Source organism: Lagopus leucura, unplaced genomic scaffold (genome assembly GCF_019238085.1).
Source record: "Lagopus leucura isolate 7727_CA_CO unplaced genomic scaffold, USGS_WTPT01 Super-Scaffold_100076, whole genome shotgun sequence".
NCBI classification, from domain to species: Eukaryota; Metazoa; Chordata; class Aves; order Galliformes; family Phasianidae; genus Lagopus; species Lagopus leucura.
Genome location: NW_024962316.1, coordinates 414,919 through 486,323, shown reverse-complemented (window position 1 = coordinate 486,323; position 71,405 = coordinate 414,919). Strand labels below are relative to the sequence as shown.

Here is a 71,405-nt window from a genome sequence, read left to right as displayed (position 1 = left end):
TCCTGCTGCGTGGCTCTGAGCGTGTGTGCACACCTTGCTCAGCGTGTGTGCTGGGAAGCAAGCTGTGAAAGCAAGGATTTGGTTACTCGTAATGCTGTCCTTTCTTTTTCTGGTGTGTTCCCACTTATGCTGGATTACAGTCACCAGTGCTGGGCTCTGCCTCCCAGTGTGGGATGCTGTGCTGTGTTAGATTCCATACATATTGCATTGTTTGCCTTCTTTTTGCTCTTCCTCTCTCTGCTCATGGTTGTTTGTTTTCTCTTCATGTGTGGCATCAAAAGGACGTTTGAACAGGAGCTACCCAATCTGAATGAAAGGGGATGTTGCTTTTGGAAGATCCAACAGAAGCCTGAGCAGAACAGATACTAAATTATGAATCAGCTGGAGATTTTTCTTACCTCTTTTTTCTCTTTATTTTTCCTTGTTTTTATTTCCTCCTTCTGTTTTCTTAACCCTAATTAAAATGTGCTGGGCACAAAAGTGTAAGGATAGACTCCTCACTTTCGTTAATGGCAAAACGTCCCATCTCCCCTCATAAAGATAGTAATAAATATCTGTCACACTGATTTTCCTTTTCCATGAACCCTTTGCTCTACGTTCTGTGTACTGTGTTCTTCTCTCAGGTTTCTTTTGCTCTAACTGTTCTATTATCCGTTAATTTGTGTAGAGTTTGTAATTGAGATCCTAAGAAGGAGTTTAAGAGGATCCCCCTTGGGAAGACATCTGACCTACATGAAGAAAGAGAAAAAATAAAATAAATAACCCAAGCCATCAAGGCCAACTGCTCCGTTTACCTGGTGGAGCCATTTCTTTTATCAAGGGCTCTCATCTACCCCAGGCTCAGTTCTCTTTCTGTAATTAGTTCTGCCTATGTGTTTTTAACCTGCACTTTATTTTGCATCGATTTCCTTGCCTTGGGGAACACCTTTGTCTGTTGATTCCCCAGGCCTGATTTCCCATTACCTGCAGTTGACTGCAGAACCACTGTCACCATCAGAGATGCTGCAGGCCGTGGCAGGATGTGACCCCTTTTCTTTTCCTATTTACGTGCTGCTGCAAACACCCGTGGTTTATCCTGGCCCAAGCGATGCAGTGCACGCTGGTGGTGATGTAGAAGATCACAGCACACATGGCAGCTGCCTAATTCCCCGAGTTTGCAATGGAGTGCAGCATGGATGTGGCCAAATGCCTCCTGGGGACAGCCTGGCAAGGGGTTCAGCTGGCTTCAGGCACTGCTCACCTGCTTTCTACCCATTGGCCATCCGGGCTCTCCATGTCCTGAGCATTCGAACTTCCCGTTCCCCTCGTTCAGTCGCTGCTGCAGGGACGTACTGCAGATACACAGAATCCATTACTGCTGGCTCACTGTTCCTGTTCCCCAGTCTCAATAGATAAAGAGTTCTTATTGTTTTCTTAATGTCTCTTTGTAGTTTATTAGAGGCCTAGGAGGCACGAGGGGGAAATGAGAATGTGACTCAGAAATCCCAGTTCAGAATCACGTGCTTCCTTTGCAATCTCATTTGTAACCAGACTATTAAAAGTAAATTATCTGAGCCAAGTGGCACTGCTGAAGCGTGAGGGCTGGGGAGAGGGAAGCAACACCCCACTGGGTGTCTCCAGACGCAAGCAGCTTATCTCAGGCAGTTTAATCTGCCCCTTTCTGCCCACATTGGGGTTACTTTGGGATGACTGTTGGCACCGACAGTTGTGGACACAATTCCCACTCCAGTCCTGATGAAAAGTGCCCCCTAGGCTCGGCGCAGGGCTGTCTTTGGGCTCTCGACATGAAGATGGAGAGGGGAGAGGGAGGTGCCCACGTGATGTCAGCTCTGCTCTCCCTGATGAAACTGCTGCCGGAGAGGCTGTGAACTGATGGCTCCACTTGTCTCACGTTTCCATGGTATTTCCATCACACCTGTTTCCAGGGACACCTAATAAATTCAAGCAAATTGGGATGAGGGATTATCAGGCATTAAATGACGATACGGAGCCAAGCCTCTGCTCTGCTCATTGTGATGGATTTCTATTTTCTCCCAGGACTGACTGCAGCACAAAGCAGGGCAGGGTGAGGAGGTGGTGCTGGCATGTCTGTGCCTGTGTCACGCGCTGGGGCTGCTCCAGGTCCTGGCTCGTCTCTCGGTTAAGGTCAGGTCCTGTTTCTGTTGAAGCAATTTCATATCTCACAGTGGGAGCCGGATCAAGCCTTCAAGGAAAGAAACACCGCTTTAGTTCATACAAGTGAGTTCGACCTTTCAAAAGTCCCCTTTTAACCCTGCTATTCTGTTCAGGAATTGCTCTGAGTCCATCTATTGACTTTCCATGGAAAGTGAACATATCTGTGTAAAAACCCTGCTGCTGAGCGCTCCATAAAAGTAATTCTGACACTCCCATAGATGCTGAAGAAAAAAAGAAAGTTCTGCTTCTCAGTAAAAGTAAACCAAAATTGCATTTGATGAGTACTATGAAATGTTTATAGATTTTTATTTTTTCCTACTTTGGCCAAAACATCTTCTTTTTTTTCCCACAAAGGCCAGAGGCAGAATATTTACAGGGGAGAGGGGAAACATTTCTTTGAAAAATATTTGTGCTGAAAATCGTTGCAAATTTGTAAGCTTACAAATGCGTCTCAATAAGTAATAGCAGAATTTTGGCAGCATGTAAAAAGAAAGAGAGAGAAAAAAATCCCCTCCAAACTCCAAAGGATTTATGGCTTGTTTCAGAACAACAAACAGAATCTAAGTTAGCTTTTCTGAGCATTTACTAGCTTCAAGGTTAGAATGAAGCAGAACCTGTGCAGTCCTGTGGAAAGTAAATCCAGGTACCACCCACCCCAAAACCCTCTTCTTCCTGGGAAGCCTTCAGCTGCTGCAGCCACGCTCTGCTGTGCTCACAGGATCGCAGATCCTCCCAGAGATGTTACAGATCTCCAGGTGGTGACATCAGTTCCTTCCTTGGGTGAAAAGGTGAACCTGCACCCTGGGAGGAAACAAATGGTGCTCTGTGGGGATTCCTGCTCTGCAGGGGGGATCAGCTTGCCAAGCCTCACGAGGACGATGCAGAGCCGAGCAAAGAAAGCTGTCCTGCTTCGGAGCTGGTGCCTGGAGGGATCCTGGGCACCTTGTGCTGCTCTGAAAGGGCCGCAGGAAAAGCCCAGTACTTTCTAGGAGCAGTTCCCATCTTCTGTTCTTGCTGCTCGTTGCCTCCTGTGCTCATATCACAGCAAGAGCTCACCGCTGATCAGCAGCGCCTGCCTTCAGCGCTGCAAACCATCGGATCTGCCCTCTGATCCCCGGGCTGAGAACATCTCCACAATCACAGAATGTCTCAAAAGGGGATGTGGGGCTTTATTTGCTTTGTGGCTCTCAGTTTCAAGTTTTCTAGGTTTTCTGGGACAGAGAGAGTATAGAAATGTTCCCCTCATTTTTAATGAAAGCTGAGAAAATCTGTGTCACAAGAGGCTGAGCGCTGCAAAAGGTTTCCAAAGCAGGTGAGGAGGTAGCACTGCACACACTGCGGCCACGAGCAACAGTTCTCTGCGATAACTCACAACAACTGATAATTGCAACATACTTAAATATTCACTAACCAAAAATGTATGAACTATTTCTATGTATAAGCTCCACAAATTACATGATCCCCGCTTCCCTCTGAAATCTCTTTCTTCCCACTGAAGCTGCTATTTCCCTACCATTCCACTCTCATTCTTCTTCCTCTGTCTGTCCTCAGCCCCTGATGGCTTTGCTCTCTCCATCCTATGCCATTTGTGGCTGGGTCTGGAAGGCTTTCTCAGGACATTTGACTCATCCATCATTTAAGTTATCAGAAGGAAAGAAACCCAACAGTTTCCATCTACGAATATCCATAAAAAGCACCAAGCAAAAAAAAGCCCTCACTTTGAACTTCCCTTCCTGCTTTTCTTTTTTGTTTCATTTGAGAATCTGACTTGACAGTCTTTGCTCTGGCAAGAGTCCCACTGAAGTTATTAAGGGCAAGAGCTTGTCAGGATTAAGAGGAGAGATTTTGAAATATCTGTGAGTGGTAGCAATATCCCCAGATCTATTAGGCTGGATAAGTATTTGCAAAGGACATTAACCCTGGTGCCTTGAGCTAGATTTGCTGCCCTGGGGAAAAAGGAGATGACGTTCCCAAAGGGGACACTGCTCTATACCTGCCCATAATACGGTTTTCTATCTCTTCCTTTGCAGAGCTGAACTCAGACCACTTCCTCTTACAGTTTCCATCTGACCATTAGAAACAGCACTGTTAGAAATGAATGGGCAATAAGGAGCCTAAATGGGAGAGCGGATCAGGAAGGGGCCCTGGGCAGCCTGAGCCGTAGGGCCTGCAGCCCATGGCAGGGATGCGGCTGGAAGTCTGTAAGGTCCCCCCCAATCCAACCAATCTACGACTGTGAAATTCTGCTTCTGTGGGCCTGCAGTGCTGGACAGACTCAAGGACTGTGTGTGCTCACAGCTGGCACAGTGGAGGATGGTTCCCCATATGTGCAGGAACCCGGCGCTGCTTGCACCATCGCTGCATCCAGGCCTGGCACCCGGCCCCTCTTGTCAGGGAATCGCGGTAATGCGGATGTTAAAACCAAATAAACACTGAAGCAAATTTAAAACAAAAGCAGCGTTTCAGGGGCTGCATTCCGTTCCCACCACCCACCACCATTTATAACTAATTTATATACCATTTATAACTAATTGGGGCTTTGTTATATCCTCTCACCCAGTGACAGATAAATACTGAACTCCACTGGTTAACAATAATCACCCTAATTATGCCAAGATGACATTTACAATACAGGCAATTGCTAATCCATTACCTCACTCTGCTGAATACTAGAACGCTCAAATTAAAAGTTATTCACCCACAAAGAACAATGTTTTAGTAGCTGACACAGCTTAGTAAAGGAATTTATTAAGGTAATTTGCAGTATTCCCATAAATAAAACATTCTAGAGTTCCCCCGCCCTCCTCCTCCTTCCCCCAAAATAATCTTTTGTGATAAATCTCCTTTTTTTTTTTTCCTTCCTCTCTTGTTGCGCAGTTAAAAGAATAATAATTGGAACTGCCAGACATGTTTAAATTTGCTTACCTGAAAGACAGCAGAGAGCTGAATGAACGTCTCACCTGCCCTCGGGTTCTTCTCGGAGGACTGAGATTTGGTGCTGTGAGCTGTGCAGGAGGTCGCTGCAGTCAGACCTTCACCGGTGACGGGGCTTTGGTGAAATCTGGGAAGGAATGAGGAAGCGGCGAGCAGCGCTGAGACGTGCTGGGCGGAGGATGGTGGTCCAACCCAAATAACCAGGAGGGTCTGACCATCATCAGGGCGATGCTGAGGAGGCAGCCAGGGGGCTGTGGCTCTCCTGAAGCTTGGGTGTCAGTTCAAGGACAGGGCAAACGCAGAGGCCTCTGCTTAGGTGACGTCCTAAACCAGGAGCTCAGTGGGGTTGCCATGTAGCCCATCCCATTGCTAGCAGCCATGCTGTGGGAGCAGGGAGGCAGTTGGGAGTTTTTTCCAGCACCTGGAGGTCTTTTACTTTTAGTGTTGCTTTCCTGACTCATGTTCCAACATTAAAACACTCACAATAGGGGAAAAAGCACTCAGTTTGACAACCTGGAAAGGGAGGGAGTTCCACTGGAGCAAATGGAGGAGGAAGGGGTTAAACACACACAAAAATCAGAGCTGGGTTTCATTGCATCCCCTGAGCAGCCCCTCGCACCTGGCGCTGGCAAGGCCTGTGCCAGCAGCAGATCCAGCCAAAGGATAGAGCAGGAAGGGATTTGGGGGGTTTGGTTTTTATTGTTATCACATCAGCAACGGCCAAAGCTATTTGCAATAAAGCAGCAAGTCACACCACGCCAAAGGCCCTGCTGGCACATCCCCACTGCGTGTCAGCCACCTGCAGCGCTCAGCCCCGCAGCCCATGCGAGTGGGACAGGGCAGCACCTCCTGCTGCTGGCCAACACGCCGGCAAGGCCTGCCTTGCTCTGTGCTGCTTCACAGCCATTCCACCCCTGGCTGGAGCAGGGGAAGTTGCAGCAGCTGGGATGGCAGCGGAGCGATGCACACACAGCCGTGCCCCCGCGTGCTCTGCAGACAGAGCTCTGCTTCGGCTTGGATGCTCCTGTCCAACGGAGACAGATCGCAGGAAGGCAGCTCTTGTAAACAAAGATCTGCAGGCCTTGTAATCACCGCTACTCCTCCTTCTCCACCAGCTCAATTAAGAGACAATGTTTTCCTGTTCACCCGTTCTGCTTTTATGCGCTCTGTCTCATGCTGCTGTGGAGCTTTCCCCCCTTTTCTTCTGCAGCTGAATGCTCATGGATCGGGCTCTGCTCCAGCACTGAGCTCCCAGTGCCAGGCACGCACCCAGGGCACGAATGAGACGACTTCCAGACCTGCTCCTGGGACAATGGGAGCTTTCTTTCCTGAGAAAAGGACTCAGCAAAGCAAAAATGAGTGAGGAAAAGGTGCGCCATAGAAGATAAATCTTTAAAATGCACTGAACCTCAGGTGGGGGGTGCTTCTATTTGGAGAGAAAGTGGTATTAATTTGAATGAACTTTATTCTTTCCCAAGGAGGGTAAACGAAGCCTGATTAGAGCCACTTGAGTTCTGACTAAGAGAGTTTGCTGGGGTGCTAATGGGCAGTAACAGGTGGCAAACAAAGCCAGGTACCGCTCATCACAGCGGGGTTCAAACTTCAGCACTTAACTTCTCGTGATCTGAAAACTATATTTCCACGTATAAACCGGCAACTCAAGCTTGCACAGCACACGAGGACAGAATCATAGCATCATTAAGGTTGGAAAAGGCCTCTACGATCATTCAGTCCAGCCCACTGCCACCTTTTGTCCCAATCTCATTTTCCCCACAGCCCCCAACCAACCCCCTGCCCACAGCTCTGCTCTTAGGCTGCAGCACTTTGGGGTGCCCGGCTCTGCCCCCCGTCCTTCCCTGGGCACACTGATGGATCCCAGTGAGGTCTGAGCCCAGTGCTGGGGCTGTGGGCACGGCTGCTCTCCATCTGCAGCCCTGCCCCCACTGATAAGGCAGAAAGAAGGCTCTGCCAGCCTGAATCCTTTGTTATTTGCTCTGACTGTGAATCCGACTTTCGGTGGTGAGAAAGCACTACTGCTCGCCATGTTTGACCCCACTTAGCCTGTGACATTAGCAATGCAGAAAATTCACAGTCCCACCAAAAAACAGGGAAATCATAATTGCATCTCCACTGACAGATGCTGGTTGTTGAACTCTGAGGAGCAACAGGGGATTTTGTGTGCTCTGTTCTTAAAGGCACAGAAAGACGGAGCTCCTTTGTTCCTCTCTGCCCTGAGTTACTTCTGGTTTTCCCATCTTGAGCTGCACGCTCTTTTTCTGCCAAGCTTCTGCTTCCGTGGGACAGGGCCTGGATTTGACAGAGCGCACAGAAGTGATGGAAAAGAAAGAATGAAAGAAAGGAGGCAGAGAAGGAAGGAGTAGCATTAAAACCAACAGTTCCTCTTCCTTTCTTTTTAGGTCAGAAAAAGTCTTCCCAACTTTACAAAAGGCATATAGAAAAAAAAAATAATCAGTAAATTCATGAACATGCAGTTATTACTTAGCAGACAAATTACATTTCTTCCGAAATGTTCCAAAATGCATTCATTTTCAAAGTACATTACTTTCATAATACTGTGTGGAACATTAAATGAGAATTTCCCTGACTTGGCTACAGAGCACATTTTTATATTTCATAGTCTGACACAGAGCCCAGGGTAACTAATGAAAATCTTTTCGAAAAGTGACAATCTTGTCTAGCAGCCTTGCCTGTTGAAGAGATTGCAACATAAAACAGATGAGTGCCCTGCTTGACAGCTAATTGTGTCGGGCTTAATTACAACAAGCAGGATTTAATCGGCTGTGCAGCACAGTTTTTTAGGAAGGGGGAACCATCTGGAAGGTACCTTGCTCCCAGGCTGCTGGAGGGGCAAGCATCGCTGGATTTCAAAGACAGGGGAGCGACTGTGCAGATTTAAATGCAGCAGAAGTTCCTTCCTTGGTGTATTTCGTTTGGGCTGTTTTATGAATTTCATAGATATTTATGCAAACCTGTGCACTGCTGCCTCGTGAAGACAAGGTTTTGGAAGCCTTCCCAGGCTCAATCTGATGAGCCTCATTCCTCTCTGTGGCCAAACCTCGACTCCGAGCTGTCAGCTTTCAGGTCGCTCCCTGTGCCCTGCACTGCTGCCTCGGGCAATGGGGCACAGAGCTGTGCTGCAGGCAGGGGAAGTGCTGCAGAAGTGCAACTCTGCTCGGTGTCCTCAGCCCATTCCTCACAGCCTGCCATGAGGTGCCCGCTTGCCAGGAGCTGGACAGCTGCACCTAAGTTGGCCTCAGAATAAAAGGTGGAAGTGTCCTAAGCTGTGGGTCTCCAGGAGCGCCTGATGGAGGCAGGAGGGCATTGCTCACACCCCTCTGGGGCTGAACAGGGCATGCAGGGAACGCTGCTGGGGAGGGGAATGTTGCACGCTGACCCTGATGAGGCTGAGGCTCCTGCTGCATGCTGGTAGAACGGGCTGCTGATAACACACAGCTCCTGAGTGCTGCAGGCTAATGCAGTCCTTCATTTTCTGCCCTGAATAGATTTAATACCCAGCTATTAAAGTAGTCCTTTGTCATGTCAGAACATGGAAGAATGAAACATAAGTTCAAAGCCTTTGAACCACGACCAGCAAAAGGCTCTTTCTAGTGCAGGAACCCTTCAGTGCCATATCCTGGATCTGTGTGCCGTGGGTGCAGCAGTGGGGCTGCTCTGCCTGGGGCCAGCAGCAGGAATAGGGCCCAGCCCCACACTGCCCTGCAGCCCTCAGCGTGCGGCTGCTCACGCAGAGCTGCTGCTATTCCTGCCCACGTGGCTCCCACCTGCTTCCCAACTTCAGCTGCTTGTTTTGCTTTGGCTCAGCTGTGAAGTTCCTTCACCTCACACAGAGTTTTTCTCGGTGTAATTGACTCAAGGCACCTTCCTCCTTTTTTCTTTTCCCCTGACTGTTTTATCCAGCCTTCTGCAGTCTGATCTTGCTGCTGGGCTGACTCAGCTCTGACACTTCTCACCTCAACAGCAGAGCAGCCTGGACCCTGCATTCCAGATGTGCCCTCCCCAGGGCAGAGGGGAGGAGCACCTCCCTCACCCTGCTGGGCCACTCTCTGCAACGCACCTCAGAGTGCCGCAGGGCACGCTGCTGGCTCCTTGCCACCCTGTTGGCCACCAGAACACCCAGGTCCTTCTCTGCAGAGCTCCTTTCCAGCAGCTCAGCCCCCAGCATGTGCTGATGCACGTGGTTATTCCTCTTCACATGTAGAGCTCTACACTTGCACTTGTTGAACCTCACCAGGTTCACTCCGCCCAGCTCTCAGCCCATCCAGCATGATGGATGCAATGGCAGCATGACCTTCTGATGGTCGGCCAATCCTCCCAGCTTCAGATCGTCCAGGTCCAGAGGGAGAAGTCCCTGCCTATAGCAGGGGGGCTGGAACTAGATGATCTTAAAGGTCCCTTCCAACCCAAACCACTGTATGATTCCATTCTATGATTCCATGACTGCCTTCAGTTGCAGACACCTGTAGAACAAACTGCCATATAACCGGGAGCAGAGGGGCCTGCAGCACCTGTTGGGTTGTTGCCTGGCATCACCTCCTTCAAACACTTTGGTGAGAGGTGATCTGCCCCGTAGGGTTTGGCAGCCTCTCAGGATGGCTGTGAGCAGGCAGCACCGCACAGCACCGCATGCAGCACTGCAGCGTTCTCACACCTGTCCTATAACCTTGGGCAAAGCACTTGCCCTTGCCTTTTCTGCCCCTTTGTTAAACGAAAGGAATGAGACCATCTGCAGGAAAAGGCTTTGAGTTCTCTTGAGAAGCACCTCCTGCTTCTCACACACATTGCAAAACCTTCCTTCTGTTTCTTCCCCTCTCTCCTCTGTAATTTTCAAGCTAATAATCATTAGCCATCCCCCAACGAGCTCCCCTCAAGGCAATTAGTATCTATTATGCCCATTTTACAACTGCAAAAACCAAGAGGCAAGGTCAGCCACCAGCAGACAGGAAGGCAGCAGCAGGGATTGCAGGAGAGCAGCCTGTTTTCCATTCCAGCATTCCTGCTTTGACCACCAGACCTCGCTCCTCTCAGAAAACATATCGGGGAGCGCCAGGCAGCACGCATTGTCCACAGCACTAATCTGCAGAGGACCACATTAATGCAACTTGATGTCAAGACGCCTTATCTATCATGAAGCAAAGAGGAAGATTAAAGGACCGGAGTTACAAGTGCCTTTTTGTTTGCGCTAACTCGGTGAGTGTCTGTCTGCAAAACAGAGGCTTTCAATCTGAATTGCTGTCACGTTTGCCATACAGGAGTAGATTGGTCTCAGCACCCTTATTAAAAATACTACCAGCATTCTACAGCTGTGGCTTGAAGCTCTGCAGCCCTCAGTAACGAGGTTGCAAAGTGGCTGTTGAACACCCGATACCAATCACTGCTTGAACCTTGGAGTAAACCTGAAGCTGCTCCCAGGTTCAAGCAAGACCAACACCAAGGACCTGGCTGGGGCTGCCTGATGCTGCTGCCTGTTGCTGTGCTGATGCACGCGGGTGTAAAGGAGGGTCAGAATACAGTCAGAACAGTCCTCACAACCACGCTGTACATTTGTGCATTATTATTCCAGAGCATCTTTGAAGCCATCAGGGAGAGAATGGGCATAGAAGTCTGGATTAAATAAATAATAATAATTAAAAAAAAAAAAGAAGAGAGAGAGAGAAAAGGGAAAAGAAAGGATGGGATTGGAGAAATGCAATAAACAAAGGCAAGGAGGCACATGGGGCAGAGGGTTATCAAAGACTTTGGTTGCGCGCTTAATGATGCTTTGATCCCATAATGACGTGGAGGCACACAAACATGAATATGGAAGGCAGATACAGCTAGGATCAAACGTGTTTGGTGTTTTTTTTTGGTGTGTGTTTTCACCTGAAATGCATTCAAAACACTGTCAGATAGCGTTTGCTACGCTCGCCTCTCGTTAACTGGCAGCTCTGCTGACACTGCTGCAGCAGCAGAGTGAGGGAGGGGAAAGGGACCGCAAGTTTCCTCAGGTTAGACGAGAAAACGCCGCACAGCTCAGTGTCCTGAGAGCGCCCGGCTTCGCTGCGAGCAGCAGCAGCCCGCAGATGGCAGTGGCAAGTTAAAATGCAGCCAGCTCCGCTCCCCTCGGATGGCAGCCCACACGTCTCGGCAGATCGAGCTCCTTCAAGACTGACAAAACCAACAACTTTTACCAGGCCTCGGCTGCTTGTCTCGCTGAAAGGGAAATCTTATCTTCCTGCTTTCCCTCCCTCCCTCCCCACGCTGGCTCTGGAGCCGAGCCCCGAACAGCGCTGCAACACCGAGAGGTGCAGGGAGGCGCCGGGAAGGGGCGCGGGGCGGCACGCATCCAGCCTGCAGCCGCAGCCTCATCCCTGGGGCTCCCGTTGGACTCCCTGCGCCCTTGGGGCGCTGCAGGTGAGAGGCTGCTGCTTCTCTCCGTGTATTTATTTGCATGGGGCCAGGAGTGCACAAGGGACTTAATAAGGGCAGGAAAATGGAGCCCTGGCCTTTAAGAACTCTGCAACTCAGCAAGCAGAGAGAGGATTAATATGAGCTGCTGCCTGGGAGGGCAGCAGGGAGACGAAGTGCAGGAGAAGGACTTAAATCATCAAGGCATGGGAACAGGAGGTGACTGCAGGGAAGTACGGATCCCCCTGATTTGAAGCAGCTGTGTGATACATTGCGTCATCTTCTCTCACCTGCTCCTCACTCACGTTTCCAGCAGAAAAAATAAAAATTCCTAAGTCTAACTACAGCACATTCAGTGAATAGGCAGACATCTGTGTTCATTTCCCCTTAACTGAAGCTCAGCAGGACACTACAGTGTGGTTGGTCCTCTCCAGAGCTCAGTTCACAGGGGAAAAATGGGAATCTGTGACAATCTGTATTCCTGTGCTTCCCAGGATGCAAAGTGACATCAGGCACCTGGCTTTAGAGCCAAAGGTAAGAGGACTCCAGTAGGTCTGATGCTATGTGGGAGCCAAAGAAGTGCTTCCCATGCCCGCCCCTGCTGCAGCAGGTGGAGACTTCTGGATGGGCCCTTTTCACAGAACCGAGAACACAGGGGTCAGAAGGGACCTCTAGACTTCAACCAACCCCAATCAAAAGCAGCTCCCTACAGCAGCTGCACAGAAGAGCACCCAGGGGGAACAGAACATCTCCAGGGAAGGAGACCCCAGCTCTCCGTGCCACGCTCACAGCACAGAAGTTCTTCCTCATGTCCCTATGGAACTCCCCGGGCTCCAGTCTGTGCGCGGCGCTCCTCGTCCTGGCGCTGAGCACCACAGAGCAGAGCCCGGCCCCATCCTCCTGACCTCCGCCCTCCACATATTGATCAGCGCTGATCAGATCCCTCCCAGCCTTCCCTTCCCCAGGTGAACAGCCCCAGGGCTCTCAGGCTGTCCCCATCAGGAGGTGCTCCAGGCCCCCACCATCTCTGCAGCCGTTCCCCGTCTGCCTGGAACTGGGCAGCCCAGCTCTGGGTGCCGTGCTCCAGCTGTGCCTCCCCAGGGCACAGCAGAGTGGAGGAGCACCTCCCTCATCTGCTGCAAGGCACCCCAGGGTACCAGTTGTACTCTCTTGTTTCCACATGCTCCTCTGTCATCTGCTTCTCTCTCATCCTCTCCCACTTGCCAATGAGCAACGGATCTGCCATCTCCATGTTTCCAGGGTAACGAAAAGAAGTTTCCTCCAGCCCAGAGGTAGAGCAAACCCATTCTGCTGGAAAATTTAAAGCGAGGATTAAAATTTATAAAACAGCACACGACCCAGTGCAGCATCTCCTGCTCCTGCCAATCCATCCGAATCACCACGCACAGAGTGCAGCTGGGGCCACCTGCATGGCATTATGGCGCAGGTCCCCGGTGGCACTGGGGACTTTGTTTGTGGAGCTGTTGGCCACCAGCACTCCCATGGCTCCGTCCATCCTAAATTGCTCTGCCTGACAGCGAGAGTGGATCTGGCCATGGCCTGGGGAACAGGGGCAGAGTGGCTTTGCTGTAATGATGGTTTGCGATGTCCCAGCTGGCCTGGTTGATCCTGTCTGATCTGATCTGGCAGCTGTGAAGAGGGGAGGAAGCAAGGAAGAGTAAGTAGAGCAACTTATGCCCGCATAAGGATTTAAGTATTCTTTAATACTTAAAAGTCTGGGTTGACTGGCTTCTTGAGAGCCCCGTACAACAAAGCTAGTGATCTCCTGAGGCAACAACTGGAGATAGCAAGGTCTGGAGCAAATGGCTTTGCAAAACTTAAAGGATAACCTTTAATACTTCAGGCCATCAAACATATTTCTTCCTGAATTCAACCTCTGGGAATGAAGTCCTAGAGTTCCTCTCTGAAGCGGACTGTGAGGCATCGCAGCCTGCAAGCACCCACACAGCTCAGGCTCTGCTGCTCTGCCTCTCACCAAACCACGCTCCCTGCTGCCAAGGGTTCACGTCCCAGCGATGAGACCAGAGCCAGTAGTGTGATGCCAACAGATGGAAGCAATAAGCAAGCACAGTGACTGTAACAGAAATAATAAACAACTGCACGTACAACGTTTTCTTCGACACTAGCCATGGAAAGTCCATTAATTGTCATCTGGAAATCCCTGTAACATTTGCAGCAAGGATCTGCCACAGCTGTGCCTGCTGCTGCCCCACCACACACGGTTCTGCTGGGCAGGGTGAACCCGAGCTGTTCCTTCTCGCCCTGAGCACTGGGCTGCTGCAACACCAGCGTGAGATGTTGTGTTTATAACATCAAGAGTTACACATGAGGTGATCCCAAAGCATAATTACTAATAAATGTTTAATTAATAGCTTATGTATGCATTGATAAGTTCATTAAAATGATGCATGAGCACATGAATATTCCTGAGCAGGCAGGAGGAAGGGAAGTTACTGCTGGAAAGTGTGTTAATACATAAAACAAGGGGATTACAGGGTTTACACATGGAGTCTGCATGCGCTCCACTCGTTCCTCTCAGATGAACAGTTTACGGCCCGTTGTGACCAACCAATCTCATCACAGCCTCCACTTCACAAATCTTTCGCTTTTCCTCTTAAATATAAACAAGCAGACAATGTTTTCCCATTAACAATAATAATATCCAGCAGCGTGGACCAAAGCAAATGAGTTAATTGCTTTAAGGAGCTTTAACTGCATTACCATCCATTGGAATTATTGCTTCCAGAAAAGCGCACATTCAAAACCTCCTACAACAGTAAGTAGCATACCTGAAGGGTCAACCCCAATGGGTGCTGGTGTGGAACAGAGTAATAAATCAGACCACACTCTCAGGGACTTTGTCCATATAGGCTCTTCCCCTCTTTCTCAGCTCCAGAGAACTGCAGCTGAGGGCTCTGGGAGCAGTTGCCAATTGCAGCACGTTGTGCCCACTGCAGCACAGCACCAGGAAAGGCGTTGGGCCACAGTCCTTGCTCACTGCCAGCACTCACCCTTTGTTCCTCTCCTTTCTTTGTGCATCTCATATAGGCAAGGGGATCGAGGCAGAGTTCTGAACAAATTTAAATGCTGACTGATACTGAAGCCCTGAGGAGGTGTGTTTTGGCTCTTGGCGTTGCTAGGTTTTGGCTGGGAGCGTGAACAGGACAGCCCGGGTGGCAGATGAAGAGCTGGCTCCTGGTCAGTTGAGTGTCACAAACACTCCCAGATCCTTTTCTGCTGTGCAGCTTTCTGCCGCTCTGCCCCAAGCCAATAGCATCGCACAGGACTGTTGTGACCACAGTGCAGGACCTGGCACCTGGCCGTGTTCCCTTCTGGGCTCTCTCAGCAGCTCTGTGGTTGCTCCATGTGGGTGGCCGTGCTGGTTTCATACTCGTAACCTTGTGTGCACACCTCAGCAGCTCCTTGTCTCCAGCTCGGTCACACTGCAGATGGGGAGGTTAAGCCATCAGCCAAACAGCAACATCTCCTTAACATTCAAGCGATTGAAAAGCTCCTTGTAGTGTCGAGCACGGTGACTTTTAAACAGCACGCTGCGTTTGTTACTGTGTTGGCATTTAAGTGCTGGCTAAGAGCGGACAAGCAAGCAGGGCCCAGGGCTCAGCGCTTTATGATGGGTCTGTGGAGCTCAAATGCTGCCTCTCCGTGCGGCCCTCAGCACCTCCTGCACTCAGCGCCTGTCCAGACACAGTGATGAGAAGCAGAGGCTGATTTCTGAGGCCTGCTGGGCTGCCCTGCCCTGCAGACCTGCTGCAGCCCTGTCCTTCACAAAGTGACCATGCAGACGTCGGAGGATCTGCCTGACCACGAATTGTGGCACAGACTGCTGCGTGTTGTTTCTCTTTTTTTTTTTTTGAAAAGCAATTAATTAGCTTTAGTTTACTGCAACTTCCCTTCCAGCAAAAACCAGGCCTTGCTGCGATAGCAGCCCTAATTGCCATGTCAGATACTTCACAGCCCCATTCATCCCCCAGCACCATCAGCTTTTGTTATAAATTAATAGAGCCTGGACACATCCCATATTTAAGAACGAAAGCAGAAGGGGAGCGTGACGGAGCCTTAAAGAGACAAGAGAGCTCCTGGAGGAGCCCTGGGCTCTGACCTTGCCTCCTTCCCCAACCCAATAACAAAATGGGGATCTGGAGGTATTTCTGAAAGCAGCTGCCTGAAAACACATCCATTCAGAATTACGGGGTATTTTTAGATTGTAAAAGAGAGCAGATATAAATATGTCTTCATTCCTGCTGTAATCCAATTGGTTTAATCAGTTACATCACTGATAGGCTTGATGCACGCAGTACAAACATAGCTTTTAGTACAGAGAGAGCACGCAAAGCAGATCTGTATGTGAGAGGGGGTTTACGTATTTTTTTATAGATTTGTATATAGAATCTATATATTTATATGCAGGCATAGACACAGAGCCCTCCCTTTTCTGTTATAAAAAATGCTGCCTGAATCACTTTCACAAATAAGACAAACCCCATATTTTGCTGGCAGAACGATTACAGCTGTCAGATCTGACGGACGCAGCACTGCTGATGAATAATTCATGGCAGCTAATTATAAGCTGGCAGATTTCTGGCACTGGGGCACAAAAAGGCTGGAGATCCCAGTTATCTGCAGCTGATCTGATCCTCCTGAGGTCCTGAGACGCTGCATAGAGACAAAGGTGCTGCATTACTGCTGCACAGACCGACTGAGTGCACGTGCAATGAGTCAGGTGAGGACGCAGTGCTGCTACCAGAAGCACCGTGAGATGCAGCCCTGACAGAGGTCTCAAAGTCACAAAGGCTGTGTGATCCCAGCTGCCATCCCAGGATTTGCTGAGGGTAACTGCCATGTGTAACAGGCCACTAATCTACCCAGTGATGTCAGACGTAGTGCTGCTAGCACTGGGCACACAAAGGGAAGGCTGGAGGCTCACCGGTTCCAGGAGCCCAAGCAGTCTTGAGCTTCAGTATTTCATTAATGCCCATCACAAAGGCAGTTATTAATGGTTAAAGGACACGCCTACAACAAAAAGCTCCTTTTCCACCCCCTGAACAATCCTGGCTCCCACAGTCCCAACTCCTATGAAATGAGACCTCCTGGTGGCACCATGGGACCCCACCACCCCAGCAGCACACACACCTGTCCTGGTGTGGGAGCACCACTGCTGCTCCCAGAGCAGAGCTGCAGCACCTGCGGGGCGCTGACAACACCTGCAGCACAGCACATCTCTCACACATACAAGTCTCGGCTCCCCTCAAAATAAAAGGGCAGGTTATGAGCAAGAGAATGGATGTCCCTAATAAGGCCGAGCCTGGTAAATAACGTAATGCCTGCGTTTGCTCTGAAACCATCCATATTCTGCCAAGCAGAAAGGTAATAGGAATTGTGCGGCAATAACAGATCACCAGGTGATGGGAGCTTTCAAGGTTTGTCTCCTCTCTCAACGCACGTTATAAAAATTGCCCCCCAGAGCCTTTCCCTTCTCTTTCGTTTTCCTCTTGACATACTGTCGACATAAACTTTCCCCTGCAAGGAGATTTCTTCGTCTGTGAGTTCCAAGCTCAGTGACATTCTTTGCGGTGCCCTGGAGCACACGGCCTCTGTGTGTATCTGTCTCTTTGGTGTGAACCTAGAGATCAAGAGCCATTCATTTACAAAAACTGTGAGGACACGTTTCCTCCTTCTTGCCGGAGCCTCTTTTGATGTGTAAAGAAATGGGGATTTTCTCAGAACAGGAGCACACGGCAGCACGCCGCCTGGTGATGGTGCAGTCATTGCAGTGCAGAGGAGGCAGACGCTGACGATGAGCACAAATCCCCCCTGTCTATAAGCTGTCTTCTCCACCCTACGTTTCCCCTGCAGTTTCAATGTTTTGTTTCAACCTCTGGATTGTATTAAAATATTAATGCTAATGTTTTATTATAATTTTATACTCCGTGTTTAATATTTTAATACAATCAAAAGCCCAAATGAAATCCTTCAACGTTACCGGGTGAAATGATGATGTGCAATCGGAACAACGCAATCCCCCAGAGCCAGCAGGATGTTTTCCTGAAGTTTTCTTTCCCTGGGTATTTCCCAAATGTCACTCCCTTGCTCTGCCAGGATGGTCCCTCCCGACCTCAAACGCATTAGGAATTCAGTTGAGCATTCGGGTGCCTCCAGTTGAACCCATGGTTGGTGCGGATGGGACTGCAGGATTGCTTTCCTGCTGCGTTTGAATGGCCGTGCGTGGCAGAGCCCCTCCGCAGTGAGGAGCTGCTCCCTGCTCTGCTGGGCAGCGCGGGGCTGGGCTGCCCTGCTCACAGCCAGAGCACAGCCCTGCTCCGTGCTGACGTCCCCAGGTTCTGACCCTCTGAGGTCCCTTTGAGTCCCACGTGCTTCTCACACCCCGTTTTGCAGCGTGAGAAAACTATGAAGACTTCCAAACAATTTTTCAATTTGAGGCAGATTAAGAGCAAAATTCTAGTGGGACTAATAGTGTGTAATCTTCTTTACATTTCTCCTCTAGCTTTATGAAGAACAGTTCACTGCAATGGCGTATTTCACACTCTGTTGCTGATATTTCAATTTCCTGCTTAAGTTACAATAAAAACTGCCCACACTGCTGATGCTCCCATGAAGAATAATTTATGTTGATTGACGTTATTTAATTCCCTCTGGATGCAGCTAATGATTAAGTGATGCCAGGAAATTTAAAAGCACATCCTACCTGCGGACTCCACTAAGCTCCTTTGGAAGGCTTTGAAAAGCTTCCAATTTCCAGCATAAAACACTGCTACTGATCTCTAAGCACCTTCCTTGTCTTCCCCCCCTACTTCTTTCCCACCCCAAACGAAGACAATTAAATTACTGAGCTCAATCAAGGCCTGGGGGCTGGGTTTCCAGCAGCAGGATGTGCTGGGAGGATGCTGCCCACCAGCAGCTCATGGCAGGGCAGCAGGCAGCGAGACACCGCAGGCAGGGCTGTGGGACAGAGGAGAGTCCAGTGGAGTCGAAAAACCCATGACTGGGATTTGAATCGATTTCAAGACCCAAACAGCATCCTGGCGCAAATCAGGATCCACCGGACTGCAGAGTGGCACAAGTTTGGCGTGAGCAGAAAGGGGCACCAAGACCTGGGCATCAGTTCTGTGCCAGGAACCAACCTCTATGCCCCCAGGTCTGCCAGGCAACTTCAGCCACTGGGGAACACTGCACTGCTGCAGAGGGAATGTTAAGGGAGAAGGCATCTGGGTGTGAAATTAGGCTGCAAACCTGCTCCAAACCCAGTCCCTGCACTGACACTCTCAAGCTGATGTTGCTGGCATCTTTCCATTAATCAGAGCACGCGCTGCTCCTCCAGCACACACAGCCCAGAGGCCCGGCTGCCCCTCACGCACCTCTGCCCCTGCCATGAAGAAGCAATTTATATTGGATCCTTTTGCCAAGAGAGTAAACATTTTGCTTTTATTTGTCAAAGGAGTTGTCTTCCTATCTTCTGCAGACAGGCGCTGTGTCTCTGGGAGGATTTGCCTGTATGGCAGAGATTTACTCTTATTCCAAACTAAATTCAACTCCACAGGCTGCTAATCCAGCATATCTGCAGCAGAATAACCCATCCAATGTAACCACGTGGGCAAAACCTCACCGGCAGTTTGCGGGGCTATAAGTGAAGAGGAAAAGGGGATTTTCCCCTGGGAGCTCCCCAGATTTTGGCAGATTCCCCAGGCAGCTGCAAACTGCCGAGGGTTAAAAAGTAACCCCAAGCAAGGGAAGAGTGAGCATCGTTTCAAAATGCTGAGAAATCTTCTCATCAAAATAGTGTCAGAGCCTGTCACGGCGGAGGGAAAACAAACGCGCGAGACATGATGGTTCTGCATGAAATGTAAAATGCTCTTTAGCTGAAACAAAACTCCTTGAAAGCGCCCAGATGGGGAAAGGGAGTGGGGGGAATAGGTAAAGCAGGAAGCACTGTATTCTCAAAGCATAAAAGACACTTAAAGGGAGAAATCCAGGGAGGCATGCACAGCCCTGCCTCGGTTTCCCTGTGCGGCGAGCAGAGTTACCAGCATTCAGGGGATGGGGCCCTTTGCCCAGCTGCTCCGCTGCTCCAAAGTGCCCCTTCTTCTGCCACAGCTGCTGCAGAATGGAGGCAAAGCCACCGTTAAGCAGACAGAGGAAGAAAGAAGAGATGGTGCCAAACAGGACCGTGATGAACTGCTGCCAACGAGGCCTGGATCCTGTGAGTGCAGTGCATGTGCCAGTGGTATTTCGCCCTTTCCCATGGGATTGATTCCTGTGCCATGGAATCTTTCCCCAGGGAATGCACAAAAGCTGCTGTGAAACATAGGCGTCAGCACTGCTGTACCCTGACTCTGGCTGTGCTTCCAGCTCTCTGGGAAATTCTCTGGTAGATCCAGCTCTGAGCCCAAGAGAGGACAATGGCAAGGATGCAGATAACAGAGCTGCACTCCATAGTGGGGATGCTACAAACCTTGAGTTCTGTTGTCAGCTCCTCCAGCTTGCTGCCACAGAGGCCTCACCATCTACACATAGCCGAAACAATCTCCTCCTCCCTGCCCAGCTGTGAAGCAGATCCTTCTAATAAGCAGTAGTTAATAATTGCCACAAAGGACACCAATTTGGAAGACAATGACAGAAACCACAGCTAAGGAAGGAAAAAAAAGATCCATTTAAAATTCCAGAAGATCAGCATACCTGCAGAGAGAGACTTTCGTGGACATGTCTTTAATCTTTCCCACTTCCAGCCCTTAATAGCAGAACCTGATTCGAAGACTTGGTGATGGATTTCCAACCCAGACACAAAGTGACAGGCTCATTTTCAAGTATTGCACAGCTATAATTCCGTGTTTTATTTGTTATTATTCTAACCTGCTGATGGAGTGGGGCTGTATTCAAGGCAGCGGTAACAGCTCTGGCTCGAGGCGTTATTTAGAGTTTGGTGTTTAGAGCCAGAGCCTCGTGCCTCTTGATATTTATGAAGAAGATGTGCCTGTATCTGCAGTGCTCGTATCTTATTTGTTTGTTGTTCAAACAAAGGATCAGGAAATTGGATGCTGTTCCCGGCGAGCGATACCATCTCAGCAGTTGATACCATCTCAGCAGTTGAGGGAAGGGCCACTGGTTCTCCAGTGGAGCAGCGAGGAAAGCTGTCTCCAGGTCAAGGTGATAAAGTCACCTTGCAAAGTCTTCCAGGAAAAAGTCCCACTCCATAAAGCCTGGGAGGGAACAGACTCCCAGGAACCAGGGCTGAGCTGCGCCCAACCCCTCTGCTGAACCTGGCCAGTACACTCATCTTCTCATTTGCAGGATGCTCTCCCCATCGCATGCTTTAATTTCTCCTCTTCTTAGTTAAGCTTAAATTAAGAAATCTTGTCTTTGCGACCACAGAGAACAGTGCACAGCATTTTTTTCACCCAGAGTAAGATTCTCGAAAGCAAAATCTTGCAGTCAGATTTAGTGAGAGCCCCATTTCACCGCAGAGCAGTGTGACAAATCCTGCTGTGGCTGATGGGACTTTTGTGGAATTAGAGCACATTTATGCACCTGAGCAAAGTCACGCTGGGTCTCCCTTTCTTTGTGTTCTTCCCCTCCCTTTGTGGGCCAGTGATGAGCCTTTGCCCCAGTTCAGCAGCTCTGGAGGCTGCCTGGGTAACTTTGAGCCTCAGCGAACTTACCTTGTCTTACAGCACAAAGGAGATAATACACAACCTTGCGCACTCTTTTGCACCCTGTGAGCTCCTAAGTCACTTTGGCAGCTTTGAAAAGTTGATTCTGCCTGAGAAATGACACCTGCAGTAGCAAGAGAAGCTGAGGAACAGGCTGTTTGCTCAACCAAGGAAGTTTAGCCTCTGCCATGCTTCTGTACAGCAGAGAGCAGTGAGCGCTCACAGCAGAAAATGAGTTACAAGCAGCAATGTCTGGATGTTGCTCAGATACCCTCGAGACAGTGATGCACCAGGTGCAAAATAAGGGTTCTTAACACAGCCTGACAATTTGCACTGAGATTCTGGCTCTCCTCAGAGCATTAGCCATTATTATTCCAGTTTCTCGTTAGCTGTGTAGATGACCAAATTCTGTCTGTCCACAAAAAGCGACGAGCTCCGTAGGACTCTGCAGGAAGAACCAACACATTACAGCCCAGGGGACCAAGGAGAGGCAACCTGCAGCTCACCCAGCGCTGTTTCCTGACAATTTGCTGTGTGTCACACTGCACCCTGGTCAGCAGTGCCTGGTGTGCCAGGAGCCCACGACACACGTGGTGTGAAAGGCCTGAGCCTGTCCCCATGTCACCTGTGATGGTGCACAGGGCTGCGGCCCTGGACATGTGCTGGGTGCCCCGAGTGCTGGTGGCACTCAGTCACACTGTGAGAGCACAGGCAGTCCGCAGCCTGCCGGCGTGCCAATCTGAGAATGAAAGGGGACGAATTAAATATAAATCCCACCCAAGCTGCTACCAGTTCTATTCTGCCAGGGTGTTATTCATAAAAACAATCTCTGGTGCCAGCGCTGGTTCCCAGCCAGGGCTGCAAACTAATGAAATTGCCTTTTATACTGAGTGTGCAAATGAGCCTCCTCCGACTGCAGGCGTGGGCCGTCCTCCTCACCATCATCCTTCTGGGGGCGGTGGCAGCCGGGTCCTTATGGACTTGACAGCAAATGGGACACTGAAACCAGGGCTGAGCTGAAACTGCTGGAGGAACTCTGAATCCTTTTCAAAGTGAAGACTGCAACAAAGAGGTTCACGGCGAGGCAGCAGGTCCTTCAACACAGGTGGAAAGGCAGGGGAGAAGCAGGGAGTTGGCTAAGTGCTTAGAAAAGGAAAGCCTAGAAGAAAGACAGCAATCCTTGAAGGACAACAACCCTCACTGCTGCTCAAAGGCATTTGGATCTGCTTTATTCTCTGCGGGCTTTCTTCCATGCCCAGCCCCACTGACTTCCCAGCACCGTGACACGTCTTATGCTAACACAAGTGTTAACAGGCGAGTGGGTGTATGGTGAAGCTCTGCTCCCCTGTGACATTCCCTTCATGTTAGCACATACAGGGAAGTAAGGAGTGCTCCAGAAAGCACAGGAGAGCAGATGAACAAACGCAGCAGCTCACCAGTGAGCTTCCTCCTGGCAGCAGCAGGCAGGCAGTAACAGAGCAGAGCAGAGGGGGGGCTGATCTCCCAGCACAGTGTGCTCCCCACGCACTGCAGGTGCCTCGTTACAAGGTGAGGAGGTGCATGGCGATCTGCAGAAGGTGAATGCCCCCAGTATGAGTCAGCCACAACCGCAGTGTCTTCGGTGTTCCAATTTCAGGGACCAGGCAGGTACTACAAGAAGCAGGGATGTTCCTGGAACAGACACTAAAATCCTGCCATGCCTTGAACCTGAGAGCTGAGGCACTTCATTCCTATTGTGAAGTGCTGAGGCTAACTTTGAAGCACTATATCCTGTAAAGGATCAAATCCACAAGCTGCCTGTGCTTCAGTTTCCCACTGCAGAGAAAGGAAATGACAGCCCTCAGTGCTGGGAGGATAAGTATGTTAAACCCACAGCGATGGAACAGCGGGGCTAATAGGTAGAATAGCAGAAGGGAAGCAGGAACTAATGCTGATGTGATGGAGAAGAGAAGGCTGGGAGGGATCTGATCAGCGCTGATCAATATGTGGAGGGCGGGGGTCAGGAGGATGGGGCCGGGCTCTGCTCTGTGGTGCTCAGCGCCAGGACGAGGAGCGCCGCGCACAGACTGGAGCCCGGGGAGTTCCATAGGGACATGAGGAAGAACTTCTGTGCTGTGAGCGTGGCACGGAGAGCTGGGGTCTCCTTCCCTGGAAATATTCAAGCCCACCTTGATGTGTTTCTGTGAACCTGCCATAGAGAATTGCTCTGGGGGCAGCTGGACTGGAGGATGTCCGGAGGTCCCTTCCAATCCCTATGGTGATTCTGTGGCTGAGGAGCAGCTAATGGCCAGCAGGGCGCTGCATCCACACAGCCTGCCAGGCTTGGGGCTGCACACAACTCTACCCGATGGCAGCCACCCGCCTGCCTCCCATACCCTTGTCCCCACTTCCCTCTGCAGAGCCGCTTTCTGCCCATTTTCCCACCACACGTGGCCCTCTTGTGTTCATAAACAAAACCTGGAGAAGCCAGTAACATATGCTCTTGAATTTGAGAGGGTTATTCGATAAGTGGCTTTTCTATACCCTAAGCTCCATTGGCAAGGCTTGGAGAGCCAAGCAGGACCCTGCAGGCACTCGCCCCAACCCCTGTGGGCATGGACTGCACATCCATACGAGCACTGCAGAGGGCTCTGGCTCCCTTCCAGCCCAACCCCTCTCCAGCTCAGACAAAGACTCCTTGGAGGCTTGCAGAGCTCAACACACAGAGCTTGGAAGAAATAAAACCCAAGTGCTATGATCTGAAAGGCAGAGAAAAAGATCAGCAGCAGAGAATACAGATCAGGCTGGTGGCGCTCTGTGTGTGTACACATGTGTATGAATGGGCACAGCACAGAGGGAGCCTGCAGCACAGCTCGGATGTACAGAAATGAAAGGAGCAGTCGTTTATATCAGAGTTTCCATAGAGACCAAGTTTTGAAAGAATTAAGGTGGAACGATTATGTATGTTCTGAAAGAGATAAAAATAACCTTCTAAGCATTGCATGGGCTAATTAGATGATGATCCCTGACTTGGAGCTCTCCTTGCAGTGCAGCACGCTGGGCTCCTGGGCTTGGCCGCACATCACCCGTCCCTGCTGCTGTGCAATGAGGAGCGAAGCGCCTGTGAGTGGCAGCGATGCGGACCCCCAGCACCCATTTCCCTGGCAGGCTGCCGTGCTCCTCAAGGCCGTGTCACCCGCTCCCACTCTGCTAGTTCAAGCAGAAGCAGCGTGTGCTCCTCCAGCCCTTCTGCCGTCAAACCTGCCATCACCGACATCAGGCAGAACACGGCGGGCCACAGCTCCGGGCTTCTGCTGTGGTTTTTTTTTGCGAAAGCAAAAAAGCAGAAAAGTAGGGAGTGCAGTGACAAGCAGCGGTGGATTGCACTAGCCACAGAAAGGAGACGTTGCTCCAGAGCTCAACCAATTGGCTGAAACCACCCAGGAGCATCTCCCCAGTTGCAGCACATGCCCTGCAGCTTTGGAAAAAGCTGTCTGAGTTTGCAGGGTTTTTAGGAGCCCCAGGGGCTTCCAGGGAAAATCATACACAGAGCAGGGAGAGGCAGAAGGGACGTGGTTAGTCTGTGCCCTCTGCAAGAAACGCCCTGATACTGCTTCAGCACTGCTTTCATACCAGGTGGAACAGAGAAAACAGGATACAGGGCAAGGAAAGACAATCCAAACAAAGAATGGGAAGACCTCTGACAGCATCTCTCACTCAGCGCTGCAATAGAACAACTGCTCTGTCCTGGCCAAGTTTTTAATCCCTTACAGACTGGGTATTCTTTTTTTCCTACATTTTGCTGCAAAATGCAGTTTGGGTCAAACTGGCGCTATGGGAAAAATCCTCTTCTGGGGAAGCCAGAACAAAATCTTCTCAATGCTTCATTTGGAAAAAAAAATAAATTAAAAAAAAAAAGGCATTTTGTTTAGAACTGCAATAACAGAACGGATGGGAACTTCTGAACCTCGGCCTGAGCCTCTGATCGACCACCTGAGCCCTGAGTCGGCCTGGGAGCACAGGTGAAGGCGATTCACTGCGCTGCCGGTAGGGTGGAGCCTGGCTGCAGCTCCCCAGACCCATTTAAGAGCTGACTGCCGGGGGGAAGGGTCTCTTCTGGAGGTCGTTCCTTGGGGAGAATATTGCAAGCCTCAGTGCTGAAGTATTTTCCATTTATTGGTCTCCTGTTGTAATAATTTTACTTAGCCGAACTTTCCTGGATATTCCTTAATTATAACATTAATTCTATAATTCTTACTTATAATGAATAAATGCATCCAAGAAAGCAACAGGAAGTTTTGCTTTGGTGTGGAGCAAATACAACTCTTTGAGAGCAGTTACTTAAACTTCTGCTTCAGCAAAGGATAATGGAAGAACTTTGTTTCAGGTGGCCTTCCCTCACTCTGCTCCCCAGTTTCCTCCAGTTAAAGCCATGAAACAAATCAGGCATCTCTCACTCAGCTTCAGTCCTTAGCCAGAAGAGCAATTTCAGTGCTGCCCTCAGCCCAGCTGTCTCACAGTCTGGCTATCTAACAAGGCACAGTAATTCTCAATATATTTTTCCTAAAGCAAATTCCTAACGATGGTTATGAAAACCTCCTTATGGCTTCCCAGCTGATGCGAGTGTAGCCATTTGCACACAGAACATTTCCCAAAGCAGGCTCTGATTTCTGGGCCTGTGTGAGGCCTCCTTTGAAGAACCCCCCATGGGCTTTGGGGACACAACGCCTCTGTGAGCACGCTGCCTGCTCCCCCCCCAAGCAGGCCGTGCCACCAGCGCTGCCTCATTCACCTTCTGAAGGCTCTCACCCAGGGCTGAGGGGAAAAAATCCCATTCTCTCTTTAGCTTCTGAAGAGGTTAAAATTTAAAAAAGGGGGAATGAAAATGGGCAACTTTGATTGCCAGGGTGGCTCCTGGAAGGAGCTCTTCACACAGGATGGAGGTTCCTGCCTCTGCATCCCACTGCAAGAGCTCAGGAAGTGAATTATTAAGGGAACCGTTTTCCCCTTGTGCTGAATAATTCTGTGCAACTTCACCTCTCTGGAGGACTGCAGAGAATCCTTAAGTGTCTTTAATATAGAAGCCAGCTACAGTTCCTGGCTATGGTAATATAAGCCTGGGTAGCATCATCAGTTTCTGAGTGTGACTTGTGCTTTCCTCAGGTGCAAATGATAAGAGACTGAAGCATCTATTTCTGCTTCCCATGGTACCCCCTACAAAAGATCAATCCTGCCTGAGTAAAATGGAGAGCTGCAATAGCTTGAATTTAATTCAAGCAGACAGCATGCTCCTCTCTGCAAACAGTGCCAGGGCTCTGGCATCTGCAAAGGTTCAATGTGACGCAGTAAACTTGAGTCAAGCCCACAAAGACACAATCAGTGGGGGCAGGAATTGGGAGGCAGGACACGACTGGCGCACAGCACAGGCCCAGTGTTGCTCTCTGTGTCAACGTGAGGAGGGACGGATGTGATGTGATTTGACATGAGCAGCAGGAATAAAACTTTCCTCCTTCCAAAAGCAACTTTCCAACTCGTTGCCTATTTCAGTTCAGCCATCAGATTGCCCGATATTTTTATTTTTAGCTCAGGCTCCTACCCAACCAGGTTTACATGATTGGTGTGTGTGCATACTCACATGTGCCCCTGTGTCCCTTCCCTTTTTCCTTTCCCCCGTAATTTTGAGCTTGCTGGCAATCCATTAAGTCCTTACCGGCCTCATAAATGGTATTCCTGACCTGGGTACATGGCATGGTAGAATTGGTGGCGCATGAGACAAATGTGCCAATTAATGACGGACCTGAATTTGGCAGGACTTGCACCGATACCTGAGAGCTCTACAGTGCAGGTGGGGCTGAGTTTCCAGCTGCTCCTCCCATGCCAGGCCTCAGCCTCACCCTCTCATCACCTCTTCATCCCTCTGCAGTGCCTCTGAGTCGCAGCAGAGGCAGCTCCCCCACCGCTGGGCGCTGTGCAGGCACAGCCTTAGCAGGCTGCCTCAACTTCTCACCACCAGCTCGGACCGCAGCCTCAGCAGGAATTGACCCCCCTGACCGAGCCAGGACGTGGCCTTTCCTCAGCAATTGTCTCCTGCAATGGGCAAAGCAGCGTGTGCTCAGCTGTCAATACACGTGTAAGAGCCCTGACCCCCCCGCTTCCTTCCCGCTCCAAGAAGACTCACACCAGCTGCTGCAGGTGTTGCCAGGGCTCCTGGGGAAAAAGTACAACAAAAATCCTCTGCCTGAAGGTCACCAGCCACAAAGTACCATGTGAAAGAACTGGCAGAGCACACCAAAGATTAATGGCACTTCAGGGTTTAGATCTGTCTGTGCTGGGAGGGTCTGTAGAGAGAGCCAATAAAAGTTAATATGATTTTACATACAAATGAATCATTTCAAGGAATGAAAAGCCCTGAACAAGCCCGTACGTGGCCATACTCCTGTCCTAAGGAGCAGCAGCAGGTATTCCCTGCTGATGGGCGGCGTGTAATTAAAGGAGAGGAATCACTCTTCTGGCAGGCTGAGCCTGTGGCTTTGTGCAGCCGTGGTTCAGGCAGTGAGGACGCAGCCAGGGCAGCACAGCCCTAGAGAATTCCTGCCTCCTCTCAGAGCCCCTTTTAAAACAAGAATACTGATGGCTGCCTTCCTCTGTAAAATGCCTTCAGAGGCAGCAAAGAGCAGCACTGCACCACGGCGTTATTGCTCCACCTGGCTCCTTCCCCTGCCCTCCTCAAGGTAATCTCTCAGCATCTTCTAGACCTGCACAAAGCGCTCTGACTTGTGTCTGTCATGTGCGACTCCTCTATGATCCCCAAAGGGAAAATCAGATACGTGGCAGCGTGCTGTGTTTTGGCAGAGTTGTTTCATGTCTGGGCTCTGCTTCTGGACCCAGGTCTCCCTGCACTGCTTTTTTTAGCCAGTTACAGCACTCTGCACCTATGCAAGAGAAGCGAGGGTGGTAAGCTGCTTGGAAACCAGGCAACAGCAGCCATTTCGGGGGGGGGGCATTCAGAGCTGGCGTTCAAAGGCAAAACAGGCCTTCACTGACCCCAGAGGTGCTCAGCTAGGGAAATCTGGGTTAGGGCTGGGCTTCCTTCACCTGAAATCCCCCTGGACTCTTATTTCCATCTTACGTTTTAACACCTTCCTTGGCAATGGGAGATGGCCCTGCAGCCAGCCCAGGCCCTGCCTGTCCAAAGGTGGGGTGGCAGCGCTGCCCTCAGTCCAGTGCGAGATGTGGGCAGGTGGGGCGAGATGGGAAACCGCCTTGCACTGAAGGCTTCACCTGAGCGCAGGCGGGTCCTGCTGGTCACAAAGCGGGCGCATGGCAGGCAGCAGGAGCTGCGAGGGAACGAGGCAGGAGGGCTGGGTGCATCTGACCACCGCTCAGCGCAGCCTGTAGGGCCAGCGCCGCTGAGGAGCCGGGATGGGGAGCCGTGCTGTGAGCGCAGCGCGGGATGAGGGGACGCAGGACTTCTTCCTCAGAACCCGGCTGGGACTTTTACATTGATTTTTCAAAAAAGTCAATTTTTTTCTTTTATTTTCCAAAAGCGCTTCTGCAAAAAGCATTGCAGAAGTTTTTCATTTCAGGAACGTTTGATTATAGGATCTTTTTGAAAGCCCCCGAAAAGTTGAATGCTCTGGACCCAACTTTTCAGTACTTGAACTGCGAATTTCCCCCGGCCCTCATTCTCCCTGTCATAAAAGATCTATTTCATGGCCCATTTGGAAAGCAGTATTTCTTTTTCTGCCGTCAGATTCAAACCAAAGCCCACGTTTCCAAACCGTCCCTGTCTCCTCTGCTCAGTGTGGGCTGTGCTGAGGAAGCAAGGGGCGTGGGGAGGAGGGGGCTGCGATGCAACAGTTAACGTGGTAATACTGCAAGGATTTTGTTTGGAGTTTTATAGCATTACATACCAGCCTTATTGGATTTAAATGGCTTAAATTAACTGGGTTATTTAATGGGTTGTCCAGATTAGGCAGGAATCTGCAAAGGCTGTTACTTCAGGAAGAGCAGCTGCGTTGGAAGAAAAGATCTCAAGTAACATTAATATCCTGGAGGCTCACGAGTCCTGACAGGCCACTCCTGTCCTTTATTGACATTCTCTCATATGCATTTAGCCAGGTTTGTGTTTAGCTTAATAATCTCCTGAAAGTTTAATTGTTGCTTTATTCATCCACGACCTTTCCTTCTCATCTGGAGACATATTATTGCTAATCTACAAATTTCAAGAACCAGATTTATTTGCAAAACCAATTATTCTGCTATGCAAATCTCCCCTCTTCCTACAGCCCACTTGAACAGAGCTTTTTTCAGCCACCATAAGATATAGGCACTATTCAAACATTTAAATGTAAAATTTATCTATATTTCTTTTCAAGCGTGCCCAGGTTCTACATGGTGCAAAGTTAATTAAAATCTTTAGAATCAAACGCAGGTTTGCTGACCTTGATCCAGGCCTGACAGCCTTCAACCTCCCAGTGCTCCCTCAGCCACGGGGGAGCTGGAGCCAACAGCAGAGCAGAAATCACTATCAGTAAACTTCTAATGGAGAAACACGTCCTCTCCATTAGTGTCAGACATGACAACGCCAGTTCAAACTCACAGACACAGACACAGGTTTCCTGAGTGTCTGCAGATGCCTGACCTGGAAGAGGTGCAGACAAATGCTCTGAATTATGAGTTTTTGCTACAGATCTCTACCCCAGGCTTTCCTTAGTGGCACTTTCCCCACAGAGCGATGCCTCCCCTCAGCATCAGGGAGACAAAACACCAGAATGTGGGGCCCTGGGGATTGAGCCCTCATTCCAAACAGTCCGTGTCCTCAGTACCTGCCATTGGCTTTAGCTGTCCCCTGCCTCAGGCTCTCCATCTCCAAAGCAGCACCGCACCCTGCTGGGTTTGCTCAGATTTCAGACACCAACTGCTCCCTGCTGCAACCCTCCTGCCCAGCAGCACCGCCAACGTCCTTCCACTGCAGAGCAGCAGCACCGCAATTACCAGCAACCAAGACATCAACATTTTGTACTAAGCCTCATGTCAGTGAACAGCATTATCAGGAAAGCTCGTGCAATTAAACCATAATTCGGTGGATGGATGTTAAGTACTTTACAGATGAGCAAATTAAGAAAGCATTAGCCAAAGGATCCGAGGGGGAGTTGACAAAGGGCCGGTGAGCAGCGAAGCACCGCGTGTGCCTCCTCTGCTGCAGCCATCTCAGGGCTGTCCCTACCAACAGCTGATGTGGGGAAGGAATGGGGACTGAGGGGGGCACCTGGAGCCAGAGGGGATGCAGGTAATGCAGGATGACCTTTGGTGCGGATCTGTTATTCCTGCTCCAGCATTCAAATGTCTGCAACCGGAGCAGCACTGCCTGCAGACGGGTCCCACAGGTGCAGAGAGGAGCCAGGCTGTCAGGAGATGCCCCTCCTGACTGTTTTGCTTCATGCTGCTAAGATAGGAGTTGTTCCATCTCTCACCAACAAATCCACACCATCAGACTGACAGACAGAGGACAACTTCAGCAGTCTTCCACTGAAACAGAACTGCCTGTGCACGCGAAGAACGGAGTGGAAACGTGTGCTGTTGGAACATTCACATCTCGTTCATGTACTGAAGCAGGGAGGATGAGCACAGCTTGTTTCCTTGAGATGTAAGGGAGAGCTCCGCTCCGACACGCAGCCAGATCAGCTCCTCTTCCCGGATCCCAGCACAGGATGGAGCTGGTGGCCTCCTGGCAGCCGCAGCAGGCAGGCTCGCCACCAGCCTCAGTACGCCCTGCCCCAGCTTCATATATTTCAGATATGGGTGGCTTTAAGCTGTTTTCCGCAGTCTGTGGATTGTTTCTCTTGCTCAAATAATTTAGCTTTAACCTGAGGCCGTGGCTCAATCCTTGCTGTCAAAACCCAGTGTGTAGCTTTGCAAGCAGCTCCTGAGGGTATGGGGAATACAGCATGAATCTTCTCTGACTCCTTCAAAGTCTGGCAGAACAGCTTTATGTTTGTAGAAATAGACATGAATAAAAATAAATCTGACAGGCTTTAGTCTATGTTTCTCCAGTATATCCTCCTCTGCACTGGATTTACCTGACTTGGTTTATATCTAACAGCTTCTGTGTGGATATGTTTACAGTTAGACAGACCCCAATAAATATCAGCAGGGATCAGGGCTCCCTTACAGAACATCCAAGCAAAGCACAGGAACATCCAAACACAGCAGTCCCATGGTGGGAGCCAGCCGGCCTGCGCCCCACACCATCAGTGCTTCAATTCGTGCTACAAGTTTAACTTACGACCCAAATTGCTTTGTTTTCAATACTCTTAAGAACTACTTTTTGTTCTCAGCGCAGGCAAATAAGGTTCATAAAACACTGTAATAGTGTCCAATTACACTTGGAGTTGGAAACCTTAAAGGTTCCAGTGAAAAGAGGGCACGTTCCCCTGCTGCTGCACGTACCGTGTCATAGGCATAAATGAAATGTGAATTACACCACTTTCAGCAGCGTAAATGATTACAGAGGAGCTGCAATCCAAGGTGAAGCTGCGCTGTTAGTAGGTTTATTTTAAGCTCAGACACCACGAGATATGGCAGAAACATGAAAGAGGTTTCCCCTCCGTGACACCTGGATGAAAACGTGACTGATTTTCGGGCGCCCTGCCCTGGGCTCCGGCACCCGGCTGGGCAGCGCCTGGCACTCGCGCCTGCAGTCAGTGTCTCCTTGAAGGGCTCAGCGTCGTTTGTGACAGAGCGCTGCCGCTGCCCTGCCGGAGCTGTTGGATATTTTTACGCTTTTGTCGCAGACGGACTCTCATCTGGCCTTGCAAAGCTGCTGGTGAGGCAGAACGCCATCAAAACCCAACTTCCAATCTAAGTGTATGTCTAATCCATTAACAGCAAACCTACTGGAAACCAGCGGGCAGCAGAGCTCTGATCTGAGGCGCATTCCATCGGGCTGAAGGCAGTGCAAGAACTGAGCTGAGGTTTCCCTACATGAAATTGTCTGGGGCAATTGCAGCTGCCTGCACTGCAGCCATCCCCTTGTGTTCTCGTGCCACCCCTCGCTGTGCTGACCCACAGGTGTGTGTCCCCATCTCTTCCCAAAGCTGCAATGAGGGGCAGAAGCCATTAATTGGCATCAGCAGCTTGGCTCCTGTGCCACAATGTGAGGTCACAGGATTCTGTAGCTCCAGCATACACTCATCTTTTCCACTTCTCCTTCAAACAAGATGGATCTTACAGCTGGTAACAAGTTTCCAAACGTCGCTTACGCAGCAGAGCTCAGTGGGGATGCCACTCCTCAGGTCCACTTGGAGGCATTTGCCTTGCCAGTCAACCAAGTTTCCCTTTCTTGGGGACAATATTTCTGAGCCATAAACCTCAGCCTGGAAACATAACTCACCAAATTTAGTGAGTAGCCTGTCATCACTGAGAGCAACGATCCTTAACCCTTATCTAGCTCTAGGGAATCATTATCTGCAGTTGTTAATTTAAGCTTGTTTTAAGTAATGAAAAAAATATTTCTTTCTGCTAAAAATGGGTCACTACTTCTACCACTGCTTCATTATTCAATTTCAAACTAATAGTTATTTCTATTGATTTCTCATCCAATAACTATCACAGCAGCCAATTAATATATTTACCAGCCAACTTCCAAAACGCTTTCACTAGCCAGGAAAGGGCAATGAAGCAGAGGTCAGCCTACAATGCAGGGAAAGCCAGGCTGCCCGGGACTTGGGATACAGACTGCATTGTCCTCATCTACAGACATTGTCTTCCTCCTTTCAGCAGCATCTCTCAAACACCATCCTTCAATGGCTCTGTTTCGCACCAATCTGTGTGCATTTATGTACAAAATAAAACTGCCACACAGTGCAACAAGGTCCAGCTGGCTTCACCTCCTGTTTGGGAGGACTGCAGTGCGGAGAGGTCGGTGATGGCACTGAGCAGTGTCAGCTGGAAGGAGCCCAAATGTGCCACTCACTACTCTAAGATAAGGCAGCCATATTCCCTTACAGTGGTGGGAGAACAGTCAGACCAGGCATCAGTCACTGATATTTACAGCAGAAAAAGAGAAGTCCTGGAAAACAAGAAAATCTAGCCGACTATGTTGGGCTTACAGTCATCCACAAACTTCTGAGGGCAGCACAATGACCACAACACCCTTGAGCAATCCATCTGTCAGCTGGGAAGATGTAATTCAGACACTGAATGGAGTCACACTGGTGGACAGCTCTATGGGAACCAATTTACTTGAAGAAGGAAGAGAGTTTAATCACTCAGGGCTCAAAAGGCATGTAACTCATGTCAGAGGAGAGCAAAACTGATTGTACGTTCATCACAGGTGAACAAAAGATCAGGGAAGACAAAACAATTACAAGCAGATAATGAAATGGAAACTCAGTAGCACAGACAGTGCCTCACGGGATGTAAATCCCCGCTCCAAGAAGAGCCCACCCCAGCCGTGGGGTCTGGCACCCAGCACCTCTCCAAAACCTCCCTTGTGCTGTGACACCAAAAAGCAGAGGAAATTTGAACCCATTTGCGATTCCAGAGATACCAATCAGTGTTACGATGGGTGCTCCTGCTGTACTGGAGATTGGACATCATAGAATCATAGAATTGCCTGGGCTGGCAGGGTTGGACCACCCAGTCCCAACCCCTGTTGTGCGTTGGTTGCCACCCACCAGATCAGGCTGCCCAGGGCCTCAGCGATGGGGCGTCCACAGCTTCCACTGTACACCATAACATCAACTCTAAAGACATATTTGCCACAGGGAGCCCTGAGACACAGCTGGGAGGAAAGGCGGATTAGAGGGAACAGCTGGGAATGTGCACGGCCATGAGGGTGGCTGCAACTCAGTGAGAAGGGCTGCCAGCAGCCCAGGGGAGGGAGCCTCAAAGAAGCCCGTGGCCTGAGGCGACCCTGCAGGGGCCAGCAGAACGTCTCCCAGCACCTTGTAGAGCAGAGGAAAATAGAGGTGGCTTTTCCATCTCCCTTTTTACCAGGGGGCTGACGATGCCAAATATCCTTCGTACTTGTTGCACCACATCAGCATAATCAGAGGATCCCAGCAACACCTCCAGTCTCTAATACCTACAGTGCACAAACAGCACATTCCATTAGCACAGATCAGTTTTGTATTCAAAAGAAGATATGCCAAAGAAGGAAGAACAAAAATAACATCTCTTACCCAGAACAACGTAATTTATGTTTTCTGGCTTACATTCCACAACAGCAAAGGTTTTGAAGACAAAAATACCCCAGAAATGGTCTATAGGGCAGAGACCTGAATTCAGTGCAGGGACCACGAAGCAGACCATGCCTTTGCTGGAGAATCAGAGGGCATTAGAGAGAAAGTCTTTCTGAGATGCGTCCTGCTTCACTGACCGCAAAAATTGCAAAGAAAACCTTTCTCCTAGAACACATTTCATTCTGCATTAAACGTTATGGTTTCTGAGAGCTGCTCCCGTGCAAAACCAGCGCTGTTACTTATGAAACAATGCAACAGACCCACAGATGGGAACTGGCTCTCCTCACAGCACGGCTAAAAGAAGTCCCTTCCTCTCTTTTCCCCCTCCTCTAAGAAATGGCCTCTTTCCTCAGTCTTCTGTGTAACACTTAAAGATTAGGAGGCACGAAGAGACCAGACTTATCTGTTCACAGAGCAAACACATTTTGGATGTGCAGCCAATTTCTTCAAAGAACAGGTTAGCTAAATGAAGGGTTACTGAGAGTGATCTTAATGGTGGGTGGTTTGCTCCTGATTGGCTTTCATCTGTTTTATTGTGTCTTCTTTAAATTTGCAAATGACTTGGACTGTGAGCAGAGCCTTGGACTGAAAGTCAATCTGCAGGCGGCAAGGAGGGCTGTGCAAGGAGCCGCGGTGCTCCCCAGCCTGCCGGCTGCACCTCTCCAGCTGTGACGTGAGGACAGCCTCCCTCCCAGCTCCCAGGGACCCGTTCGGAGCTGCTCTAAGAGACATCAGCGTTTACCCTACCCAGCTGCAGGTGACCTCTTGCTCTCTCGTCCCCATACCAGCATTCGCCCCCACGACGCATCTCTGCTCTGGGACTTTGTTTCTCTCACCTTTGCTGACAAGGAAAGCCTGGACAGAAGCTCACTTCTGATCAGCTTCAGCTCCTGCCCTTCCTCCACCCCCCGCCCTGGTGGGATGGTGCACAGCTGCCTTACGCTCACGAAGCACTGCAGGAGTCCCAAGCAGAAGCTGCTGCTGGGAAACGTGAAGAATTATTCCGATTATTCTGTGAGAGTGACAGGATGGGCAGGATAACAAAGTCAAGCCGTACACTGCATGTCACAGAGTCACTCTGCAGAGACCTGCAGTGAAGCAAAGCAAATGTATCAGGAAATTCCTTGGAGACTTTCAGATGCTAACCAAAAAAAAAAAAAATAAAAAATAGCAGAGGAGGCCGCCAGACTCTGGGTGGTTTTAAATGGAACAGTCTGATTGCTTCAGAACCTTTTTCTGGTTGCTGATGGTACTTTCCTTTCCACAGGATGTTTTGAAATGTATATCTTTGTTTTGAAAGAGACCACAGCTCATCCCCTCGGGACTCCCCAAGGACTCAGCAACCTGAGCAAGGGGAGCTGGCAGGGGATGCTTTCCAGTCCTTTCAAGACCTTTGTAGGCTGCCAGAGCGAAGCGGAGAGGCCTGGGTGTAATGGAAACCCGGTCCCGAGGGAGGAAATGAGAACAGAATCCTCGAGGCCCTGGACTTCTGGGGGGAAAGAGGTGACTTACTGTGTTTGTACAGTTGCAGTTAGAGAAATGGCTTAGCAAAAGAAAAAAATATCAGCAAAAGCACTTTGCCTCCCAGCTCTCTCTTTGTCTTGTGAGTCTTATTTGCTGACAGGGGCTTTGCTGTGAAATGGCTCCGGCTCCCAGAGGGGGAGAAGGGCTCCGGTCTGCATTACAAGCTACAGGACAAGCTGGGGGTGAGGCCCTGTGCAGAACCTCTGGCCCTGCTGGTTTGGTTTGCACTTGTCCACTCCTATCTCCATCTAACTCCGCTGATTTCAGAGCACAACAGCCTGGCCTTTCTCCTGCACAGCTTTGTCACTCTCTACAGCAGAGGCAGAATGAGACTCTTAACCAAGAGAAAAACTAGGTCTTCTGAGGCTCCAGGTGTGAGCTGCAGGATTTGGCCTTTTCAGCAGTGCTTCGGACAGTGGTGGAGATGCCTTTTTTTTTTTTACTGCCTCTTTCCAGCTGGGAGCGTAACACCTTGGCGAGTCAATGATAAAACGGTTTAATGTAATAAACATGAATCTGTCAGACTCAAGTGCCCTAAAATATTCCAGGCTGCAAATGCAGGACCAACAGTGTGCTTGTTGATACAGCCTCAAGCCAGAACTAATCAGACATAGACACCATTTGCTTTCAATAGAAATTACATTCAAGAGGGCTGCTTCCTGCTTGCAGGAGAAGATGGGAGGTGAAGCAGAGTGATGTGGCACACTGAAAGCAAGTTCTCTCCCGTCAGGGTCAACATCTTGGGGTTTCACTGTCTCACAGGGAAAGAGGCTCACAGTTTGACTAGACATCCTGCTGACTCAGCTCACAGCTGAAAATCTTCCTGGGAAGCAAAACATACAAATAAATAAAATAGACCTTTTTGTGTGCAGGGTTGTAAATAACAGCGAATGAAAGCCGAATCAGCAGCCAACAGGCTGGGGCTGTAAAAACTGCACATGTTGGTGCTGCATCAGGACAAGGCAGCAGTCGTTTACTTCCCGATCTGGCACAGAGATAATGTTAATTAGCCTTTCAAGTGGCCCTTTGATGCCTAGGAAAGCCAATGTCACTCGGTTCTGGAGTCTCCGCAGGCAGACTTGGAAAAGAACTGGCAGCAATTCAGTGCAGATGCTCTCCAGCCCGTTACGCTGGGTGTAAATCCAGCTCAGCTCCACCGACGGGAGAGGAGTTATGATTTACATCAGTGAAAACGAGAGCAAAATTCATTGAAATTAGCCCTCTGAGATAATTTGATCTGATCACTAGGGATGGGTAATTAGAAGCACTTAAGCCTGCAGCCACACACACAGTCGCAGAACAATCCCTGAGTTCAGCAGACGTCTCAGGTCAGCTCACCATTGCCACAGCACTGTCATTTCCCAGCTTTGCTTTGCTGGGCTCCTCTCAGGACCCACACTGAGCACTGCACACATCGCAGCTTTTCCTGAGAGCCGTCGGTCCTGGGAGCCGCTCCCACGAAATCAGCTGCTCTGCTTTGCAACTCAGGGACTTCAGAAAATTTGGAGTGGATCCAGGTTCCAGAGAGCTTAACATAAACGCGACAAGGGCTTCCTGGTGCTACAGTAATAAATAATAATTAATCACTTAATGACAAGGTTCCCTGATCAGTCATGATCACAATTTCATGGCTGATATCACCATGCTTTGAGACAGATATGGTGGGCTTGACCTTTTCTCCTCACCAGCTTTATGCTGTTATAATTTTGTTAAGCCAAACCTTCAGCTCGTGTAAATCAACACAGCTAGAGTGACTTCTGATTTATGCTGGTACGGGAAGGGAACCACATCCTCTACATATTTTACCAACCTAACAACCAAGCACATAGCAAGGCACAGAGTCAAACACTGAGTAGGACTCTTTTCCTTCAACTGCTGTCTCTCCCCTGCAGAGAGGAAAATAAAATCAGCTCTCAGGCTTCTAGGAAAAGGAGGAACGGTTTTAAACTAAAAGAGGGGGGCTTTAGATGAGATGTTAGCGGGAAATTCTTCACTCAGAGGGTGCTGAGGCCCCAGCAATATGGGAACCCAGAGCTGTGGGTGCCCCATCCCTGGAGATGCCCACGGAGGGGCCCTGGGCAGCCTGAGCTGTGGGGCACACAGCCCACGGCAGGGCTGAGGCTGGGGGGCTGTAAGGCCCCTTCCAAACTGACGGCGATACGACTGCTTCAGAGTCAGGATGAGGAAACCTGTTCTGTCTCCCCACCCCTGCGGTTGCTGTTATCCACCTTCAGTGTATCACATGACAGCTCAATTAGTACTGTGCCACCTGATGGCACGCAATCACCTCTGAAACATCAGATTTCAGCCCATGAAACAGGAACCATGCGTTTGTAACCACAGCTCAAATTTTGTTGAAGGGGGGAAGAGAACAGGATGGAAACACACCTCTCACCCCCAAGAGAGCTTTCACTATTCCCTGTTTTCTCCTCTCGTGGCTCTTTTCACCTTTTCAGAGGCTGCAGAACACCGCCTCTCTGATTGTAGGAAGCAAACTCCTTCTTAAGGCTTTATCTCTTTAACAGACTCGAGATGTTCTGGCCCAGCGCTCTGCTGCAGGAGCTCCTCCCTGCTGCTGATGGTCTTATTATCCTCACTGTCATCAGCCTGAGTCACTCTGCGTCCCTTTGTTATGCTCCCTGGAACGGCCTGTGATAAAGACACCTCCAACATCGCTATTGCTTTTGTAAAAGTCTCCCTGTTTCTTCTATAGCCAAGCAATATGAGGAGTCATAGTGGAGGTATTAGGAAGCGCGTGCTTTATTACCAGCACAATGCAGGCCTGTAATCTGATAATGATAAAAATCTGCCCCTTTGCTTTGGCTGTTATCATTTAATTGGAGCAAAGAAACTCATTCGTTTGTTAATAATTTTATAATTGGTGCTATCTGCTGCCACCCATCAAAGGAACCACACACAACAACCACTTTCAGAGCAAGCCATCTCCCGAGAAATGAACTTTTTGGCATTTAGTGCTCCTGCTGCTGGTGGTAGTGCAGCGCTGGGTGCCTTTGGGCGTGCAGAATCCTCGCAGCGCTCACCAACCCCTCCTTCATGAACTCCCCAGCTCTCGGCCCACGCACGGCCTGTGTGCTGTTACCAGGGGAGCTGGTGGCTTTTGTGATCCCTTCTGTTCTGGCTTAACTAGACATCCCAATATTTTGACAACGCAACGATGTGTCTCTTCACACTTTGTCTCCCAGCCCGACTCACCTGAGGCATCTCCTCTCTCACTCCGCCATCTGCTCGCGAGCGGAGAGAAAGCAGAGACAGCTGGATCCGCGAAGGCGAGCGCACACCAAAGGGTTTGTTTCCCCTAAGCACTAAGGATGTGTCTGCACTGACAGCCAAGTAGGAGCCAAGTCTGCACTCAAATCCAGTCCTGCTCTGCTCATCCCGCCTCAGCACCACCGCTGGGCTGCGGGGAGGTGAGAAGCAGTCAGGTTCACCGCAGTGGATCGGCCTTGAGTCGCAGCAGCCTATCGCCCAGGGTTGGCCTCTGCTTGGCAGCTGCTCCCCACAGCACCTATTCATACAGCAATTTAAATGAAACAGGCCAAAGAACATTACGTGAGGGAAAACGGCACAGCTTGGCGAGTTTCCACATAGCAGAACTCACCCTCTTTCTCCCGAGAAGCCCTCACCCCAGCCAGAGCCCCCTGGGATGAGTCCCTGTATCCCACTCATGTGCCACCTCTGAAAGTTCTATTAGGATGAGCTGAAATGAGGCCAGGGAGCGTGCTACCAGTGCAACACTGTGCCAGCACTGCCCACCCCACACTGCACACAGGCAGGTGGCTTCCCACATCCCCTGAGCTCCGGAGACATTGCAGCTCCAGCAGTGTGACACACGGCAGCCAACCGCCGCCACGTCCCTGCCACCAGCAGGGCTCATAAGCTGTTGCTCTCGTGGTGCTGTTTGCATTAAGGCACAGAGAAGGAGTGTTTTAACAATTACTTGTTTGTTTAAATTATCGATACGCCTCTGGAAATCGCTCAAAAAGAGAAGCACATCATCCTTCTCTTTATCCAGCAGAACTGAGGCAAGCAGAAATCAGGGCTAATCCTTTTAAAAGGGGTCACTGACACCAGGCACCTGCATTCCTGGAAGGTCCTGCTTGACGCAGCTCCGTTTGCCTCCCAGCAGAGAACAGCACAGTGCAGCTGCAGAGCTGACAGCAGGGTGCACAAAGCCTGGTGATATTGTTCAGACCTGTTTTAGAGCAAATTCTGATGTTGTGCTATGAAAGATTTGTATGAATTTTCTGGTGCTTTCTAAGGATTCCTGGGTCTATGAGCTCAAGTGGATTTTCCTGAATGAAATTTTCCAGCACCTTCTATGAATTTTCTACTGAGTTATAGGTGTTTCTTGATCTAAAAAGTTTCCATGTCCAAAATTTCATCTGGAAAACTTTAGAACCGCACAGCAGCCCATCATTTAAATGATTTGGGCAGAAGCAGAGGGCAAAACTCATCGCAGGCACCGCCTGCATCTGCCCAGCACCAGTGTGCTATGCATCACCCAGGAATTAAAAAACAATGATGAAAAAAACTGATTAAATTTAAATTTGACCGTATCACATCTGGAGGGATCTATTAAGGCATCAATCAAAGGGAGAGAAAAAAAAAAAAAATTTATCTTTAATAACCCTTAGTAACAGCTCTGCATCTAGCACCTGTGCTTGCACGGCTGGCAGCACGAAGGGAAACAAACCCAAGGCTTCGTCCTCTGGATGCCATGTGGCTGCCAGCCCCTGGGGGAACATGGCAGTGCCTCGTGCTGGGCCCAGCTCGGGACCTGCTGCACAGCTCATGTCCAGGAATAGAGGCACCAGTCCAGCTGTGCTAGAAAGCCCCAGGCAAACTCTGTGCCAGGGAAAGCACAGCACAGGAACCATTAAAGCCCATAAGGCTCCACATCTCCCCCCTCCACCTCTGTGTGAGGGCAGTGAGGCCCCGGCACCACTCCCTGGCGCCCCATCCCTGAGGTGCCCAAGGCCATGGATGGGGTCCTGGGCAGCCTGAGCTGATGGGGACACCAGGCCCACGGCAGGGCTTGGGAGGGGCTGCAGCATCCTTACAGCCCAGCCCCGCTGTGACTTCACATTTCTCAGCCCTGTCAGGAAAGTCAGACTTTTTTTTTTAAATATCCCATAATAAGTGCTGGTTTGACATGAGCAACGATGATCGTTTGATATAGCAAGGGTGAGAGACTAATTAAAACCAGAGCTTTATGACTTCACTCGGCTGCTGCAAGATCTGGCTGCCTGGGCTTATTTATATAAGTTTTAAGTGTTTTATGCAAATTTAGTGCTCATGAAAGGCCCTGAATTTCCAGGCATGGAGAGGAAAGCACTCTGTTTATTCACAGCGCTGCTGCAGTCAGCACAGGGTCTGCCCAAAGCCCAGAGTGTGGGCCAGACCCTGGAGGGATTCCTGCGGATCCAGCTGGGCTGATTAAGGTGCTGCTGTTTTGACATCAATTTCCATCCACATCAATGTGCTGTGGCTACACATAGTGACAAATGGGGGCTCTGGAACTTGTTCATATTTAGCCAAAGCAGCTCAAAAGTTTATTGCTCCCACCTGCAGGGACCAGAAGGTCTTTGCCAGGAACTCTTGAAGCTGGCAGGGTGCACAATGTGATGTCCTTCCTGCACGCGGGGTGCAGAGCTATGTCTGCACCAGAGGTTTCCACTGGCTTTACTGCAGCAATCAAAAGCCTAATTAAAATTAAAACGAAGGCTCAGATTTTGCAATTTCATCTGCTTTTCCAGTGATGCGATGCAAATGGGAGAGAATACAATACCTGGAATGAAGCAGAGAGGCTGTACACAAGGCAACAGCATTTAGAGGCAGAGGGTCTGCTGGGGCTGTGCTGATAGCATGTCAGGCTCCCCAGGGCACAGAGCAGACTGAGCTGGATTCCCCCATCATTCAGCTGTTGTGCTTGCCTTCAGTGTCTGAAGCTATAGCTCCAGCTCTTGTCCTTAGGTGCCCAGGCCTTGCAGAGAGCTTGGTCCTATACGAGCAGCCTTCTTGCTTCTGCATGGCCCTGAATGCACCCAGTGTCCTGCTGTAGTTGCTGGCTGGCACAGGGCACCTGCTGGGGTCAGCTAACGTCCCACCAGGGACATCTCCCCACCCTGAGGGCAGACCCAGCAGCAGGGAATTCCTTAACAATTCAACAGGGTCTCACTGTGAACCAACTCTCTTCTCAGAGCTCAGCCCAAGCCTGCAGCCCTCTCCCTAGGTTTCAGCACTGCACAGCCTTGGAAGCTGTGTTCTGCCCGCCAAAGCTCCCTGCAGGCATCCAAGACAAACAGAGAAACAGAAATAACCTACAAGCTCCAAGCACCGCCTAATTACTCCCAACAGCTTCCTTTCTTTAGGAATAGACACAATATTTCCTTTCCTCCCTAATTCCCAGGGCAGTTTGGAGGATTAATTAATATTGGATACACATTTGGGTCTGACACAGTTCATAAACAGTTACTATTAATCATACTGGAGTTGATCAGCTCTGGTTTAGCACAGCCTTGTCAGCCACTCTCACATCTCAGTGCTGATCAGCTGCACTGCGCCTCAGCCCAGGACCAACCATCGGGGCCTGCCCTCTGGGGGCAAATAAACTTGTTCCAGACCATTCTTTAGGGTGGAAGGGCACTCACTGATTGCTCTCCATTACCTCTGGAGGGACCTTATGAGATGCTTTGCTTGCACAGGACTGATGCCACTATGCCCCATGTAGTGACAGGGATTGGGTGAAGAATGGCATTTGCTTGGCAGTTCAGTTACATGGTTCATCTTGTAAAAAACTAGTAATAGGAAAAAGTAAAACTGAGTGAGATACACAACAGATGAGGTAAAACTGCGACACATTTACCCCACTCTTCCCCTGCAATGAGGTGGTAGAATAAGCTGACTTTCCCCAGCTATAGATAGACCAAGGCATGTCCTATATCCTGCCTGCAGAGCCAAGCAATGCTGGCTCAGCATTAGGCTGGCAACCCTCCAGAATTGGATTTCCAATTAATAGCGTCGACTCATCACAGAGAAGATCAGGTCTTAGTTGAAGGTCAGGGAAATTCAGGCAGCGCGGGGCAGATTTACACCACTGAGGTTCCCAAATCACCTGCAGCACACAGGAGAGAAGCCGAGCCTGATGCGTGAGCCTCCTGCCCAGCAAGGGGAGTGGTGGCTTCGGGAGACCTCAGTGTGACTGATCCCAAACCTAAAACCCTCCAGTGCTGCAGGGATAAAGCCCTCTTTCCCCACGCCATAATGGGATGGAAGGGCAGTTCTGCCCTCCACAAGCAAAAGCATACACCAGCAGGACTGAAGGTGAAAACAGCCACAGGGGCATTTAGACAAGCTTAAGGAGACTCAGCTCGCACCCAACCTCTCTCCATGATGGAGGGCTAAGATCACCCAGATGTCCTTAAAACACTTCCCATACAGGGTGGAGTCCTGGGAAATGAGGGCACAACAGGAGCCACCCACCATTGGCATTACAGCATTTCCCATTCTCCTGTTTGGGCAAAGGTTCAAGATTTGAAGTCGGAGGGGAGAAGGGGGAGGAGGAGGTACTTTATTTATAGCTGCACATTCATTTGATTAAGAGCCGTTTCTGAAAGATTTGCCTGAAACAATGCGAAGGGAAGGGGAGGGGCAGCGAGGGACAGGAATCTCACAGCATCCAGGGAGACCTGCAGAGCCTGGGAACTGCCTGCACTCCCCCAGCCCCTGCTGCAGTAGTTGAGCAGAGCTCGTTTCCAGCCAGAAGACACAGCAGTGCCCAGAAGGTGCTTTCTTGGCTCTGAAGTCAGGACCGTTGTTCTGGAAAGATGGGATCCCTCAAACGCTGGTTTCACTCCAGGGTTGGAGAACGGCTAAATTTCCCAATGAAATGACCACAAATCCAGCTGCTGAGACTGCCCAGACTTCTCCTTCTCAGGGCTGCTGCAGCCTTGCAGGACAGCGTGATCACCTCATGGATATTTTTCCATCATAAATTCACACATCAAAAAAATCAATTAGCTACCAGTGTTGTTGATTATAAATTAGCTATTTACATAATTAATTATTATATCTTTAATAAATGGTATGCAGGAGAGGAAGCTGGCAAAATACAGCCGTTCTTCTGGCATCATCAATTATTTGGAAGGGAAGGCAATTACACTAAATCTTCCTTCCTCCTACCTCTCTTGTCAAGGGAAATACCTCCCCCTCCTTCTTCCGATTTGGAGCCTGGAACCGGGCCTCCAACATCACATTACTAAATTGCTTAAGCAGCATTTTAAATAACAAAAAGGGATATCATTTAATTTTTTTTTGAAACATGAAAATCAATAAGCCGCCCTTCAGCTTCCCTGAGTGATTGGCCAGGGCTGCCTCTCTCAGCTAATTCAATTTCAGTCTTACTTGGAGAACCGAGGCTTCAAAAAACAACCAGGCTGATCTCCCAGGCCATGTGAGGCTTCATCGAGGAATTCCTTTCATGGAATCAGATGTCCTGCCCTTTTTGAGGGGCATTATTTGGAGACGGGCCCCGATCAATAAATCCTTGCTGATACTTACAGCTGTGCTGCATGGTTTTGATTCTTGGCATGTTTGTGTACAGTGAGCTGGAAACCAACTGCTGGATGGAACCCCACTGACTTGGGCTGCACTGAACAGACCATCCTTTCCGACAGCTACGCTTCAAGTGTGTCTCTGATGCGGGAGCAGCCTGTGTGCCTTTCCTCCTGCCATGGAGGAGCTGCGAGGGATCCAGGTGTGACACTGACAGGAGCTACACTGATGTCTCAGAGAGGGGCAGGAGGAAAACAGGCCGTTTCTTTACAACGGCTTATAAAGCCCAGTGGGAAATGATGGGTCTGAAGTTTTGTAGGAGAATTAAACAAACACAAATCAGCTGCGGACGTTCTGACATCAGCCACATTGGGTCACACAGCACACAGGGAGACTCCTGTTCCGTTCACTGAGATTATAGGCGAATTCATCAGAATCCTACTAGTTTCACCTCATTACAGCCATCCACCCCAGAGCATGAAAGATACTGCGGTTATTAACTGGATGACTAGCACTGCCCCAATTTCCAGATGAGCTGGAACAGAAGTGAAGGTGGCTTCCCACAGGGGCAGGTGCTGGAACAGCAGAGCAGTGGCCTAGTTACTAGCTGCTTTATCCCCATGGGAGATTTCTCCCTCAGTACACATCTGTGTGTTTTCAAAAGGCTGTGCGTTTATACAGAGCCCAGTCATAACAGAGCAAATTTGAACATCCACTGTACCACCATAAACAACACTCGGTTTGAAACATTTTCTCCATCTTTCAAGATTATTGCAGCATCTGTTGATCACATTAAGTTGTAAGTGTGCTGTCTCCATGGAGACTGCAGAGTCTCCCTGGGTTCCCAGTTACTGTATGTGGTTTCAACTGAAAGCAGAGTCACCCAGTGAGTCAATCTCTGTTCCGTATAATGAAAGCAAAGGAAGTCACTGGGCTGACTGTTGGTTACGTTGGATAATGAAGCTAGATTTATCACTAGGATTTCTTAAAGAGACACTGGTATGGAGGTGATGTCTCAGATGGGGATTGGTGTAAGGTTCTGTTGTAAGGCTGTCCTTAAAGACAGTAGGGATACTTCTTCCTTAAAGGAACGTCCACGTGTCCGTTGGAAAACTCTCCCCAAGAATTTGCAGAACAACCATGAAATAACCAGAAACTATCTCGTGAAGCAGCTGCAGATAACAGCCACTCTTCAAGTGGAAGAAAGTTCACAGCTAAAACCTCTCTCACTTTTAATCAGCCTCGGGGCTCCTTGCAAGAAAGGTAAGGAATATGTTTTTTGTAAAGGAACAGGGCTGAATTCAAGAGCTCTCAGCCAGCATGCAAAGTGACAACAGCAATGAGGAAACTCAGTTAATTTGGCTCGCAGACTTCATTCTGTCAAATGGTTGGAAGAGCTTTTAATTCTTGTAAAGGAGCAAAACCATCATAACATCTGAATTCATATCCTGCAGAAGGCAAATTAAACACCGAGTAATGACAAAAATGAATCACCCCTTATGTAGCTACGTTATAAATGAATAAACACTCTTTTCTCCCAAGCTATGAAAGCAACAGAAGCTGACCAGTCTTCACACAGGGATTTGATTCACACAGCTTTCCTGCAGAGAGAGGGAATCTGAACTGATGAAAGAAGAATCTCAGTTCCTTACTGCACTCATGTTTCCAGACAGATCATCATCTCTTTCCCTTCTTTTCCCCATTCTTGCCCAACTTTTCTCTGCACCTTCCACCTGCAGCCTCTGTATGAATTGGACAATTGGAGCCATGAGGTCACCGCTGCCCAAGTATGAACACAGCCAGAAAAGCCACGATCCAAACGACCACAGCCTTTCCAGGTGACTGCTGCCACACTCTCCTGGTTGGTGGCGTTGCACAGGTGTTGCAGGAAACAGGAGCATTGATTGCTTCGGAGAAACAGTGGGAGCACACAATACTGCCTCAGAAAATTTCAGCTCGGTGCCCTCATGCTTGTGGACAAAGCAAGCAGACTCTGTGTCGTCATCCGAAGCCACACGACCCAGCATTCTCATTTCCATCCCTCCATATGGTCCCAGCAGGACACCTGGCTTCATCTTCCTTTCGCAGAGACTGCCCTTCCCCTCGTCCCTCCCATTTTGAAGGCATGGAAATGGAGGTGTTACACAGCCTTGGCTGTGCAAGCAGAAGTGCCACTACCCTGCATCTATTTAGAACAGGGTACAGCAGCTGTGTGATTCATCAGTCTGAGACATCTTGCCCTTGAACTGGTGTGAATGTCAGCAGCGGTCACTGGACTCGTCTGAAACGATGCTCTCTATAATAACAATATTTCATGCTTTCCACCTCATTTATACCCAACTCTTAGCAAATTAACACCAAGCAAAGAACTCAGCAGCATTGCTTGCCACAAGATGAGGGGCCCTTTAAGGGGTGCTGAGATTTGCTGTGCTTACAGGCAGACCAAACCCCTGAGATGATTGAGTGTGGCATCCCAAAAGGAGAGGAGGGAACACAAATAAACACACTGTTCTGCTCCAAATGAAAGAGCTGCTGGATTTAATGTGACAGGGCCTGGGATGCTTCATTTGACACAGACTGGCAGCAGTCTGGTGATTGGCAAGCACTTGGAATAACCGCTCTCTGTACTGTCATAACATCGCAAGATCATCTGCAGAGCAGCCCAGCCAGCCCCAAGCAAAGTGTGGGATCTGCTGGGCTGTGGATAGAGATGAAATAAGTTCAGTGTCTCAGGACTCTCCATTGACAAGAATTGGAAGGAGGCAACCCGCAGGGTCCAGATCACACATACTCATCTGAGCTCTTGAACGCTGTCAAGGTTTTCCTATCTCTGGGAAGAGCAATTCTAGGCCATTCAGAACAACAGCCTTGTTGCTTCTCGTGTTTATCCACAAACAGGAAATCCTAGAGGAGGCAGGAAAAGGAGTTTAACCAAACCACCCTCAATATTATGCTGCAGAGAACTGACTCTGCCCTACCAGGCTGCAGCTGGGTTTTCACAGCCTTGTGCTGCAGCCTCACTTTGTTTCCAGTACCACAGAATCACCAAGGTTGGAAAAGACCTACAAGATCATCCAGTCCAACCATCAAGGTACCAGGTACCGCCAGCAAAGCTAACAGCACTTCACTGCCCAGGAGGGTCCTGAAAGAAGGCAGGTTCTACAGCAAAGAGCCAGCCCAAGGCTAGAGTGCTTGGCAGAAGGGTTTGATCCGGGGTAGGGAGATGAGGAGACAGGAGCAGGGTGGAGGACAGGGCCTGCTGCTCCTGCAGGCACTCAGAGAACGTAGGGCCCTCTCCCTGACAGTGGCAGCCCCATAGTCCCAAGCTCTCCCTTAGCAACCTTGGCCAGCAAGTCAGAGGTGCTGCAGAGAAGAGGGTCAGGGCTGTCTCATCTTGGCAGCCTACAGGCATAGTCCTATGTAGGTACAAGCAAGGAGTTGGACTTCGCTGTTGCAAAAGCTGTTCTACCGAAAGGACACCAGCAAGAGAAAAGCTCTACTATGGGAGTTCCCAATCATGGGCTCACTTGGGCAACACAGCCACCAGCAAAAGTCTCAACCCTGCCACGAGCTGCGCATTCCTTTCTCACAGAGGAGTAGGGCAAAGGCAAACCTTCCCCCAAATGCCATTACAGCATCCCTAGTCGAACCTAGCAACACCCCAGGGATCTTATCTGATGAGACTCAGAGGCAGACCAGCTATTACTTCTGGGAATAACAGATGTACCTTTTTCTAAAGCACTCAGCTACCAGAGGGCAGCAAATAGCTCATGTTTCTATAGAAAATGCCACCCTCACAGAGTTGTGCAGTGCAATACCAAAGCTGCTGTGCCTAGGCTGCTGGGCTTCAGATGGGATGTCTGCACACACTTTCAGATAGATGTGTCTGTTGCTGAAATTAAAACACAGCTATACTCCTCATTGCCTCTTAGCAAAACACCATACCTCCCATTCTTAATTACACTGTAGTTGCTGAGCCAAGATGGTTGTGAGCAGTGCAATGTTAGAGCTGTTCTAGCCTGGGCATTGCCTCCTGCTGCAGCTCTGCTGGGCGTTGCTTTCCTCTTCCTCTGGCTGCGACAGCAGAGCAGCTGTTTGGGTGGGAGAGCATTTGTGCCTGAGCAGCGGTGTGGTTCAGTTGTTGCCCAAGCTGTATTTATGGTTCTTAAGGCTCTAAGCTGGCAGCAGCAGAACAGGGTGGTTTAAAAAGCTGTGTCTGGTTCCCGAATCACATTCAGTTTGCAGTGTTGGGAAATTATGTTTCAAAACAAGCCAGGCACCAGCTTCCTCCTAGGTTAATCTGCACCGCTCCTGCCTTGCGTGTTTTGGAATATTAACAATGCTGCAGCAGCAATGCAGTGGCTGCGAATCCTTCCTGCTAACTGCGCTTACAAGAAAGAAAATTATGAGGCCCGTCTGCACTTTGGTTACCTATGGCTACACCAGCTCTGCATCTTACTGAAATTAAAAAGAAAAAAAAATGCAACATATCCAAAAAAGAGAACCTGACAATTTGCCTGTGGATTATTTTCTTTGCCCATGAGACGCCTTCATTTCCTCTGACTGAAGTCTTCCAAGCCAACGGTGTTAAGAGTACTAGGAAAAACATTGGTTCCTGTTACTTAAAGATAACTATTTTTTTTTTTAAAGGGCAGCTGGTGAAACCTACAACCCCAGTTGCTAAAATCAGCATCATCTGTTATTTCCCATACCATCACAAAATGTTCCATTTTATCTGAGCTAAAAACAGCTTTTCTCTGCTGGAAGCATGCAAATATCATTCCTTCATAAAGAAGCCACCAGATGGGAACCTAATAACTGTAGACTCTAATTCTCACTGCCTGGAGTTGCTAAAAGCACCAAAGTTTGAAAATCCTTGTTTATACCCTGCTTATTCAGTGGTTTAAATATGTTTCCATGCTCAAGCATCTGGTCTGCAGCCAGGCTGTTTCCCTGTTCGGGACATGGGACAAAATGCCCAGCACTTTTTTTGGCTCTCTTTGGATCTTTCTGCAAAAAGGAGATTTACATGGCATAATTGCTCTGAAGGTGAGCTGGTGGGAGTGCATCAACTCCACAAAAGCTGCCCTTTCTCCCTGTGCTTATTTTACTTGCTGTTCACTTTTTTTGGAATATAAAGTCCATCCCCCCACACCAAGATGCCTGTGAAGCGAAGCAGACATTTTTCTGCTCTTGTGAAAGTATGTGGGAGAGAAAATTTTATTGGAGTTTTATGGATGCCTAAATGGCTCTGCTGTAGGAGGGAAAGAAAAAGAGCACAGGAAGGAGATGGACAGCAAAACACAAAGCAAGAATGATACCCCTCTGTGCTCAAAAATGTAGACAGGGGAATACAGAACCCAGAAACAGCAGAAGAAATAAATTCTTCACGGATCCGTTTATAACCAGAGCAAGTGTTTGCTGTGCAGGGAATAAAAGCAGGCACTGACAGGGCAGCTTTCACTTGTTAATTCTAACTAACCTCCAGAGCTCTCAGAGCATTCTGGTACTGGCTGGGCATGCCTTTGTGTGCAAGCGGCTTTCAGCAGCCTGCTGCTGTGCCAGACTTCACTTTGTCCCGAGCTCCTGGCCATGAAAGCCTCACCTTTGTTCCATTGCATCTTTTAGGCAAGGATGGTCTCCTCCATGCCTGCACAGAACTCAGCACAGACCCCTGCAGAGGTGCACAGCTGCTAGGAACGTTGCTCAGCATGCTCAATCCAAGCAAAGAGAGGTTTCCTCCTGCCAGGACTGCTCTGCTGATGCCCATAGTGCTGCTGGCCCTAAATTCCACTGAGAAGGCCACAGTAGGATTTCAGCCTGCCACCATCTCCTCTTCAGCTACTGCTACCTTCTCATTCCCCAACATCCTGATTTAGATCTTTAGGAGATTAATCCAGAAAGAGAGGCTTGAGACTACGTCTAGCCAGTAAATGATAATTAAAACCTTCTAAAACTATCATCAGCCTCAGCATCCTGGGGGTACAGAGAAGAAAGAAGGGGAAGCAGGGAGGGAGGGGGGAAGCGTTTCAGACTCACATCTAACCTGTTTTCCAGATGAGTTTTTCAATGATCAGATCCAATCTACCGTAAAAACTTCCCAGGGAGAGAAACCCTCAGTGCATGAACCAAAAATGTAATGATCTGGGAAATGTATTCCTCTTAAGGGGGAAGAAAACTGTGGTTTCACCTCTGTGCTCCCACTTTTATTGATCACAAAGTGCACAGATTTCTGCACTAGAGAGGGGGGAGGCTTGGTAGCAGAGCTGTACACTGAGGCAGCTAATGGCACAATGACCAGGCCCTCAGACGCTGCCCTTGGAGTGGCTGCCGACTGCACCAGTCACGATGTCTGCCTGCTCCACTCCCTCCTGAAATTAAGCACCATTATGGACTGTACCAGAAAAAGACTGGCTTAAAGGCATGGCTTAATAAGCCTGCAGCAAATTTTGTCATCATTAGCTAACACATTTTTACATATTTTTGCCATTTGTAGAAGTGTCCACTCCTTTGGTGACTTTTAAGTGCCTGTTGTCAGTGGCTTCCTGTGGCAATCAGTTTCACAGTAATTACACCATATTTTAAGAAGCTCTTCTATTTTTATCAGTTTATGCAGTTCGGGCTACATCTGCGCTTCCAACTTCTGTTAAAAGGTCCAGTCCCTGATCAAAGCAGCCGTGCCACCAAGAATCCCCACGTGGCCACATCAGCCCCTGGAAGTCCCTGCCTCCATTAGCAGAGTGCTTCCCTGGGGCTGGCAGAGCTCAGCGTCACTGCGTGGAAATGCTGCCTGCAGGGGAAATGCCGCTGCTGCAGTGGCCAGACTCATGCTGGAGGTCTAGATTTCATAGGAGCAATGCAAGCAGAGTTCATCATTGATGCTGGACTGGAACAGCTACCAGCTCAAACAGCAGGAGCTCACAGGCATGTGAGCTGCCATGCAAGGACAGTAAGGGGAAAGGAGCGATGACCCGGCTGGTGCCTGGGCCCTGGGTAACTGCTGGTGCACAAAGTCACACCACGCAGCCACCTTGGTCAGTTTTAAACACCACGCGAGAATCAACTCCTTTGTAACTTCACAACTACCTTGTAGCAAAACATCTTCACCGCTGTAATTAGGAACTGCAGCACCCTGACCTGTTAGGTTCACCTGCTCCTGACTGCCAGAACAGGCAGCAGAGGAGGGTCACTTTGAGTCACAAAAGACTCAGAGGAGGCTTTTGGTGTAACGGAGTGGGAGAAGTCTTCAGTCTCTGCACTGAAGACCTGAAAACATGCGGGGAGCAGGCTGTGGGGAGGTGAGGGGTTTTCACATAATTCCCAGCAAATCCCTAATCTGGTTCTGTGCCTGCTGACGCACACTCCCCATTGCTCTTCCCCCACCTGGTCCCAAAGACCTGTGCTCGGGTTGGTCGTACCTCACAGCATCAGAGCAGAGAGGACTGCATGCTGCAGCCCAGGACTACACAAATACAACAGGACTTAAGGAGATTCTCTACCATCCTGAGAGGGTGGCATGCGGAGAACTGGGGCTTTGCTGCCCAATCCCACTCAGCCTCAGTCCTCTCCCCACATGGAGCTGACCCACTTCATAAATGACGCACTCTTCCTTCTGTATCCAAACGCCACTGTATCATTTAGCACTCTCCGTGGGCTAATTTTCTCCCCCAGGGACAGTAGATTAGATCCCACAATTTCTCCCTCCCCCTGAGTTTTCAAAAGGTCTTTCAACTGTAATAAACTCAGGTACTTACACATCAATCTGCCTTACCTGGAGCACATGATATAGAGGCCTGGGTCATAGCAACATCATTATAGTGAATTTTAAAAGAGAGCAATGGGAATAGATAGAGAAATAGTCCTTCCTGTGCGGTGCCCTTTCTATCTGTACACTGAAGCTTAGAAAGTTCCTCCAGAAATACAGTATTTCTCACCAGAGCTGGAAATATTGAGGTAAGCACCAACTGATCCTCTGGAGCTAAACAAACTCTTTTCCCCCTTAAACTACAGACACTTGCACATTGCTTTGGCTCCTGTCTTCTGCTGCTTCCTCCTGCTCCTTACTCCCTTGAAGATGCTGCACATCTGCAGTCACTGCTTTTCACTGCTTTGTGCTGCATTCTATATTGCCAAGGACAGCATAATGTGACGGAAAAGAGAGGTCACAGCCTGGCTGCCCTTGGGAGCAGCACCAGCCCCCGTCCATATTCTGCACTGTAGCACCTCAGCTCCAAGCAGTTGGCTCGAAGACACTGAGGCAGATTATTTTATTTATGCACTTGCTTAACATTTTGCTGGACTGATTGCTTGAACTGGGCCAAAAAAAGAACTCCAAACACTTGCAGAACTCCTTGCTACAACGCCTGATATCCATTTACCCAGTTCCTGAACAAAATAGCACAGGTAGTACATGCTTCTGACTGAAGAGAACACCAAACCACATAAAAGGACCTCAGAAGGGCTCTCTCACCAGCCATCAGGTCAGGCCATTACTGCAATAAGGGTATTTTACTGCTGCATTCACAGGCTGATCTAAAATTCCTCTCCCATTAGGCGATGTACAAACACGCTCCAAAAGGTTTATGATAAAGGATACGAGTGCACACACAAGTGTCTTGAGGCATCCAGCCCACATCACGGCTTGGGCGGCCTGACGCACTGCCCAGGGCTCTGTATTACAGACCAGCTGTGTGGTGACCAGCTTTCACCTCAAAATTCCTACTCACCACAGCTTTCATACTGGTTTATAAAGGCATTTTAATGCAGCGACTTGCCTCTGAGGACGAAAGTGCCTGGCGTTTGTTTAAGTGTCTTTATTAGACCTGAAACAAATACTGCATCATTTAACTTTGAGGCTTTTGTTGCTGGTATCAGTTGTGTTCTGCAAATCACAGACTCAAGACTGCATCTAACCCCTAATAAGCAAGCAAACTGCTATTCGTCCACCTCCCTGCTTTCCCCTGGCTGCTGTTATCTCTGTGTGAGACTGGGAATTGAAGGAAAGAATGACCCAGTGATTGTCTAAATCAGCCCAGCTCTAATTTACTGGAATATGGTTTGAGCAGCTAATGTAACACCTACTGTGAGCAAGATGGAGCTATCTCCAGGACTTCTGTAGGCTAGGAACATTCACTTAAATGGCATTGTCTGGCTGCACTCACTGGAGGGCCCGCCGTACCGCAGAGAGCAGTTAACCCTTGGAATGGGAAATTAGGTCAAAAGAACCAAGCTCTCAATTGCAATTGGAAAAGTTAACTTTCTGCAGAAAATTGGGTGTCCTGTTTGCCTCTGACACTTTCTCTGCTCCTCATGTAGCAAATAGCTCGAGCAATTACAGCAGGCGGGTAAACAAACAGCAGTGAAGGCGTCCTCGGGATGCCCTCGATCTGGCAGGAGCTTTCCCCGCTTCCCCAGCCCTTGCTGATACAGTTACACAGTGTTTCCCAGGGCTGGATTAAGCAGTTGGTCTCTTCCTAGACAGAAAGGGGTTGTTTTTTTCCCCTTCAAAATACTGGTTGAGTCACAACAGAAGTCAGCACTTTCCCCGGCCCTGGTTCAGAATTGGGCTCCCCCAGAAACCACCTCCGTCCTTCAGCTCCTCACAGTGAGGTGCAAACAGCAGCTCCTCCCTCACCTGCTGTCCAGGATGCTGTCCATTTCGGGGAAAATTCTGGGTTTTGTCCTGAGAAGTGCCTCATGACAGCAGCACCTGAGGGCACAGAGAGACACTCATCACAAATGCTTCAGATTCAAGGTCAGTTTGGATTGTTAAGTCACCATTCACATAAATACATATGAGACAAACGCTGTTTTGGCTTTTCTTTTTATAAAATGTATTTGAAAGGCAGGTTTAAATAGAGGATCTGTTTACAAGAAGCAGTGCTTTTCAATACCCTATGGCATTCTACTTAAGAGGACATTTGTCTCACAACTGAGGCACAGAAGAGCGGAGTGCTGGATCACATCTGCCAGCTGCACCAGCTCAGCATCTCACCCTGCCATCACCCAGCTGAGTTCCCCCTCCAGGACTCAGGAGGGGGTTATCCAAGAACCCTGGAGCAGTCCTTCTCCCAGGGACCCACCCAGCTCCCTTCAGCAGGGATGCATCTTCAGATGCACCTTTGCAGAAGGTGGCTCAGATGTCCTCCCAAGCAGCACAACGCCACTGCAGCTGGCTTCTGCTGCACCCACATTCCTTTTCACTGACAAAAGGCAGAACTGTAACGCGAGCAGGAACATAACGCTTTCAGCATGAACTTTCATAGCTGTTGAATCACTGGTTTTTAGTTGCTCACAGAGCCAGACTTTCAGATTAAGCTGCGTGTAATCCCTTTACCTTGCAATGCATGGGGTCATATGCAGGTAGCATGTAACCTTCTGGTTTAAAATCTGCCTTCCAGCAAGCATGAGCACATTCTCATCAGTCAGCAGTTTAAGAGCAGACAAACTCCCACAGCCTGGAAAGCTCCATCAGTAGAGAGCATCCTTGTTCTGCTCTGCTTCTCATGTCAGGAGACACCTCCAGTCCCTTGCAACTCACACTCTACATTCTGCAGACCGCTTGCAGGAGCTGACTCACCCCCCATGGAGAAACCGACAGGCCACAGGGCTCAGCCTTGTCACAGCTGCACTGTGTCACCACACAGCCAGAGGTACAGATGGGCTACAGGCTGAGGGAAAGCAGCCTGGGTGCAAGTAACACCCTGCTTATGGCCCTGCATGCTTCCTTCTGTTTTCCCAGAGCAATGATGCTGGCTTACACTGCGCCAGGGAAATTAACAGAGGATCCCTGGTCAGCCTCAGATGAAGGCCTCCTTGTACTCCTTTAGTAGTACAGTTGGAAGTGGTTTGCCTGGTCAGGAATAAAGCACCCTGCTTTCTTCTGGGGACACCTTTCCAGGACAAGACAGTCCTTTCCTAAGGCTGGCCTGGAAGCAGACTGCAAGATTTAAAAGCCACTTCTGAAGGAACATTAACGAGTACAGCACTCTCAGGAAACAGAGAGAAGGCAAGAAAGACTGAAGTACAGGAGACAGATGTGAGGTCAGCTCAAAGACAACAAAGTAATTTCAGAGGCAGAAGCCCATGTCTGGCAGAGGTGCCTGGGTGTCTGGACTGCAGAGCCAGCCTTTGCCCCTCCTTGCCCCCAGCTCTCCCTCTGCTCACACTGACCATCTGGCAGCCACAACAGGGCATGTAACAGCAACAGAGCCTCCTCCTCCTTCTTCCCACCCAAGGGACAACCAAAGCCAAGTGCTGGGTGTAGCTGCTGCAAGACCTCCCAGGGAGCATTTCCAGATGCTCTCCCACAGCACCACCGCTCCCTGCCCTCCATCACCTGAAGCAGGCAACCACCTCCACAGCCCAGCAGGTTCATCCCTCCCAGCACCTGTAGAGCACAACACTGGGGACCGACAGGGGTTAAAACGTCTCCCACACAGCTCACATGAGTTACTTTTCATTTGAAAAACAAAAACCACACAGAACTCCTCAATGGGCTTTGTCCTAATTTTCCTGGGAAATAATGACTTTCTGTTATTAAATAATGTAAAGTGATTGAGGTGAGTCATAAAGCATTTGTATTAACACTAATGGATCCACGATTAATTTTTTTCCTCTATTTTATTATTATAAAACTTGTCAGTATCTAACCCCCTCTGCTTCCTCTGTCCTCCCCATCACATTTTCTTCTCAGGGGAGGTAATCAAGACTTCACTTGAATTCCTCATTACTTGAAAGGCTCTGCATCACAATACGATAATGGGACAGTTTCATAATTACGATAAAAATCAGGGCAAGAGAAAACTGGAGAGGCTTTCAGTCACCCAGAAATGAAATAATTGCTTCAAAATATGTTTTTAAATAAGGTAGTTTTGACTTTCTGCAAGGCAAAGAGAAACCAACCAACACACAGAAGTTGTGCATCGGCTTCACTTTGGGACGCCCACCCTCCCTCCCCACAGCACTGCTTCCTCCTCTGCCTCCCCAGCACAGTGCTGCACAACCACAGCTGCACCCTGCAGTGAGTGCTCTGCTTTTAAACGTTGTCTACAAAGAAATGAAATGATGAGAGGTGCCGTGTCTTCCTTTGAGTGGCTACTATGTAGTTTCAGGAGACAGATACGGTTTGTCTGTTTACGGGCACAAAGCCGGGCTGGTGGGACTTGGAGCACCCTGGTGCAGAGGGAGGTGTCCCTGCCCGTCGCAGGGGGTTGGAACTAGATGATCTTGGGGGTCCCCTCTAACCGTTCTACGATTCCACGCTTCACAGGATGCAGAATGAAACCCATAACCCTGCATCTTACCACTGATGCGCCTAGAGGCAAGCCACCTATTTAGGACAGCAGTTTCCCACTTGCTGTGGAAAACACCACAGGAGCTCAAGGTTTCTTGCTATTTTTACCCAAAGATCTGCAGGCTTACACGGTACATTTAAACCTCTGCCTCCAGGAGCGGGACGCAGGTGGTGGCGATGAGGAGAATTAGCCCTGCGCGCAGCTGTGAGATCCCACAGGACGCGAGGCTGGGTTAGACCTGACAAACATTAATGATTACCTTTATTATTCCTCCTAGAACCAGTCCAAGGCACCAGCAGCTAAAGATACGTCAAAGTCACCAGGCGTCACACATTGCGCAAGACTCCAAAGAAGCTGGAACGTGCATCTGAGAGCGAGAGCCCCGCGCTGCGGGACAAAGCGGGGCCGACAGGCGCGCAGCTGGGCCGCGGGATGGAAGCTCGGCTCGGCGCCGTTCCGCGTCTCCACACAGACGGCAACGCTGAGGCCTGGGGGGGCCGGCAGCCCCAGCTTCGGCCGGCTCAGGAGGGAGCGCAGGCGCATCCCTGGAAGTGTTCAAGGCCAGGTTGGATGGGGCCCAGGTTGGATGGTCTGGTATTAGAAATGGAGGTTGGTGGCGCTGCCTGGGGTGGCGGGGTTGGAACTTCACAACCCTTCAGGTCCCGCCCAAACCGCCACCCAGCAGCACCGCCTGACACCGCTGGGATTTATAACCCCGCCGTGAGGTAAGGCGGGACGGGATTGGTGGGTGTGAACAGGTGGCGGCAGCTGATTGGCTGAGCGGTGCTGCGGCTGCTTCGGCTTCGCGCCTCGGTCCTCCCCGGCCCCGCCGTGGAGGCGGAGGTGCTGCGGAGCGTCTGTGCTGCTCCCGGCAGAGCCCGCTGAGACGATTCTGCCGAGCGCATAATGCCAAAACGCCAATGGAGGCAACAGGAAGTTCTCGTTTAACCGCGAACAAGCGCGGTGAACTCCTGACGCTGCCCGTCCCTCTCGTCCTCCGCCCCTCAGCCGTCAGCTCACCGCTCGCACCGCCCCGCTGTCCCCGCGCCCCGCTTCCCTCGCAGCCGCCTCGCACGGAGCCCTCCCCAGTCGCAGCTCCATCCCCGCTGCCCGGCCCGGGACCCCCGGCACCCCTCCGCGCCCACAGAGGAGCTGCGTGCGGGGCTGGGCGGCGCTCGGGTCTGGGAGGCCGGCGGGCCCGGGGCCGCGTGGCGGGTGCTCGGGGCGGGGACGGTCCGTTCTGCTCTGCCCTGCGAGGCCCCGTCCGCAGCGCCGTGTGCTGGCAGGGCTGCGAGGAGGCCGTGAGCTCCGAGGCTGCAGCAGCTCCGAATGCGGGGAGGGCGAGGGGGGGTCGGCCTGCAGGAACGTCCTGGTGTCCCCCCGGGGCGGGCGGGGGCGCGGCCTGGCTGTACGGCAGCGCTGCTGTGTGCTGCAGTGGAAGTCGGCAGTGTTGCAGGCGGGATAGTTTGATCCAGGCTGGCACATCCAGGGTTCCTGTAAGAGAGCTGAACAAGGGCCCAGTTCCCTTCTGACAAGAAGGAAATAAAACTGTGGGATTGTTGGCTTTGACAAATGCTTTCCCTGACACATTCATGACTTTGTCTCAGCAAAGGATAATGGTATAGAGAGAGATTGTCTTTTTTTTTCTTTTTTCTTTTTTTTTTTTGGTGATTTAAATACAGTGAATCGACAATGTGATATCACCATAAAGTAGTTAAAAGAATAACATGACTGCGCACCCTCCTTCTTGAGTCTCTGGAGTGGAATCAGTTTAGATTGATGCGCGATAAAGGAACAAACTGTTGCCTGAGTGGGGCGGCTCTTGGTGCAATAGGCAGAGCTGTTATCAGACCTGTTAAACAAATAAAACTGTGAAGTGCAGACATTTTGTCTGAAGTGCACACGCAGCTTTCCAGGCAGCTGAGATCTTTTTGAGGAATCCTTGATAAAGGAACAAGCCTGTTCACGTTAATGGATATCATCAGGTGACGTTCTGAAAGGAGGTGTGAAGTGAACGGGGGATCTTTGTTCCCTGCACAAACGCATCGTGGTTCACAGCAGCGCTGCCTTCTCCAGGATAAGAGCAGAGGAGGTCAGAGCAGCCTCTGGAGCCGCGGGTTCTGCAGAGCATCCCACTGACCAGCTCTGCCCTTAGCCCACGCTATGGAGGCCATCCAGCAGAGCCCTGACCTTGAGACTGAGACAAGCAGAATCGCACACCAGTCACCTCAAGCGATCTCCTCCACTTCTCCTTCATGCCATGCGCATCTTTTTCATGAATTTGCTTGAGCTTGAGTGAGAAGAGAGCTGGGCTCCCCTCACACAGGTTTCTGGCAAAATTAGGTGATGTTCACGGCAGTGTTTTTCCCGAGAAAAGGACAGCAACAGCTCTGCAATTTGTTTGTCTGCCTGTGACAGGGAGAATTTTTCATATTACCATCAGCCCTGGAGTTCGAACATTCACCTATTGGAAAGATGTCCGGCTTTGAAGGATATTTAATCTTATTTGAAAAGAGATAATTAGGAAAACACACACAAACACATGTGCCACACGCTCACAGTCTCATTAGGGGCTGCTTTCTTCTTCGGCTGGGAAGCAGGGTTTATTTTTATGGCGGGGATGGATGGCGTTGTGCTCAGTGAAGGTGTTTGCGTGTGTGTGAGCATCCAGCTGTGTGCATTCATGTGCATATGTAGGTGCACATTTATGTGTCTGAAGGGGAGAGGTTTTAAGTTGTTGAAACCTGTGAGATTCCTCATCTTGCTTCTGTTTTTGGAAGCAGATTTTGATGAGGTCTCTCCCATCACTGCGCACAGAGCATCTAATCACGTCGCACAAAGACAGCCACAACTGACAATGCATCTCCCTCTTCCAGGAGAAAGGAAGAGGAGGACAAAATGAATAATTCAAATGATAATTAGCTGTGCAATTATTCCTGTTTTTAAAGTAACCTACAGGACAGAATATCAACGTATGAGTCACTGGCAAAGTATAAACAGAAACAGTTTGGAAGATGCTGTCCTGACGCTTTAGAAAAGGACTTGTCAGAGGCTTTATCTTCTGATCTCACTTTGGCATCAGGAGTCTGTGATGCAGTGACAGGCAGTGAGGGCGTGCGGAGGGGACGCAGGACTCTCGGAGCTGAGGTCTTCAGCTGAAGCCCGGTGCTTTGGGAAAGGAAAACCCTCTTTCCAGACGGAGCTGTAGTGCAGTGGACCCAGCCCCGACCCTTTCTGGTAGGGATGCATGCAGTCAGTCTGGACTTCAGCTATGCCTCAGACCTTCTCTTAACCAACAGCCTTCCAAGCTGCAATCACCTCTGATTTTTAAAACCTGGAGCGTCTCTCTATAACAGGAAACACGAAGCCTCTGTGGCTGGAGCAGCTCTCATCCAAGGAGACTCTGGGGCAGCAGCAGCAGCCGCCCGTAAAAGCAAACAGTGGGATGCCTCTTGGCACTGTAACACAAGAAGAGAAGAAAGATGTCTTTAATTTGCCTGGCAATGATCAATAAAGAATCAAATCTGACCTTGAATTTTAATGGCTCTGTACTAACAGAAAGCCACCTGCAGATGGATGGAGGAGAATCAGAGCCGCCAGGAGGAGGGAGGCAGGGTGGTGCTGGGAGCAGCGGGCTCACATGCTGTGCAGCCGCTCCTCTGCCACCACGGGTGGGATTTTCTGGGGCTGGCAGAGGAAGAATTGCTCCATGGTGGCAGTGGTGGGGACAGCCCCTTGTTGCTGCGGGAGGCAGCGTGACTCAGTGCTTCCTGGGCTTTCCCAGTGCTGCTTTACCCAGCAACTTTCATGAACCGTTTAAAAGCAAAGGCATTTTGACAGAAGTGGCTCAAGGGGCAGGCAATCCCTAGGGCCAATGCAGCATGGCAGCCCCCAGGGCAGGAGGTCTCCCTGGTCCCCATGGCATCGTGGCACCGTGGCCTCCTTGTTGCTCCGGCTCTGTGACGTGCATCAGATCTGCACAGGCAGACAAGATGACTGCATGCCTAATCCACGGCCCTCACATCGCTTACAACTGGCAGAGAATCCTTAAACAAAAAGTTACACGTGCACTTTTTATATATATAAATAAATGCAGATGAGATTGACCAGTTGAAATTATATAGCAGTTGTTAACATTGGCGTCTTTATTTGCTGCATCAATTGTATTTGATTTAATCTTGTTCCCACTACGCTGAAAACATTTGACTCATCTTCTACTTTTTTGTTGATACAGAATCATTTTGACAGTTATCCTGTTGGCTCTTTATAAATATCTGCACTTTCTATAATCAATCATAACACAAATCCAATCACCTTTTCGCTTTTTATTTGACCTTAATCCTAACAAATCTCCCACTGTTTTATTGAATTTGAGCTCATGAACAACAAATGAAGAAAGAGAATGAGGGAGTTTCCATGGCTGCCTGTCCGTCTGTCCGTGGGAAGGACAGCCTTGGGGAGCTGAGAGGAACCAGGAAAATGGTCTGTCCTGTGTCTGAGCCTGGGGTCCCGTGCAGGAGGATGTGGGGCACTTGGAGTGGCTCCAGAGAAGAGCCACAAGGATGAGCAAAGGGCCAAAGCTCCTCTGCTGTGAAGGAAGGTGGAGGGAGCTGAGGGTGCACAGCATGAGAAGGCTCCAGAGGGACCTGATTGCAGCCTTGCAGAAGGTGGAGTTACATACAGAATGTAGGCAGATTGTTAGGACGGTCTGATAGTGATAGGACAAGGGGAATGCCTTTAAGCTAAAAGAAGGGAGATGTAGTTGGATGTTAGGAAGAAGTTTTTTAGTCTGAGGATGGTGAGGCGCTGGCACTGCTGCCCAGGGAGCTGTGGGTGCCCCATCCCTGCGGGCTCTCGAGGCCTGGTGGGATGGGATCGTGAGCTCCTTGAGCTGGAGGCTGGCAGCCCTGCTGTGGCAGCGGGCTTGGAATTAAAATGATCTTTTACGGTCCCTTCCAAGCTGAGCCATTATATGATTCTATGATTCTATGAAAGTCTTCATCTGTTGTCTGCTGCTGTGTGTTCAACCGTCTGGCCAGATCCCTTGGCTTTTCATTTCTTTCCATCCATAAAAGTCAATGCACTGAGCACTGGGGAATTGAGAGAGATGAGGATCACCTCTGGCCACAACTCCTCTATCGTGTGGCAGGGATGCTTTAGGAGCCGTTCTGGACCACTTCATTGCAAGTCCTTCCCTTCTTCCATCCCCAAGAGGTCAGCATTTGAGGTTCACACAGAAATAAAGAAACAAAAACAATCCTGCAGTTAAAGGAGAGGGGAAAAGAAAAAAAAAAAAAAAAAAAGAAGGATAAAAGCAGGAGAAGCAACTTTGTCCTTTGGTGCCAGCAGCACCAGGCTCCTGTGGTTGGAACCCCAATGAGAACCGAAGTATCTTCATCATTATCTAGCTGCAAATGGCAGCTGCTTTGCCAGCCACTGCTCGGGCAGGACGGTCTGTTTTACGAGGGCAGGAAGGGAACAGTGGGACAGGGAATTAAAATATGGGCTACAAATTGGAAACAGCAGGGGGCGAGGGGGATTCAGCTTAGCCGGCAGACGCCCAGCGTGCTCCCTATTTATGCTATGCCAATGACTTTGCTCTCAAGCAGCTTGCAGGAGAGAGAGAGGAAAAAATAAAAAGTATATAAATATATATCTTACAGTTTGCCTTGGCCCAAATCCCTTTCCAAAGGGAAATCCCTTTGGAAACCAAAAGGCAGAGAGATGGTGGTGTCAGAGGTGGGTGATGCAAAAGCCCACTGGAACTGCGGTTCGTCTGCCTGTGAGCAGGTCGCTCTGTCCAGAGAGTGAACTGGTGGGCACAGAAAGGGGAGGAACAGATGGGGACAGAATGGTTGCAGTGATGGCTGTGTCTTCTTCTTGGAGACACTGAGCCCCACGTGAGTTCAGGCTCAGGCTGGAAACAGGATTGGACCTAACCCAAAGCTCATCCCCAGCCTTATCTCACATTCAGGGGAACTGAGCTAAATGTAGCTCCCGCGTGACCTCCATACCTCTGTGTCTCAGCTCCCTGCTTTTAGGATGAGAATCAGAGCCCTGCAGTGAGCAGCAGTGAGGTGAACACGCAGAGGTGCTCAGCATTCTGGCAGGTCTCTGGGGGGCCCAGCAGCCCCTCTGCCGCCCCACGCATCCCCCTGAGGCCGCCCAGCAGCCCCAGCTTGGCACATGCTGCAGGCAGAGATGCACGCAAAGGAGAAGGGAAATGGTGCCTGAGAGGTGCACCCCTGGTACAGCGAGGCTGGAGCTACCAGAAATAGAATCCTGAGGCCATGAATTAAACACGCGGCAATCTCTCTTCTGTCTCCAGCAGGGAGTTCAGCTCAGGGCAGATCGCTCTTTCCCTTGCTTGAGTGCAGGGGCTCTTCCCCAGGAAGGTGGAGCAGGGAGCAGCAGCTTGACCAGAAGCGTTCCTAAGGAGACCCCTCCTGTGCCACCCACCCAGCGGCGCCGGGCTCCCTGAGCAGTGCTGATGGGGTCGGGCGCTTCCCAGCTCCTGGTTGGCGCCGAGGAGGGATGAAGCCCCTCCCAGAGAGGTGGCAGGCGATGAGCTGCATGCAGTGACTGCAATGGATGGTGGTTCCTCAGCCAGCCCAGCACCAGAGCCTGGCACGGACTCTGAAACCCAGCAGAGCTCTGAAGGATTTGCCCTGTGCCTGCCTGCAGCCCCATGGCTTGAGACAAATCCAGGAGCAATAGCGAAAAGGAAGGAAGTAATTTAGAGCCTAATGAGGGGAAATCCACAAAGCTCCGCTCAGCTGAGAGCTTCTTGAGGAAGGGTTTGATTTTCCTCTGGCTTTACAGATGTTCCCAGCAAGTTTTCCTAGCTCACAAAGGAAAAAAGGTAGGGAAGAGGCAGCAGGATCGCTCTTTCCTTCCACCTCTAACATCGCCTCGTCAAATGACCTCATGCAAAATGCACAACATTCGCAGTTCGCAGCTAAAGCACATTTGCTGCACGGCTCACACATGCACACGCCAGATGGCACATGGGGACACAGGCAGTTCTGTGTGTTGGCTCCGAATGCAGCCTGCACGTGGAGGGGCTGCAGGGAGCTCACAGCTCTCAGCCCTGCATGCAGCAGAGCACATTCCTCCATCCTTGGCCCACGCTCCCATTCCAGCCCCTCTCCTCCCACTGCTGTCTGCTGACAGCCTGAGCCCGCTCTGCACTGCGCCACCCGCAGCGCTGCTGAAGGCACGTCCATCGTGGTGAAATGTGAGCGCAGCGCTGGTGCAAATCGACCCCACATCCGTGGGATGCTTTCTGTGGATCAAACAACCATGGGATCGCTGGGCTGGAATTCACGGCTCGGATACACACTGTGTGGGTACTGAGGATAAGAACCCCGAGGGCCGCAGTGCTGCTTACTGCTCTGCGTGGGGATATCAGGGGAGAAGGAGCCTGCAGACACGTTGAACAAAGCAGGGCTTTCAGGATCTTCAGATTCTCCACTTCTCTCTGCCCGTTCCTCTCCCTCACTGAGGAGCCCTGCCTGCTCCTGCAGGAGCCCTGTCAGCTGTCTCCCTCCTTTTCATCAGGTTAATTGGCTGCTGCCTTACCGGGGGGAAATCTCGGCCCGGCTGTCAGCCCCGAGCCAAACTGAGCAGCCTCCAAAAGCTGCCGGGGACGCGCTGGTGCTGGGAAGGGTTTTTAACCTGTCACAGACAGCTGGGAAGGAGCAGGGCTCGGTGCCTCTAATTGCTCCTCGCAAGGAGGTGCCTTGTTTATTCGATTAATTTGGAGCCATCAAATGCCAGCACTCAACAAGCAGCTGCTGGGCGGGGGATGCTTCCTCTGCAGAGGATGAGGTGTGCAGACCCCCTTCTGCCTTCAGACAGCTCCAGCTCTCCGGCTTTAGAGGCATTAATGCTCGCTGTGCCCGCAGTGGGGGCTGAATTGAAACAGCGGCGATGTTTTTTCCCCAAAGTCTCTGGGAAGGTGTCAGAACGGGATGGAGAGCGCTGGTCTGGGCCCAGGAGTTGAGTCCTCGAGGCTCTGCGATTTGGCCAAAGTGCTCATTGCCACTGATAGATGAACAGATATTTAGACAGTAACAGATATTCCCTCATCCCCAAAGCTGCAAATCCCGGCCCCAAAGCGTCCTGCTTGTTAGCAAGCAAACTCCCCTCTGCTCTGATCTCTGGATGTCGCACAGCAGCCCTGGGAAGTGCAAAAGCAAAGCAGCCAGGAAGGGGGAGAAGCACTGCTCATCCCCGGCACAAACCCTGAGCAACAGCAGAGCACGGTCCCTCTGCCTGCACTTCACAGCTCCTGTATGGGAACGTGGCTGGTCATACCTGCGTGCTCCTGAACTCCTTTCAGAAAAGCCCCGGATTTGGCTTTTTAGAGGGGGATAAAATGATAAAAAAAGCCTTGTTTCAGCTTGCCCATCCGCAGTCCCATTTCCCTGAGCATGGGCAGCAGCCCTCCGAGCCATTGCTGTGTGATAGCTCAGCTTTTATTCCTGTAGATAATGAGTTTGGCAGGAGGTTAATAAGTGTCAACTGAAAGATAATTTAAGAGTTGTAAAGATAAATTTGTTGTGCGCTATTTTTCAGTGTGAGTGGCTCTACCTCAGCGCCCATGCGCGCACAGCACGCTCAGACTGCTTTCTAAGTCCATAATCTGCATGGTTCTGCATTATTCCATGAGGTATTGCAAATATCTGAAAGTCCCAGAAAAAAAAATCCTGCTGCATGTAAAATCCCGTCTGCCTATTTTTCTCCTTTCCTGGGCAAAGCGATTAGATTAACACAAGTGGGGAAAGAGAAGAAAAAAGAAAAGAAGAGAAATAAGCTTCAGCAATGTGGCACGTCCTCCGTTGCAGTGCTCAAGCTGAGAATTTTCTTGCCGGCCAGACAAGGATGTGGCCTTTATGCAGATTTTTGGGATAGAAAGGGAGGCTTTGAAAAGGTTTGTCCGGCAGCTGCTTTTCCTTCTCTTTTTCTTTTCTATGAAACTTTAAAATGTTTTTTTTCCCCTTAAAAACTCCCAGCCCGCTGCCCCAGAGGCCGGACGCCGCTGACGACACCTGCCCACCTGTCTGGATGCTGTCAGAGCTGAGCCCCGTGTTTTCAACCTTAGGATCAACACAACGCTCAGCGAAAGCTCCCTGCGCCTCACACAGGTTGGGATCCCTCCCACAGCCCCGCTGCTGGGCGCTGCCTTCCCCACTCGCACCCCTCTGGTCCCCTTCGCAGCAGCAGGGCTGGGTCACCAGGATCACTGCAGTGCAGTTCCAAGCGCCCCGAAGTTACAGATGATTTACATGTTAGATACGGGTAGCAACCAGAATCTATTTGATTAGGAGAGGCTTGAATTAAGTACCAAATTTATCTCTTTACATTGTCAAAGTTAATAGTAGTTTAAAGATAAACCTCACTGAAACTCTGCCTTCCCTGCTGGGCTAATTAACACCCGTTTAGGCTCTTAAACCTCTGACGGGTGTTTCAGTTCCAGGGCTGTGGTACGAGGGGAAGCCGCTTTAATAAATCAGAGGAATCTCAGATGAGGAGCACGCACTGACCAGGTGCCGCGGGCTCCCAGTGCGGTGAGGGAGAGAAAAGCATTTCCTCAATTAAATACTACCAGCAGGTTGAACTCTGAGTCTTCGGGGCCGGTGCTGCTCACAGTGCTGACAAGAGCCGTGTTGGACGTCGAGGCTGGCGCTGCGGGTGGGCGGGTTGGTGGAAGAACCCAGTGAGCTCAGCGGGCTCTGCTGGCAGCCAGCGGGGCAGGTCTGACCAGGGGGACGCAGCGGAATTCCTTGCAATGTGGGAGGCACTGGGAGAGCAGCGCCGGCATTCAGGGGCGGTGGGACGCGGTCTGTGGTGCAGTCGCTGCCAGGTGAGCCGCGTCTGCTGGACCAGCCCCCTTCCCAGCCGTGGCAATGCCTGCACGGCTCCTGCTGCGAGCACGGGCTAATGGAAGGAGCAAGAGCAGGGCAAGGAGAAAGGGTGCTACATTTAATTAGCTCTCAGCAAAACCAGATTATTCTTAACATTAAACTAATCTTCAAAAAGGGAACCCTTTAAATGAAAAGAGAAAGCGCAAGGCTAGGAACCCATTAATTGATTCCTTATTCATTAACCTTTGCAAACCGCTCCAAAGATCTGAAAAACGACTTCCTTTGCAGCAAGGGCTTCTGCAGGTGCCTCTCACCCCCTGCGAGGCACAGGGCAGAACCAGGGCTGCTCCCCGCTTTGCTGATGGCAGCAATTCCTGCTGCCCAGCCCTGCTGCCCTGCGCTCCTCCACGGCCGCCCTGCAGCCACGACAGCATCTCTGGTATTGAATCTGTGAACCTTGGAGTTCCCACACCCATCGCTGAGCCTGGCAGCTCATGTCCTCCAGTATCTGTTATTCCTTTTTCAATCCAGATCTTCTGGAGTGAGGGAATTTTCATTAAAAAAGTTCTTTCTTGATGAGATTGGGAAAACCAGCCTGCAAAGATCTTCCGGGCTTAGCAAGGATGAGTGACCCTGAATTCAGATATGAACCCTTGGGTCAGCACTACTGGGAGGTGGGTGGGCAGGGGGCTGGGCTGGTGGTGGTGTGAGGTGCCCCCATCCAGGAGGCAGACTGCAGTGTTCCCATGGCTGCTGGGGACAAGAAGAGAGAGTGAATATGCTTGGCTGCCAAATGGCCTTTGTTGGTCCCCAGCAGTGCGTGGCGTTTCCCTGATGTGAAATGACACTTTTCTCTCTTTCTGGGGTCTCTTATTCTGGATATTTGGTTCTGGTGCCAGGCCTTGGACAGAAACCAATGGCTAAAAGCTTCTTCCTATAAACTCTGGAATTAACAACCTTCTTTCCCTGACCTCATTGGCACAGAGGGACAAAACCCAGAAGCGTTTTCTCTTTTCACACAGGTTAGATAAAGGGGACCCAAAGCCTGATGGGCACGGACCAAAGCGGGTGCTCAGCATCCTTCCTCTGCTCCCAGCTCTGCCCTCACCTCCTGGCTCCTCCCCTGCTTCGCTCTGCGTTTGAAGCCCGGTGCTCATTAAAGCAGTCCCTAATGAAACTCCATTGATCTCAATTATCCAGAGACAACTCTCAGTTATCCTGGGGCAGATTAAGCAGGTTGCAGATTAATCATAGCCTGCTAAGTGCACCTTCATCCCCATCGCTGGCTCCTTACGTCTTGATTTTGTTCTATGAAAGAAAGCACATCGGGTAACATTGTGCTCTTCTTTCCCATGCCCTGCTACACCATGAGGCCACCACCTCCAGTCCAACCGTTTAACCTGGAGCAGAGGCCGAGTTCCCCTCACCCAACCTCCTTTCAGGAGCTGCAGGTGGCTGCCTCATGCTCTGCGTTATGTTGGCCTTTTCTCAGAGAAGAGCTTTGCAGGATGCTTCTGACACAGGGAAAGGTGAGCAGAAGGAAGAAGGTTATGCTGTAATATTCCCAGCCCCCCCCAAAAAAGAGGGAACGAATGACAATGGCACACTGCCCTCCAATACAGTGCTGTTTGTCTATTTCCTTGAAGATCTTGGCTTCAGTTTGCCCAAAAGGAAGAAGGGAAAAAAATAAGAAAAACCCACAGCACAAAGCACCACAAAAGCAGAGCAGGGAGAGCAGTGAGTCCGCCTGCTCACAGCCCTGTGCTCCCAGATGGAGCAGAAGTGCTTTGTGCAGATAATTGAAAGCCCTCAGCCCTGGAATGCAGCCTGGTGCAGCAGCGCTGTCAGCTTGGAGAGGGAGCAGCTGCCTATGGAGAAAGAGATAAACAGCAGAGATGGGGCTGCTGCTCCGTCCTGAGCTGTGAGCAGGAGACAGCCTTCAAATGGGGAAACACAGAGCTACGCAGCATATGTATTTATTTATATATGATGCACCCACACATACTGCTCTGCACGTAGTAAATGCAGAGACATGGGTGTACAGACACAGAGAGACACACAGACACACATTGTGCCACAGCTCCGCTTCCTGCCCTCACGCCAGGTGAGGTTGGGCCATGCTGACCCCCGTTAATTGGCACCTAATTAATCCTCCTGTTCAATTACCTCTGCTTCCCCCCTTTCCCATTTAGAGAGCCATAGTCTCTGAGTCCTCTTACAGCCCTCAGCAGAGGGTGGGGGCAGTGGGGGGGAGGGAAGCGGTGCTCTGAGGGGAAAGGGAAGGGAAAGGGAAAGGAGAAGGGGAAGGCTCCATCTCTGCTTAGAGAGCTGATCCCAGCAGCCAGAGGCCAACAGCAGAAATCCAACTGCATCCCACCTTCCTCATGCCCGGGTCGCTCACTGCAGTGCAGCCACATCTGTGCCCACCATCTCACAGCAAAAGCAACTTTTTTTTGTCACGTGTGAATCCATGCAGCCAGCACTTCAGTGAATGGCAGAGAACCACTGTTCTGTTCAGAGCTGCTCTGAACCCAGAGAGTGGCAGTGCAGCAGTGCAGGGCAGCGTCCCGTGGCCCATGGGAGCCACAGGCAGCGCTCACTGCCCCTGCAAAGCCCTTCCCTGTGTGGGCCGAGGGGACGGGAGGGGGGGTGGGAGAAGAATCCATTTGCAATTACCAAAATAAACACCAGTCGGGGAGAAATGCAAATGCCTCATGTTGTGAATTACTTGACAGAAGAAGTGACAGCTTTTTATTAGGGTGATAACAGTGAGGAGTTTTAAAATAGAATAATCGGTGCAACAAAAGCAATTTTCATTCTGAATTCTCATTTTAAATGGATGATCTCGTTTTAATCAAGCGAGTCATCTCAAAATGCTTTTAATTACCAAAAGTCGAGAGCTATATTGTAATTTTAATGTCTGGCTCTGGGCTCATGATGGGGCTCACACAGAGCAGGATGAGGGGGTTATTGCCCCATTCCCACACTCTGTGCCAGAGCAGGGCTGGAATTTACCACCCAGCCAATTAAAAGCCTTTTTGTTAAGTGTCCTCACCTTGCCGACAGACGCAGGATGGGCTCGGAGCAGAAGATATTTGTTAAAATCTGGGTCTGTTTATTTTCTTCCCCTATCTCCTTCTGTGCTATTTGAAGCAGCCGAGCTGCTAACAGCGCGTTTGACTTTTTGTGCTTTTGAAGGCATTCTGGGAAGCTGCCGTAAGCCGGGAGCCGGCAAAAAAGCACGGCGTGCTCCGCTGCAGCCGCGGCGCCGCGTCCTCCTGCGGTCGCCTCTGTCATCTCACAGGTCCGACGGCCGGGGCTGGAGGGTCCCATCCCCATCCCCCTGCACACTGACCGGGGATGACAGGCGCTGGCAAATGCGTTCTCAGAAGAGAATCCGCTTCCCCCCCCCCCGGGGGGGGCTCCCCCCGTCTAAAAGCGATTCCTGCTGGCGCGCGCTGTTTGCACGCAGGGCTGCGCCGCCGCACCGCTCCGTCGCGCGGAGGTGCGAACGAAGGCAGCGAAGCGCAGCGCAGCCCCTCGCGCGGCAGAAAGCGGCGCCGCTCCGCTCGCAGCGAGAGGGAAAACCTGCGGCCGGAGGCCGAAAACAGCGCAGGGGAGCCGGGAGCTCCCGCACCCCCAGGGCAACCCGCGCAGCTGTGAGCTGATGGGCGCGGAGCAGCACGACGTTCTGCCCTTCTTACTCTGCAGCCCGGTGCCATCCAGCGCTCCTCCCCCGTTCCGCGCCTGGGCTTCGCTCACGCCCGGTTCCATCGACGCTGCGCGTTTATCTGCCGCTCTGCTCAGCTCTCTGGCCGTGCTGTGCTCCCCCAGGACCGGCCGAGTGCTGCCTGGCCTTGTGATGCAAGCGGTCTTCCCGAGCAGGCTTTCTTCCCTCTGCAAAAGGGGAGAAAATGCTGATTTTTTTCTTTCTTTTTTTTTCCCCCTATTTCTGCCAAAGAGCATCAACTTGAGGTGAAATATTTCCCAGTGCTGACAAAAGCTTTGATATTGTAATGCCAAATCCATCAAGCCAAAGCTTTTAACTGTGCGTTGTTCTTTTAAAAAAAATATTGGATTTGTGACGTCTGTCCTCCTTCCTTTTGCCCTCGATTGATCCTCTGTCCGATTTATCTCCTCCATCTCACCAGGCCATGGCCTGCAGCCCACGGAGACGCCGCATCGATTGCTCGGGATTTTGGATAAAGCCAGCCAGTTATTTTCCCTTCCCCTCCTCACCTCACCTGTTGTTTATTCTCTAACCATCCCTGCCCGGATTTCTCTTTGATTCGATTGACTCGAAAGCACACATCCTACAGTTGTGAACCGGGCTCGAGGCTGCTTACAAAGTAATATTAATATTTAAAGAGTTATTTCATGAGTCAAAATCGTTCCTCGGCGCTTCCAATACCGAATGTTCCCCATCTGAGAACACAAGTTTCATCTGGAATTCACTCGTGACGGCAGTTCAAAGCCTGGCCCAGGGTCACTCAGGACCAGCGGCCGCCATACGTGGAGATTTGGTGTTGGGGATTAAAGCTTAATGAGGGCTTTTAGCACTGAAATTATGAAAAGAAAAAGGTTCCAGGTCCATCCTCCATTCACGTGCACAGCCTCTCTCACTGCGGCGCTCAGCTGTTCAGGGTCACGTCGGGACGAGGAGCCCCACAGCCCCCA

General features: G+C 50.2%; 1 long non-coding RNA gene across 1 annotated transcript; it reads right to left on the bottom strand.

Moving 5' to 3' along the window:
- Positions 1-45,948: 45,948 nt before the first annotated feature.
- On the bottom strand, positions 45,949-57,268 carry LOC122188740. The gene is made up of 3 exons (XR_006181639.1): positions 57,119-57,268; positions 54,198-54,272; positions 45,949-47,467 (listed from the first exon to the last, which is right to left on the bottom strand). It is a non-coding gene; the product is annotated as an uncharacterized LOC122188740 (long non-coding RNA).
- Positions 57,269-71,405: the final 14,137 nt, after the last annotated feature.